Source organism: Jaculus jaculus, chromosome 3 (genome assembly GCF_020740685.1).
Source record: "Jaculus jaculus isolate mJacJac1 chromosome 3, mJacJac1.mat.Y.cur, whole genome shotgun sequence".
NCBI classification, from domain to species: domain Eukaryota; kingdom Metazoa; phylum Chordata; class Mammalia; order Rodentia; family Dipodidae; genus Jaculus; species Jaculus jaculus.
In genome coordinates this window covers 60141453-60213541 of record NC_059104.1, presented here as the reverse complement: position 1 = coordinate 60213541, position 72089 = coordinate 60141453, and the positions used below count along the sequence as shown (strand labels likewise).

The window sequence follows — 72089 nt, the reverse complement described above, 5'->3', positions numbered from 1 at the left end:
ATGAAGTGACGTAGGAGTTGGTCAAAACTTTTCTACACCCAGTGAGATTATCATAGGTCTGTCCTTGAGTCTATTTGTATGATGACATTTATTGATTTGTATGTACTGAATCATGCTTGTGTGAAAATACCTACTATGCTTTTGGAGTGAATTTCTTCTCCTACTTGCCCTGAAGGTTTTTTTTTTTAGGTTTATCTTTGTTTTATTTATTTATTAGATACAGAGAGAGGGAGGGAGAGAAAGAAAGGGCACACCAAGGCCTCTACCCACTGCAAACAAACTCCAGATGCATGTGCCACCTTGTGCTTCTGGCTTACATGGGATCTGGAGAATCAAACCTGGATCCTTAGGCTTCATAGGCAAGTGCCTTAACCACTAAGCCATCTCTCCAGCCCTCATGAATTCTTATGTTTGATCTCTTCTTAGTATCCTGAATGTCTTGAAATTCCCATTCCTGCCTTCGCATTAGCTTGTCTTTCTCTTTGTTGGCCTATATTAGATTTGCCACTTGGTTTTCTAGTTTAGATATTCTGTTCTCTCCTTGATCTATTCTACTGGTGAGACTTTTTAAAGAGTTTTCTATTTGACTTACTCTGTTTTTTATTTCTAGTATTTCTGATTGGCATTTTTTTTTCATTATTTCTATTTCCTTACTCATGTTTTGTATTGACCTACTTATTTCATTAAGTTGGTTTCCTGTGTTTTCTTGGGATTCCTTCAGGAGTTGGCATTGTTTTTTGATTCCTTTGATTTCTTTGAACATAAATATAATCATTTTTTTAGAAATCTTTGTCAGGCATTTCATCTAAAATAGTCTCACTGGAGGACATTTCTGATGGATTTACAATTGTTGGTAGGATTGTATTGTCTTGATTTTTGCATTTCTTGTATTATAATGTAGCGATATTTGCACATTGAGTTAATATGATGCTTGGGTTTTCTAATTATCTGCAGTGATTTTAGCCATGTAAGTATGACTTTATATATCTTCAGTGTAGGATTTTAAGGTGCCAGGTGCAGCAGTTTTACTCCAAAACAAAGAGCAGAAGTTATTCTAGGTGTTGTGCTTTCCTGATATTCAAGTCTTGTAGTAGACTGGGTGAAGAAAATTACTGGCAAAGTCTAAAGTTCAACTGAGCAATATAGACATTCAATCAAAACCAGCAGAGTAGTTATACAACTAAATAGGTAATCTTATAAAATCAAAGTTCCTAAGGGTGTGTGTAGCAGACAGCTTCAGGTTCACTGAGATGAACTTTCAGACCAGGCACAGTTATGGAGGAAGGGATATTTATTGAAGCTTACAGATCCAGGGGAAGTTCCATAATGGCAGAAGAAGCTGGCCTGCCTTCACAGGCCCAAGCAGACAGAGAGAAGCAGCACAAGCCTAAAGGTCAAAAGCCACAGCACACTTCAGGAACTCCAGCTAGGCAGACTTTGCATATCTTTATATTGAAATCTGAAACCCACCACCACACCTTAAGATCATCCAGTGACATTGCCTGCAGCAGGTGGCTACAGATGCAAACTACAAACAAATAACTGAATATATTGGGGCCCATTTATTCTATTCAAACCACCACAGTGTGTGTTACCCTACACCCTTAATCCTGTCAACTAGGAGGTTGAGATTTCTAGTCTGAAATGGGTTCTAAATCATCCTAGGGCAGTCAATCCCTACCCCCAATAATGACAGAAAAAAAAGACAAAAGCCCTAAAAACCAGGAGACATCAAATACAACAATAGTTAACACCAAAATACAGCTTATTTGAGAAGGGTAAAGCCAACCAATTGTATATTGATATGGAAAGAGAGATTAGCACTTCCAGTGCAGGCTTATGTATCTGGCTTTGTATAAGTAGGCCCTGTTACCTTTTAGGGTGGATTCCAATCTCGCCAATGCTGGGTGCCCACCTTGATCCCTCTTGGTGCCAGGTGGCCAGGGATGAATGAGTTTCCTGAACGTTCATGTCCCTGACAGTTGGGCGATGGGAGACTTTGCAGGATGGCTGGAGTCATACTAAAGTTGCTCATCTGGTCTCATTTGTATTCTCCTTCAGCAGCTGCTCAGCTGGTCTCTGTTGCCTTCCCTTTCAGGTTTCTTGCCTTTGTGAGGAGGCTGATGTGAGTGGAAAAGCTCCTCACCTTGTTTCTGTTCCTGCAGCTTTGCACTGCTGGCCAGGTGGGCTCGTGGATCGTGGGTGCTGGCACCTAGGTGGGATTCTTGCCAGTTTTTTCCTTTCTGGAAGATCTTGGTTTCTCCTGCTGTGGTTGATAATAACTTATACACCTTCATTTTTCAGAAGAAGAGTGTATTTTCCTGTGTTCTATTTACTTCCCTCTACAGGCTGCTTTGGTGTGGCTAGTATGCTCCATCTTACCCCCAGATTTTTTATTTATTTATTTATTTATTTGGTTTTTCAAGGTAGGGTCTTGCTCTGGCCAAGACTGACCTGGAATTCACTATGTAGTCTTAGGGTAGCCTTGAACTCATGGCAATCCTCCTACCTCTGCCTTCTAAGTGCTGGGGTTAAAGATATGCACCACCATGCCTGGCAACAGAGGTTGTTTAGAGAGGGTGGTACAGTTAGGGTGACTGGGCCCTGAAGGTAAAAAAATGCAGGAAAGTTTTTACTTGCCAGAAATCAAAGATGATCTGGCAGCTTCTCTCTTGCCTAATTCCTTAGACCTGTTTTTCCACAAACAATGATGACCCCTCCTGGGAGGGATGTCTTTCACAGGATTTCAACACTGTGGATGGTGAAGTTCAGACCCCAGAACTTGGTGTTAGCATTAACCTATACCTGAGTCAGCCCCTAGCCTTAATCAACTAGCTGTACCTCTGGTTCACCTGAGTCAGAAGACAGCCCAGCATTAAAAGTTTACAAATACCTTTGCAAGGGGAGGGCAGGGTCTCTGATTACTTGGGAACTTCCAGCTGTAGGTGAGTTTTTCCCTCAGCTGGGCCTGGGCTGACTTGGCCCAGGCCCTGGTCCAGGCCCAAGCATAGCTTGGAGGGTCCTCCTAGCCCTTACACTCCACATGGGCTTGTTTATCTCCTCCAGCTCCCCACATGGCAGGAGCTCCTTGAACATGCTTTTCTCTTTTCTTTCATTGCTTTTGTCCAGGCCATCCATGGGATCGCTAGCCACATGGGTGCCTTTCCTTGGCCCTGTACTTCCCTCAATAAATATAATAATTTAATAATTATCTTTCTAGTCTTCTTTGCTATTCAATTCTTTGATTAAAATCAGAAGCAAACCTAGGATTTGGATGCAAGGACTTTCCTGAACCCATTACAGTTGACAAGCCAGCCAGGAACATCTTGAGAAGGAAAATTATAATTATTACATATGGCAGAAAATGGGAAGCATATTTTTCCTGCTATGAGCATGACTTGGGATATTTTTATTGCTTCTCTCCACTTTCAGAAAACTGGCTTGCTTTATCTTCTTGCTGGAGGCTAAGATCACTATCTCTGGTTAAATTGAGAGGAATAAATGACATTGGCATTGGCCAGGCAGGCAGACAAGGCTCCTTTCAGACTGGTCACCTTCGCCCCTTGGCTTTGCCTGACGCTGCTGGGATTGGAGCCCTGTAGAAATGCGCTATTTCCTGAGGTCAAACTGGGATGGTACCAGGCCGGGATCTTTTGTAAAGGTGACAACTTTTGAAGGGAGATGCATATGGTTGAGCTTCTCTGACCCCCAGGCACAAGGCTGAACTTGTTGTGAGTCTCAAAATGACCAAAGACCACCCAAATGAAGGTTGACAAAAGATAGTCTTTATTAACAGGCTGGCAACTGACCCTCAGTGCAAAATGCTAGTGGACAGAACAGCCTTGACCTATAACAGCGGTGGGTTAATAAAGGTAAAAACCACACCCAGACTGATGCAGTTTCTGGGGTCTAACTCCTATGACAGCTTCTTCACCGTTGTCAGAGAAGTCTCAGTCTGTAGGAAATGCTTCTGTCCACCTTGAGAAAGCATCTACCGTTACCAGTTGTTGCAGTCCGGTTCACATTGCTGGTAGAAATCACCCAACCAAGAGCTGCTTCTGGGAAAAAGAGATTTATTTTGGCTTACAGACTCGAGGGGAAGCTCCACGATGGCAGCGGAAAACGATGGCATGAGCAGAGGGTGGACATAATCCCCTGGCCAACATAAGGTAGACAATAGCAACAGGAGAGTGTGCCCAACACTGGCATGGGGAAACTGGCTACAACACCCATAAGCCCGCCCCCAACAATACACTCCCTCTAGGAGGTGTTAATTCCCAAATATCCATATGCTGGGAACCTAGCATTCAGAACACCTAAGTTTATGGGGGACACCTGAATCAAACCACCACATTCCACCCCTGGCCCCCATAAGCTGATATTCATACATGATGTAAAATACAATGGATTTAGTCTGACTTTAAAAGTCCCCATAGTTTTTATCAATCCCAATGATGTTCAAGAATCCCCATAATCAAAGTTCTTTTAACTGAGCCATTATGCCAAAAAATATCCTCAAAAAAAAACCCATAATGGCACAGAATAAATATTCACACTACAAAAGATGGCATTGGGCATAGCAAAGACACATTCAACCAATACAAGATTTTAAACAACCAGGGCAAACATCAAACTCTGTAGCTTCAAGTCCAACAACTCTAGCCAGGGACAAACCTGCAAGTCTGATAATTCTAACCAGCAACAAGTCTCTGGCATTCCAATTCCGCCCCTCCAGCTAGGCTACTCACAGTCTTGGAAAACTTCATTGGGGCTGGCAGGTTTCCTGAGCAGCCATCTCTGTGGTCCCGGCATCTCCATTTGGTCTCCACTGCAAGCCATGGTTCATCCTCATGGCCCCATGGGGTCTCCATGCAGGCAACCAACAAAACCTGCTTCACACTGCCCATGGCCATTTCCAAAACACAAGACCGTGTTGCAAACTCAATGACCCTCTCTTTCCTGCATTTCTTATACTCCAAAACACCAGGTAGGGTGCTAATTTGTTAATCCAGGGGGCAAAAAAAGCAGACTTTGAAGAACAGGACACTCCTTGAGCACTCAGGCCCCTTCACAAGAATCGACATTCTTCCTGTTGCCCCAGCGCAGGTCAGCTAGCCCAGTCTCAAAGGTTGTAATCTCTCAGTTGCAGCTGAACAGACAACTTCACCCAAAGATTTTTCTTTCTGTGCCATATGCCTCTGCTCACACCAGTTCATTTCTATGCAAAGCAACCCTGCACAACTTCTCAGGACCCGGGCATAACAGCAAGCTCCTCACACAAACTGCTAGCCCAGTCCAAGCAAAGCTCTTTTTCACCCTCATAAGCCAAACCTCACCGTCCATAGTTCTTACTGCATTCAGGTCTTGCAGCTCAGACCAGAATAGTTCATCAAGCTGTACTTACAGCACTGCAAGGCATCTCCTAGGCCAAGGTTTCAAATCCTTCTACATTCCTCTTGAAAATCAGCTCCAAAAAGCCAAAACCACACAGTCAGGTGTCTAGCAGCAACCCCACTCCTCGGTACCACTTTACTGTTGCAGTCCGGTTCGCATTGCTGGTAGAAATCACCCAACCAAGAGCAGCCTCTGGAAAAAGAGATTTATTTTGGCTTACAGGGGAAGCTCCACAATGGCAGGGGAAAACGATGGCATGAGCAGAGGGTGGACATCACCCCCTGGCCCACATAAGGTAGACAATAACAACAGGAGAGTGTGCCAAACACCGGCATGGGGAAACTGGCTACAACACCCATAAGCCCGCCCCCAACAATACACTCCCTCCAGGAATCATTAATTCCCAAATATCCATCAGCTGGGAACCTAACATTCAGAACACCTAAGTTTATGGGAGACACCTGAATCAAACCATCACACCAGTAGATAATTATATGCACAAAGTCCAGGCTTAACTTCAGTAAAATCAATTTCCCAATGCTCACCTGGGAAGGCTTGTCTGAATCTGGGGGTCCACATTGGGTCACTTGTCAATAGGTGATCCATCTGACAACTAGATCTTTGGATATTGGGCCAAGGTCAGGGATGTGGAAGCATTTTTTAAACAATTCAATCAATTTTGTGGGGTCCAAATGAATACCCTTGTAAAGATTCTTGAGCAATGGATGTCCTAATGCCTGTAGGAGGAGGGTCCTTCCATCTGGCAACTTCTTCCACCCAGAGGGCATTGTCTGCACTGAAGTGTATTCCCCAATTTTGTCTCTTTCCATGTAATCAGGTTGGTTGGGCAGCTCAAGAGGAGGGGATACCACTAGAACCTCAAGGGGCCCTACTGGTGTTAGGGGGTTTCTCTGGCCACTTGGTCAACTGCCTGATTTCCCAGTGCTTCTGAGTTACTCCCTTTTTGTTGGCCATGACAATTGATAATAGCCACTCATTTAGGGACCCAAATGGCCTCAAGCAGGGTCAATATCTCTTGAGTATTTTTAATTTCTCTCAGATGTAAGCATTCCCCATTCTTAGTAGAGGGCTCCATGTAGGTGCACTGTAGCAAAGGTCTAACAGCTGTCTGTGTACATATTTATCATCCTTGTCTTTTCCATATCCCAAAGCCTGAGTTAATGCTATCAGTTCAATATTTTTTTGTTTTGTTTTGTTTTTCAAGGTAGGGTCTCACTTTGGCCCAGGCTGACCTGGAAATCATTATCTAGATTCTGGTGATCTTAGCCTGCTTATCTGAGGATGGCCTGAACTCATAGCGATTCTCCTACCTCTGCCTCCCAAGTGCTAGGATTAAAGGCATGTGCCACCACACCCAGAAGTTCAACCTTTTTTTTCTTTTTTTAACAGATCTTGCTTCAAGTTTATTTGTAGAAATGGCACAGGACACCTGCCTTCGGCAAACAGCCAAGGGGGACATGGCAGTCCATCTGTCTTTACACTGGTGGATGGAGAGCTTTACTCTTGGGCCTTCACACTTTGGAAGCCTCAGTGGAAAGTGCAGCCTGTATCTGGGCCTTAGCTGGAGCTGGACCTGCAGCCTGGGCCTTGGCTTTTGTTTGGCAGAGCCTGTGACTCTTGGAGGTACGAACATGCTTCACAAGCTTGGGGTGGGCAATGAAAGCAAGTCACCTGAGCTTGTGGCTGGGACCCTTGGGGAGCTTGGGCTTAGACTGCTCAGGCTTTATGAGGGCCTTGACAGCCTTGGTGTGAGCACTCATTGCCTTCACATTGTTGGCCTGCATCTTCTTTAGACCTTTCTTGTTGTGCTTCTTGACGAAACCCATGTTCCTCAGGAACTTGGGGTAGACCCCCTTAAGAGATTCATACCTTTGTGATCCGGACTTCTTGATGATATTTCTGTGCCATTTCTGAGACTGATTTGCATGGTGTGGTTCCTGGACTTGGCCATGTCTACACAGTAACCTGTAGCTTCCGAAGTGCCAGGGACAAGACAGTTCAGTCTTGTGAGCAGGGGTCCCATGCCCAAGGGCTTGAGCCCATCTTGTCTTTTCCAGTGTTACAACTGCTGCCCCGTGTACCTGAGTCCATCAGAAACAAAGCTAGAACCACCAGAGAACAATACCTAATTGGTTTGTCCCACAGGATATCTGTGAAATCAGGCTGGAGACCCTGGATGGATTTGAGGCTTTCAAGGCAGTCATAAATTGGTTACTCAGGATTATCATCCTTTGGAGGGTGGCTTGGTTGAGAGCAGTAGTCTTTGAGAATCTGATCCTTGGTTGGACTAAAAGCAGGGCCTGATATTGGGGTATTCATGCATTTGTCATCCACCCACCAGGAGTGCTTTTCAAGAGGACTTCAGAGTGTGGTGTCACCAGGTGGAGAGCTTGCCCTAATGTCAGCTTGTCAGGCTCCTTCGCTAGCATCGAAGTTGCTGCAATAGCTGGGAGGCAAGGAGGCCAGTGGGCAGCAATGGGGCCTAGTTGCTTGGAAAGGTATGACACCGGCCTCTTGTAAGGCCCTAGCGCTTGAGTAAGCACCCCTTTTGCTCTTGTTCTGGCAACACACAGCTGGAAAGGCTGTGGATGCCAGGCAGTGAGCACTAGCGCTGATAGCAGGGCTTGTTCCAGTTCCTCAAAGGCCTGTTGTTCAGCCTCAGTCCAACTTAAAGGGGAACGTCCCCCATGTGTGCTGGAATAGAGGGGTTTTGCAATTTCTGCAAAGCCCAGGGTCTTGAGCCAGCAATACCCAGCTGCCCCCCCCCCAAAATTCCCTCACTTGTCTTTTGGTGGCTGGGGGAGGGATTCTGAGAATGGCTTCAGTGTGCCCCTGTGAGTGTGTCCTTGTTCCTTGGTTTAGGTAATAACCCAGGTATACAGCTGATAAAGTACAAAGTTGGGCCTTTTTGGCAGAGACCCAGGAGCCCCTTTTCCCCACATCCTCCAATAGCTCCTCAGTGGTCTTCTTAGAGTCCTCCTCATCTTGTGCAGCTAGCAAGAGACCATTCACATACTGCAATAGGATTATTTTTTGGGTGGGAAGCCCTAAATCCTAAGAGGTCTTGGCTAATAGGCCTTCATTAAACAGGGTGGGGGATTTTTTTTTTTTTTTTTTTTGAGGTAGGGTCTCACTCTAGCCCAGGCTGACCTGGAATTCAGTATGGAGTCTCAGGGTGGCCTCGAACTCATGGTGATCCTCCTACCTCTGCCTCCTGAGTGCTAGGATTAAAGGCATGCACCACCATGCTTGGCTCAAGGTGGGGGAAATTCTTAAACCCCTGTGGTAGCCTAGTCCAGGTCAAGCTGCCAGGAGTAGTCTCCTTCAGGGTCATTCCACTCAAAGGCGAATATGGGCTGACTCACCTCGGCCAGAGGGATGCTGAAGAAGGTGTCCTTCAAGTCCGACACGGTGTACCCTTGACGGCTAGGAGGCAAAAGGCTGAGGTGGGTGTAAGGGTTGGGAACTATTGGATGTGTAATTTCAATCCTTTTGCTCACTTCTTTCAGATCTTGGACCAGTGAAATCATTTGTCCCTGGTTTGTGAACTGGTGTGAGGGGCGTATTCCATGGTGAGTGACATGGGACCAGGACCCCTGCTTCCCTCAGCCATCTGAGGTGGACTGCGCTACCCCTCTTGCCTCCATGCTGACAGGCCACTGTTCGACCTGTACTGGTGAGGCTTGACTCGTCAACTGGACCACTACTGGTGCATGGTGATCCACCAGCCCAGGTGGGTTGTATTCTGCCCACACCTCAGGGATGTGGCTCTGGAGGTCTGTTAAATAAGAACTACTCTGGGCTACCATGCTAGATGTAGTTAGGAGATATTCCTCACAGAGGGGGCAAGTGAGCATCAGCCTAATAGGGGGTTGCCCTTTAATGCTCAGCTGGGCTTTCTCTTCCTGCAAGCAGATAGTTGCCTGTAATTTGTGTAGTAGGTCTCTGCCCAGTAGGGGCTATGGGCAGTCTGGAATCACTAGAAAGGAGTGGGTGATGGTTCCTCCTCCTGGGTCCATGACTTGGTCCTTTAACCAGTGGTAGGCTTGCTGGGAGCCTGTGGCCCCCTGTATAAACATTCTATCATTTGACAGGGGTCCTTCTTTCTTTTTCATAACTGTGTAGGCAGCACCATTATTTCACAGGAAGTTAACTGGTTTATCTGGCTCTGGAGTTAAGGAGCCCGACCCCATCAGTCTTGTTTACTCAACTGGAAAACTTTAGGGGCTTTCACCTGCCACTTTGGGCCCTTGTTCTTCCAATGTCCTCTTTACAGTAAGCACATTGATCTTTTTCTAATTGTAGTCTTTTGTCTGGCATGGCCTGTCTCTGAATTGGTGCATTTGGTCCTCTTGGTGGTCTGTAGGATGGTTCCTGAAGAGCTGCCACCATGATCCTGGTGATCTTAGCCTGCTTATCCTCAGGTGGGTCTCTGTTATTAAAGACCCGTCTGGCTACCTCCATAAATTCTGACAAGAGCTTTCCCTCAAATATGTTCTGCTTTTGAAATTTCTTCCTAATATCTGCAGCCAACTGAAAAACAAAAGCAATATTCAACTTTCAGGAGCCTCAGAATCTATAGGAGTGTATGTCCTATAGGCCTCCAAGAGGCATTCTAGGAATGCCACAGGGGATTCATCAGCTCCCTGCATAACCCCAGTCACCATGGACAAATTTGTAGGTTTCCATGCTGCAGCTTCGACTTCAATCACCAGAAGTTGCTGGTAATTGTCAAGAGCCTCCTTATCTTTAAAAAAATTTTTTTTTGTTTATTTTTATTTATTTACTTGAGAATGACAGAGAAAGAAGAAGCTTCCAGCCACTGCAAACGAACTCCAGACCTCTTGTGCATCTTGGCTAACATGGGTCCTGGGGAATTGAGCCTCAAACCGGGGTTCTTAGGCTTCACAGGCAAGCACTTACCCGCTAAGCCATCTTTCCAGGCTGAGAGCCTCCTTATCTTGATCTGAATTGTGGTCCCAGTTTGGGCGGGTGAGAGGGAAGGCTCTTTCCAGAGCCTTTCTGGCCCCAGCTCCAGAAGCCTGATGCAAGGGTAGATGTGGGGCTGATGGTATCATTTCAGGAGGCTGATAAGGAGACCCACTCCTGGTGTGCAGCAGGCTCAGAAGTGAATCAGGGCCAGAAGGGATATGACTCGAGTAAGAAGAAGGGAGAGAGAAGGTTTCATTGTCAGGGGAATCCTCCTATAGGACCAGCTTAGGGGATCCTGCAAAGAGGGGAGGGATTTCTGGTTCTCAGTTTTAACAGAGAAGAATTTTTGTTTTGTTTTGTTTTGTTTTTCAAGGTAGGGTCTCACTCTAGCCCAGGTTGACCTGGAATTCACTCTGAATTCTTAGGGTGGCCTCGAACTCACAGCAATCCTCCTACCTCTGCCTCCCTAGTGCTGGGAATAAAGGCATGTGCCACCATGCCCAGCTCAGAGAAGGACCTTAAAACTTGGTTTAGGACATTTTTTTGGCACATTCCTGAAGCCAAGTGGGCTTTTCAATAACAATTTCAATTCAGGTCAAAATGCAAGAAACCTGATTAGGGTGTCCAGGTCGTCCAAGGACTACCTGTTCAACTCGATATGCAGTGGGGAGGTCAAATATTCTTTCTTGTGGCCATCTATGTCAAAGATGGACAGTCTAATTCACAAAATTTCCTTAAGGAAAAGGCATCACACGTGGTGCCCAAATCAGAGGCCTGCTATTGGAAGAATGAAAAGTTAGCTAGGAAACATTGTAAAGGGTTAGATGTGGAGTTTGTCCCATGGTGGAGTTTTCAGGTTCTCCTAGGATAGTCCAAAAATATTAAACATAGCGGACAAAACATATGGGCGTGGTGGCACACGTCTTTAATCCCAGCATTTGGGAGGTAGAGGCAAGTAGATTGTCATGAGTTCGAGGCCACCTTGAGACTACATAATGAATTCCAGGTCAGCCTGGGCTAGAGTGAAACCCACCTGTAAAAAAAAAAAAAAGGACAAAACAGACACAGAATAAGAAGACAAAGACATGTGGCCACACTGAACTGAAACAAACATACCAGGGATCAGAGCAGCATCTCGCCATTATGCGGGATTTGGTAAGTAGGGCTGCACCCAGCCTTTCACCCGAATCCCCCTTACCTCAGGAGTTTCCCAGACCAAGACCAGTGTGGATGTCTCCTGACTGCCACTCCTTCCTGCTAGTACCTGGAGAATGTCCCATGCTGCCCCCTAGTGTCTCCACCCTGCAGTCAGAGTAGAGTCCTAAGGGATCAAGACTCTGTGAGGCCAGACTTGGCGGTCAGTTTAGCAAGGAGAACTTAATAGCTCACTGGGGACTCCAAAATGTTGCTAGACCCAAAATGACCAGAGACCACCGGAATGAAGGTTAACAAAAAAGAGTCTTTATTAGCCAGCCAGTAACTGCCCCTCACAGCAAAACACTATTGGGGAGAACAGCCCCAGCCTGTAACAGCAGTGGGTTTATAAAGATAAAAACCACATCCAGATTGACGCAATTTCCCTGCCAAGCATAGGAGCATTAGTACAGAAGCAAGAAATTTACAGTTAGCCAGGGGCAAGATAAACATAGCTAGGGGCCAGAAAAACATCAGATCTCCCAACTCTAAAACCACATCCTTTTTCCTCCTTCTTGTTTGTGATCTTCTGTCCTCTGTAACTTTCCAAGAGTTCCTTAAGATGGTGGAGTGGTACAAGATGGCTGCCCTGATGCTAAGGCAGGGGATTGTCTGAAACTCCTCAAGTTGGGAGCTGGGTTTGCTGAGCTGATAGGGAGGGGTCTCATGGCCACATGGAGGCTCTTAAACCAAAGACACTTGGCCTGAATGTCTTCTAGGTTTTTTTTTCCATTAAAGCCACTGTGCCACAAGACACATGGCTGCCTGGGGTGGGGGAGGGCATAGAAAGATGGAGATCCAACTCCTGTTCTGGGTTCTGCCCAGTTCAATTGGAGGCTTGAGGCTGCACCTCCTGGGAGCCTCCAGCCAGAAACTGTGGGTCTCTGGCTGCCTAAATGAGGAGAAGACAAAAATGCCCCAGCCAAGCCCTGAGCCTAGGCACTCGGCTGGAAAGGTTTTTCTCAACAGGCCTGGGTCACAACCACATGCTTCTTCTCACCCATGGAGCTGAGGTATGTGGTTGTGTCAATTGGGTGTGGGCGGGGTAACCACTCTGTCTCTCAGGAAATACAAAAACACAATGGGAAAGACATGCCTGATGGTGCTTGCTAACTGCCGTAATTTTCTGCCAAGGTGCTCTATGACAAATATATCTTTATCATTTATTCATACAGGTATTTTAAAACGTAATATGAACTAGGCCTGGTGGCACAGGACTATTATTTTAGCTACTTGGGAAGCTGAGACAGAAGGATCACCAATTCAAGGCTCCAATGTAATAGCCTGACCCCACATTTAAAAGCCACATGAATTTTAAATTGCTTGGTAAAAGTAAGTATTTAATTTTCATTTGAACTGTGCCTGATATTTTCTCTTTTATTTAGGCTTTAAACAAATAAGGTGTTATTTAATACATTTGATTTATTTCAAGGGTTTTTGGGGTGTTGTCTTTAAAAGTCAGATTTAATTAAAGCCTATAGTGAGCTGAAATTTTATGTAAGCAAAGCCATACTTTGTTACATGATATCATAAATATAATTACTGAGTTTATGTTCTAGGTCAACTTAAACCTACATAGAGGATTATTGAAAACAACAAAATTCTCTCTGAGATGGTGGCTCATAATTTGCCAGGTATTTTAAAGATTGTAATAACCTGTTACTTAAGAGGAGGAAGCAATTAGCCTGAGTTCCAAGCCAGCATGCCTCAAGATAAAAAACAAAAATTTGCCTTTGTTACTCTTAATAAAATCATTTCCAAGTGTGTTAGAGGTATTGAGAAAGATTATCCCGCCGGGCGTGGTGGCACATGCCTTTAATCCCAGCACTTGGGAGGCAGAGGTAGGAGGATCACCATGAGTTTGAGGCCACCCTGAGACTACTTAGGGAATTCCAGGTCAGCCTGAGCTAGAGTGTGACCTTCCCTTGAAAAACCAAAAGAAAAAAAAAAAAAAAAGATTATCCCCAAAACAATTGCCATGTTTTGCCTGTATTCTTAGACTAATAACTTAAAAGTATATTTTATGGAGTTTATTTTAATAGGAGATATTTCAAATTAATGGGTTATATAACATTATAGGCATAAGGATATAAATAAATCATATAGAAACCTACTTTTTTGAACAATGGAGCACTCAGGAGCTGTAGATTGTTACTAGAAAATTTTCAGTGCCAGGGATGGGATATCTTCCAGTGAGTTGTTGGCCAGGGAGGTCCCTGATGCCCCAAAACATTACAGGCTATTGCTGAGGCCCTTGTTTTCCCATCAGGAATAGATGGTAAGACCCTATTGCTGAAGACTCCACATACTTGGCCTGCAAGTCCACTGAAAACCCTGCTTGAACTGAGCTGATAACCTCCTCCATGTAGACCAGCTGACAGAAAGGTGGAAGAAGCCATTCTGCATGCAGTTCAATGGGAGAGAGAGAAATCACCAGTGAAAATACTCAACAGTAGACACCACAAGCCTTATATTTGGCCAGCCAGGCTAAATGAACCAACAGGTGCAATAGTAGCATGCCTGTTATAGTGGAAACCAACTGCCCTCTAATTGGACTGGAGGCCCGCTCCATGAGAGGGAATACATCCCTGATACTAAAAACCTGCAACAGGGGTAGTCATGAGCCCTAGTGGTGTAACGTCTGCTGCTGTCTGGCTAAATTGATATGCTATGCTCATTGAACTGCCCAGTAAGCACTTCTCTTAATGTTCATACCCTTATATTAATGCTACTCTCACTTTTGGTAGAGAATCTTATCTTTTCATATGGCAGTGACCTTGAGATGACTCAGAAGGCATCATGGTGCTGGGAAGAAGTGACAGGAGCACTCAGAGTTGCAATATCTCTATCACACCTTCCAAGGCTCAAGGTCCATTGCGGAAGAGATGGCAGAAAGAATGTAAGAGCCAAAGGAAGGGAAGGACTCCTTACAATGGGCTCCTCCAGACACAAAATGGCCTGCATATCCATGACCTCCCAGTGCCTGACATTAACTACACAAGACCATCATAATAGGAGGAAAAGATAATGACATTAAAATAAAAGAGAGACTGATTGAGAGGAGGAGGGGATATGATGAAGAATGGTTTCAAAGGAGAAAGTGGAGGGAAGGAGGGAATTACCATGTGATATTGGTTATAATCATGGAAGTTGTTAATAAAAATAATAACAATAAAAAAAAGTTCAAAAGAAGAATTGGTCTGGGCATACCCAGAAATCCTTATTAAAAATATATAGATATATATATATATATACTGGTATTATAAGACAAGTCTGATTGTCAGGTAGACATAAATACTAAGGAGACTGCAAATTTTTATGCTACGCTTGTTTCTCTACAAATTTACAAGATAATTAATTAACTCTTTGAAGCTAGACTACTTGCTTCTTTGTCAGTGGGTAATAAGATTAATCAATTTGGTGTAGTTTCTCTTAGTAGCCTTATAAGAAAGATGATTAATTATGGATTGTGATGAGATAATTGAAGGAACTGGGAAGGAAGTTTTCAATGTTGGGCATGGAATGCTTGTTAAAAATGCTTTTTGAGACAGGCATGGTGGTGCACACCTTTAACAGCAGCACTCAGGAGGCAGTGGTAGGAGGGATCACCATGAATTTGAGGCCAGCTAAGACTACCCAGTGAATTTCAGGTCAGCCTGGGCTAGAGTAAGATGCTACCTTGAAAAACAAAACAAAACAAAAAGCCCCCCCCTTCTGCCAAATAAATAATAAATAAATAAATAACAATTTTTAAAAGGGGGATGGAGGGTTGACTTAGTGGTAAGACACTTGCCTGCAAAGCCAAAGGACCCAGGTTCAATTCTCCAGGACCCACTTAAGCCAGATGCACAAGGTGGTGGCACATGTGTCTGGAACTCACTTGCAGCAGCTGGAAGCCCTGTTGCACCCATTCTCTCTCTCTCTCTCTCTCTGCCTCTTTCTCTCTGTCAAATAAATAATAATTTTTTAAAAATGTGTTTTTGAGTGTAACTTACATCATAATGTTAAAATATGTGGATGAAGGTGTGTATATGCAGAAAGGATATAGGAGATCTCAAAATTTTATCTAAAATTATTTTCCTTTTATAAGGAACAGAACACATATTTTCAGGCTAAGTAAGCATCAAACCTAAAAGGATCTTTCAACTGTTTACAGATTTTCAAGGAGACTCTAAAAGTTTCATATAGGAACACAGACTTAATCTAAATTCGGCTTATATTAGACACAGGAGATGTCCTAGCTAGGTGGGTCACCAAGTCATAAACACAGATGTAATTCATATTCTTTGGTTGTTTAACCAGGTTAGACATAGATAAGACCTTGAAACCTTGTGTGTTACAAATGAGTAAAATAAATTTCCTAGGTTAAGAACAAATAAGCAAATTCAAAATAAATAAATAAATAAAATGAGAAATGTCAGGATGCTTAGCTCTCTGCTCTGTCATCTCCTTTTGCTCTTGCTTACTGTTATATGCTATTTAATGTCATGGCAAGCTGGAAATCTGGGGGGAAAAAAAAGGATGACGAAAATTTTATCTCAGACCTCATGCCAGTTTAAGCCATGTGACCCCCAGACCTTGTCCAGAGACAAAATGTCCAATTGTCTCTGACAAGGAAAAGGGAATGACAAACCGCATATAACTTTGGTTCTTTTTATAGTTCCTCTCTTTTGAACACTTAAAGTCACTTCTGTCAAATGAAATTTCTCACAAGACAAAAAGGCCAAATAGGTAAACTGAGTCAAGGTATTTGTTTAGGTTACAAACTCCTTACATAAGATAAGCATCAGGGTAAAAATATATGATAGACAAGCACAAGTAAATGATCTCTCTCATCTGTTTCTCTCTAGCATCAACAAAAGGTAGGATCCCAATATTTAAGATAATAAAACCAAAGATTACCTTTAAAATAATACCCTTTAGTTCCTAGGCCAGTCTGAAACATTCACAAATGAGGGAAACCCATATCCCAGGCTCCCACAGCATGGAGAAGAGAAAGCGGTCCCAGGAAACTCCTTCCCCTAGAAGGATATACAGGCTGTCAAGACAAGAGTAAAGGCAGAAATCTTCATGCTTGGTCCTGCCTTGCCAGTGGCACTGCTTATGTACCATGATGTAAGACATGTGCAGGGCTGGAGGAATGCTGGAGGTACTCCGGCCTGGGAGCTGGCCAGGTAAGATGAGCATGGATATCCTCTCCTGGACCTTCCTTGCTCCCAGAGGCACATCAACCACACTATGTGGCTCTGCATGACTGGGGAGTAAACAAGGAAATTTGGGTGAGGACTCCTGTAGGAAGGAGACTTAAGAAGCCCTAGTTTCTTCTAAATCTGGTCTGAGGGATGCTCCCCTTCTATGAGAAGATGAGAGCCAAGATTGGGCACAACCTGACTCTAGACTCTTCTTTTCACTTTCGTCCTCTTTTTTCAGAAGGGACAGTTGGCTTCCAAGACACCCCAAAAGTCTCTGATAGCCTGTCAATTTAGAAACTGGGCTCATTTAAATAATACAGGGAGAGCAGAAATTACTCATTACCAAAAAGGGAGGTTAAAAAAAAAAAAGGATAGACATCAGATAGAACAAAATGGTAATGAAGGTTGCTCAGGCAAGGACATCTTCATTGAAACATTTAATTGAATAAAATCTAAAATATGTTTACTTGAAGCTGGGCGTGGCGGCACAAGCCTTTAACCCCAGTACTCGGGAGGTAGAGGTAGGAGGATTGCCATGAGTCCGAGGCCACCCTCCCTGAGACTACATAGTGGATTCCAGGTCAGCCTGGGCCAGAGTGAGACCCTACCTCAAAAAACAAAAAAAAAGAAAAGAGTTTACTTGATGTGTCAAGGTTTTAACCAGTAGAGAAAGTGAGTCTTATGGTTAAGGCTCCACTCATTAGCAGCTCACTGATGCTAATATGTTATGACTTAAGGGTTATAAAAACTGGCTTTAAGGCTCTTGGTAAACAAATTAGGTTCCCTTGTCAAGGTTTTAAATATTGGAGAAACTGAATCTTCAGATAAAAGTTCATGTATATGTTTAATTTCCAAAGATTAGGTATCCATACCTAAAAACATTGTAACTTTAAAGATAACCCCTGTTTTATTTATGCTAATTCTTTCCAAGTAGTCATCACCAGACTTAATAACTTATGTTTAAGTGATTTAATTTCAGTCACTTTAACCTTTGTCCTACTGTTATGTAAAATATGTTGGGATAACCTGATCAAGCAGACAGGAGCCACTGCATGCCATGCAGGGCCACAGAGGAAGCACCCGATTTTGGTCAGATGGCAGAGAAGCATGAACAGTTTAGGATTTGCTGACTTGAATAATTCTGGCAAGTTTTAGGAATGAGATGGCCTTTACTCACCTGGTACCTGGCTTTGGGATGATTTAGGGTATCTATGTATCTATGGATTCTGCATCACAGATTGAGCCAGCTGAGGGTCACAACTATTCAGGAAAAAATATGGGTAGATTATTCCCTACAAAATGCAGCACAGCAACTCTTTACATCTTTTTATCAAGTCTTTAAAAAAATTTATTATTTACTTGATTTAATGAGAGAGAGAATTGGTGTGCCAGGGCCTCTAGCCACTGCAATGGAACACACACCTCTGAGCTTCCACATGCACACGGGTGACCTTGTGTGCGTGCTTCACCTTATGCACCTGGCTTACGTGGGTTCTGGGGAGTTGAACCTGGGCCCTTAGCTTCACAGGCAAGTGCCTTAACTGCTAATCCATCTCTCCAGCCCTTTAAAAGAATATTATTTATTTATTTGCAAGGAGAGAGGGGGTGGGGAGAATGGGCGCACCAGGGCCTCCAGCCACTGCGAACACACTCCAAACACATGCACCACTTTTGCATCCAGCTTGTTGTGGGCACTAGGGAATCAAACCTATGCTGTTAAGCTTTGCAGGAAAGCCTAACCTTAACTGCTGAGCCCTCTGTACATTTCTTAAACGAAGTATGCTAAATGGGCTTGGGAATGACGCTCAGGTGGTGGAGTGCTGACCTACCATGCACGAAGCCTTGGATTCAATCCCCAGCACCACAGTAATGGCATGGTAGCGCATGCACACAATTCCAGCGCTGGAACGTAGAGGCTCAAGGATCAGAAGTTCAAGGTCATACTGAGCTACACAGTTTGAGATTGGCCTATACTATATGAGACCCTGTTTCAAAAAAAAAATGCATACTGGAGACATTGTAGGTTACTTGCAAATACTGTACCTACCATGTTACATAAGGGATTTGTACCTCCTAGGAACTTAGTATTTCTTTCTTAGTATAACCACCCCCCCCATACATACACACCTGAAAGAAGAGTTGTTTTGGCTTTTGCATATGCGTGTGTCCTTGTCCTCTACTTGTTTGAGGCAGTGTGGTGGTTTGAATTAGATGTTTCTCATAAAGTCATGTGTTTTGAGTGCTTGGCTCCCAGCCGATGGCAATTTGGGAACCGGAGCTTTGCTGGAGGTGGACTTTGAGGCTTATTAGCCCTAGATTGCCAGTGTTAAGTCAGCTCACTCCTGCTGCTACCCAATGTTGGCAAGGAGGTGAGGTTCAGCTTCTGTTCTCCCATCTTTCCCCTGCCACCATGAGGTTTCCCACTGAGTCTATTAGCCAAAATAAACCCCTTCCTCCCACAAGCTGCTTTTGGCCAGATGTTTTCCCCAGCAACGAGAAGGTAACTGCAGCAGGCAGGGTCTCACAAGTTCTCCTTCACCACTGCCTCACCTGGCTAATTGGCTCATGAGCTTTGGGGACATCCATGAGTTTCCAGGACATTCTTCCATCTCTGCTTCTCTCCCCCTCAGTGTGCTGGGATTAGAGAAGCCCACCATGACTTCTGGCTTTTATGAGGGGTCTAGGGATCGAAGCTTAGGCACTCAGGCTTGAGTGGCAATAGTTTTAGCTACTGAGTCATCTCCCCAGCCCTGTATTGGCTTTGGTGTGTACATGAATATGTGTGAATATTGTGAGGGGGGACTGGTTGGTTTGCATTCAAACAATGCTCTAAGGAGCTCTTTGCTATTTAAGAAAAGGGTATTAGGCTGGGGAGATAGCTCAGTGAGTGGGTAAAGGGCTTACCTTGCAAGCAGAACAGGAGTTCAGTCCACCGTCCCAATGTAAGCACCACCACAGCTGATGACATGTGCTACTGTCAGTGCTGGGGTGACAGGGACAAGTAGACCAGTCTATCCTGCATGGTGAGCTCCAGGCCAACGAGACACTGGTGAATGGTGCCTGGGGAACAACATCTATGTTTGTCTTCTGGCCTCCACATACATGGGCACACACATGTATACACACACACACAAAAAAAAAAAAAAAAAAAAAAGGAAAAGAAAAAGGCTAGCCTAGCCCTAGGAGGGCAATCAAAATGTAAAAATATGAAATGCAGATTAATGCATACATTTTCATTAACAGCATATTAAACTATTTTTTCCCACATCTTCATGAATATCATCACGAATATCAACTTATTTGACCCTTTAGATTTGATAAGGGTGAAATACTTTCTGTATACAAATATTCAGTGCTTATAATATGTCACAAAAGAGATGTTGATAAAACTGAGTAAACAAGCGCTTGTCCTCAAGGAGCTTACATTTCTAGAAAGCTGTCCATGTGCCTGAAACAATTTGTTTGTGTGTGGACTGAACACTGGGCCTCACGTGTGCTACACAGGTGCCCTGGCACTGAGTGACACATCTAACCTCACATTACACAATTTTAGAAAGACATAAAACAACAACCAAAAAAAAAGTGACATTAAAAAAATTATTCGAGAGGAGTGTGTGTGTGTTAGGGCTCGTCGCGGGCTCCCCGCTTGGCGGTACTTGCTGGGGTTGTCCTGCTCCCGGGTGCGCGTGCATGTGCGTGTGTGCGCGTGAGTACGATCCCGCTCGGGCCGCGGCGCTTCCGTCCCGGCAGGCAGGCAAGCGCCGGGCTTCCCGGCTTCGCCTCTCCCCTTCCGGGAGCTCACGGCGGCGGCGCTCCGGGAAGATGCCGGAGTGCCTGGAAGCCTCCCCGGTGCTGACGGAAGACCGGCTGAAGAGTGAGCTGGTCGCCAACAACGTGACGCGCGGCGGGAGCAGCGCAGGGACGTGCGCGCAGCTCCACCCGCAGCACCGGGGCGCAACGCCGACTTGGGGCAGGAAGCCGAAGCCCGGGAGAAAACGGATCAGCCCAGATGATCTAGGTGTAACAGAACTCTCAAATGAAGTAGGGAGTGAATCCTGGACCTAGCGTGGGAGCAACCAGGAAGCTCTATGAGAAAAAGCTGTTTGTTGAAGCCGAGGAAACAGGGAACAGAATCACGGTCTTCTATCCTCTAGCAACAATTTCTTCTTCAGCAGAAAACACAAGGCACAATGGAAGTAATGACTGACAGATGCAGTGACAATAAAGAAGGAAAGAAGAACACAAGAAAGTGAAGTCCACTAGGGGTTTTGTTCCTTTTTCTGGACTTCCAACCACTCCCTCTGGTGGATTATTTTCAGGGTATTTCTTTTCCTGAAATCCGCACCCGTTCTCCTCTGGGCAGGACTGAGCTACAGGCAGCTAAGAAAGCTCATTCTTCTCAGGGAGACCCACCTAGGGAGCTTCTTGTTGGCACAACCTTGCCTGGCAAGGGACAGATAAGGACGTTAGCCTCTTCCAAGTGTAGCCATGATAGATGCTTAGAGAAAAGTTCTTCGTCATCTCAGCATGAACTCACACGGCTGTGTTGGCCTCTGCTGCAGCTTCTCCTTCACTGATGAAGGAAACCACTACTACTTAGTGTAAAGACTTAGTAGAAAATATTTACCATGGGGGGAAAGGTAGAATTCAACCATCATGTGCTGAGGGGTTCAATATTTCAGATCACTCAGTTCTCTCAACTGAAAGAGAAGTACTAGAAGAGTCCAAGAGACCACATGTTAACTTCTCCACCACTTGCTCAGGCAATCAGAGATTATGTCAATTCTCTGTTAGTCCAGGGTGGGATAGGAAGTTTGCTGGGGACTTCTAATTCTATGCCCACACTGGATATAGAAAACATATGCAAGAGAATTGACCACTCCTATTTTCAAGAATCCAAAAAAAAAAAAAAAAGAATCCAAATCCTTGTCTCCTACCCAAAAAATCCCTAAACTCTGTGAGAAGTCAGCAAGGAAAGGGATCTAGGTTCCTCTGTGGCATTCTGGAATAAATATACCTGGATCTGCACATATGTCTTCTCTTGCCGAAGCTGTTCTCTCTCAAGTCACTAAGTACCTTAGGAATAGAAATGTCTCAGCAGTGACCGCATGGTAAAACAGATGCTCCAGAATCTTTTCCCTTCCATGACTTTTTAAAGAGGAGTGGCAGCAGACTGACAGGCAGCTGCCTTCATTGGCATGCAAGTATTCAGGTTCTGCCAGGGAGGCAACACGGATATTACCAGTTCCCAAAGTAGATGATGAAATCCTAGGGCTGACTTTGTAAGCCACTACTGCTGGTGCCTCCACTGAGCCTTGTGATCAGCACTTGGACTTAGGTCTCTGTAGATCTTACGAAGCTACAGCATCACCATTGCAGATTGCAGTCCACACTGTCTTTGTAGCTAAGGCCGTGCAGGCCAACATTAGTCAGGCTGCACAAGCTCTTAGCTCAGTGTGTTGTGTAATCCATGGGAGATTAAAACTTAAGAGTCTGGGAGGAGGATACTTAATAGGTTGATATTGTATATATGTAAGTACAATGATTGTAATGGGAAGGTAATATGATGGAGAATGGAATTTCAAAGGGGAAAGTGTGGGGGTGGGGAGGGAGGGAATTACCATGGGATACTTTTTTATAATCATGGAAAATGTTAATAAAAATTTAAAAATTAAAAAAAAAACAAAAAACTTAAGAGTCTGGATGCTGAAAGTAAATTTAAATTATTTTTTTAAAGCCTTAAGAAACCCTATTACATCCCAATGTCTATATAAAGTAATGCATAATCCTGTTTTCATTTGTATGATTGTAAGGTAAGATAGCTTTACTATAGAAGCATAGTGGAAAACAGTTGTCTTAAGAATAACAAGATAAGGTCACCTACTCACAATGGTGCACCTAGAAGCCACACATTGTTACTAGAATAATTTCAGTGCCAGTGGTAGGATACCTTCCAGTGAGCTGTTGGCCATGGAGGTCCCCGATGCCCCCCAAACATTACCAGCCATTGCCGAGGCTCTTGGCTTCCCACCAGAAATAAATGGTAAGACTCTATTGCTGAAGACTCCACATTCTTGGTTTGTAAGGTCACTGAGAAATCAAGCTGAAGCTGAGCTGAAAACCTCCCTGTAGAGCTGGAAAAAGCTATGTTGCATGCAACCCTATGGGAGAGAGAAGGCATCAGTGGAAATAAACAACAGTGGCCATTGCAATCCTTAACTTTGGCCAGCCAGGTCAAATGAGCCAATGGGGGCTGGAGAGATGGCTTAGCGGTTAAGTGCTTGCCTGTGAAGTCTAAGGACCCCAGTTCGAGGACCCACGTTAGCCAGATGCACAAGGGAGTGCACATGTCTGGAGTTCGTTTGCAGTGGCTGGAAGCCCTGGAGCGCCCATTCTCTCTCTCTCTCTCTCTGCCTCTTTCTCTCTCTGTCACTCTCAAGTAAATAAATAAAAATGAACAAAAAAATTTTTAAAAATGATCCAATGGGTACAAACATGTCTGTCATGGGGGAAAACAACCACTCTCTAATTTGTGCAGAAGGCCTGCTCCAAGGGAGGAAATACATGTGTGGTACTGAAAGCCTAATCAAAAGCCTATGACGGGGGAGGTCATGAACTCTAGGAAGTGGAGTACCTACTGCTGTCTGGTTAAATGCATATGTTATGTTCACCTAACTGCCTAGTAAGCACATCTCTTAATGTTCATACTCATATATTAAAGCTACTCTCACTTTTTGGTTAGAGAAGCTTCTCTTTTCAGATGGTGGTGACCTCTGGGATGTCTCAAAATGCACCATAGTGCTAAGAAGTGAGAGAGGAGTGCTCAGCACTGAAACATCTTTATCAGACCTTCCAAGGCTCAGGGTTCATTGCAGAAGAGGTGGCAGAAGGAATGTTAAGAGCCAAAGGAAGGGTAGGACTGCTTACAATGCCGTTTTCCAGACACACAACTGTCTGGATATCCATGACCTCACAATACCTGATACTACCTACACAGGACCCTCATAATAGGAGGAAAAGATGATGACTTCAAAATGAGACTATTGGAGAGGGGGAGAGAATATGATGGAGAGTGGATTTGTAAAGGGAAAATTGGGGGGAGGGAATTATCATGGTCTACTGTCTGTAATTATGGTAGTTCTAAAGAAAAACTAAAAAAATATTCATGTGTGTGTGTGTGTTTGGCCATGCTAGAGTCTCCTACAACTTGCCATTTTGCATTGGGCTTTATGTGGTGTTAAGGAATTGACCCACGTTTGCAAGCAAGTGCCTTTAACCACTGAACCATCTCTCCAGTCCCTTTTTTATTTAGGTTTTTGTTTGTTTGTTTGTTTGGTTTTCTCAAGGTAGGGTCTCACTCTAGCCCAGGCTGACTTGGAATTCACTATGTGGTCTCAGGATGACCTCAAACTCATGGCAATCCTCCTACCTCTGCCTCCTGAGTGCTAGGATTAAAGGTATGTGCCACCACGACCACCTCATTTAGTTTTTTTTTTTAATTTTTTTTTGTTCATTTTTATTTATTTATATGAGAGTGACAGAGAGAAAGAGGCAGATAGAGAGAGTGAGATTGAGAATGGGCGCGCCAGGGCTTCCAGCCACTGCAAACGAACTCCAGACGCGTGCGCCCTCTTGTGCATCTGGCTAACGTGGGTCCTGGGGAATCAAGCCTTGAACCTGGGTCCTTAGGCTTCACAGGCAAGCGCTTAACCGCTAAGCCATCTCTCCAGCCCTCATTTAGTTGTTTTAACAGCAGGGTCTCATTCTAGCCCCAAGGTGATCTGGAATTCACTCTGTGGCCCAGGTTGGCCTGGAACTCACAACAATCCTCCTATCTCAGCCTCCCAAGTGCTGGGATTAAAGGCATGCACCACCATGAAGGGCTTAAAAATAAAGTATTGATGAAAATGAGTGTCAGATGGTTGTTATAGCCGGTCCCACTTTGCTGGAATGAACATCCACACCAGGCACAGTTTAGGGGAGGAAGGGATTTATTTTAGGCTTACAGAGCCTGGGGGAAGTTCCATCAGTGGCTGAAGAAGCTACTTCCATACATCCAAGCAGAGAGAGATAATTAAACAAACCATGAAAAAACAAAAGCTACAAGCATGAATGAGCAGGAAACACACCAGAACTCTCTTTCCATAACTCCGGGCTGGCAATCAGATCTGCCCCCAAACATACCTTAGGGCTGGACCCCAGGAACCACCCCCCAGTGACACCTCTTCCAGCCAGGCAGCTGGAGAACAAGCTTTAATAAAACACCAGAGTCTATAGGGGACACCCATTCAAACTATCACAATGGAAATTATTACTAACTCAATCACATTTGGGAGGAGGAAGAACAAGAAAATGCTATCTGAAAGTGACATATAAATTATGAACAGTTTATGCCTGATGTGAACATAATTTACTATATGAATATCTAGTAGGGCTATTTCTCAATAAGAAACAAAAAGCTGGGCATGGTGGTACATACCTGCATTTCCAACACTGAGAGGCTGAAGGATTCAGGCTATCTTAGGCTACACAGTGGGTCTATATCTTTTTTTTTTTTTAATGTAAGACAGTGAAAGTGTGAGAGAGAATGAGAGAATTACCGCACCAGGGACTCCAGCCACTGCACTTGAACCTCAGATGTGTGTGTCCCTTGTGCGCTTGTGTCACTGTGCATCTGGCTTATGTGGGACCTGGAGAGTCAAACATTAGTTCTTGAGCTTCCCAGGCAAGCATCTTAACTCCTAAGCCATCTCTTCAGCCCAGGGTCTTTGTCTTAAAACAGACACTAGGGCTGGGGAGATGGCTCATCAGCTAATGGTGTTTGCTTACAAAGCCTGATGACCCAGGCTTGGTTTCCAGTACCCATGTAAAGCCAAAAGCACAAAGTGATACATATGTCTGGAGTTTGTTTGCAGTGTCAGGAAGCCTTGGAGTGCCCTTCTCTAACAAGCAAATAAATAGATGTTTAGAAAGCAGAAACTACATTTGGTTCTTTAAAAAAAAAAATTTATGTTTACTTATTTATTTAACAGAGGAAGAGGGAGAGAGGGTGAATGGGCATGCCAGGGCCTCCATCCACTGCAAACGAACTCCAGATGCATGTGCACCTTTGTACATCTGCCTAATGTGGGTCCTGAGGAATTGAACAAGGGTCCTTTGGCTTTGCAGGCAAACACCTTAACTGTTAAGCCATGCCTCCAGCCCCACATTTGGTTCTTTGGACCCTTCTTTGAGTGTGATTCCACCATATGGATCCAGTTGCTTGTGCCACTTAGTGGGCACGTGTGACCTTGCACTTGCCTCATCTTGTGTGTCTGGCTAATGTAGGATCTGGAGAGTTGAACATGGGTCCTTAGGCTTTGCAGGCAAGCACCTTAATCACTAAGCCATCTCTTCACCCTATTTTTCTTTAGGCAAACCCAACAGACTGGCCTTTTATTCCTTATGCAAGACAGAGAGAGGATTGGCCCACCAGGTCCTTTAGCTACTGTAGTTGAGCTCCAGAAACATATGCCACCTTGTGCTCATGTGTGACCTTGCACATTTGCATCACCTTGTGTGTCTGGCTAGTATGGGATCTGGAGAGTTGAATATGGGTCCTTAGGCTTCACAGGCAAGCGCCTTAAATGCAAAGTCATCTCTCCAGCCCATATTTGGATTTTTATAAACACACACACACACACACAATCCTGGACTGAGATGTCTAGAGTAGCTTGCCAGGTATGCACATAGCCTTGGGATCCCAACTATAAATACAACTAAAGGTAGATAATAGTAGAAATGATATCAAATATTCCTGAAAAAAATTCCACATAAAGTTAAAAGTTGAAGCTGGATGTGGAAGTGTCTACCTTTAATCCTAGCACTCAAGAGGCAGAGGTTGGAGAATTGCTGTGAATTTGGGGCTAGCCTTGGCCTACTGAGTGAGATCCAGATAAGCTTGGGCTAGAGTAAGACAAAAAAAGAAGCAACAAGAAATGTTAAAAGTTGAAAGGTTCTCTATGTCTTTAAAACAGAAAGAAGGGGCTTTTATATTTTCTGGAACCTCATCTTGCCATCTCTTGGGGGAGAGCTCTACATCCCTTCCTTCTATTACATTCTATTTATAACTTAATAATATCTCTCTGAACTTAAAAATAAAGTAGATAGAAAAGTACTACTTGTCATGTCCTTTGTTAACATTTTTTCCTTTTTTTTTGTGTGTGTGTGTCTTTTTCAAGGTAGGGTCTTGCTCTAGTCTGGGCTAACCTGCAATTCACTACGTAGTCTCAGGGTAGCCTTGAATGCCTCCCAAGTGCTAGGAAGAAAGGCATGTGCCACTACATCTGGCTGTCTTTTACTAACATTTTGGTGACAGATACTTTCTTTTTTTTTTTTTTTTTTCTTGAGGAACCCTTCAAATCAGAATCAGTTTAGGATTTACTGAGCAATTTGTGAGAATACCATCTAACTTCAAAGGCAAAGGAGCTAGTTTTAAAAATGAAAAGAATAAAGCATAGTTCTTTTACCATCTAATCTTTGACAAGTGGACCAAAAGTATTCAGTGGAATGAAGAGAGTTTTTTTTTTTTTTTTTAAACAAATAGTGCTGGCAAAACTGGCTATCTACCTACAGAAGAATGAAATTAGATCTATACTTCTCTCCCTGTTACAAATGCCAAGTCAAATGTATCAAGGACCTCAGTCTAAAACCAGACACAGTAAGTGCTAGATGAAAAAAAAATAGGGAATACATTTCAGGACATAGACATAGGCAAGAACTTTCTAACAGTGCTCTAATAGCAGAAGAGTTAACCCCAAGAATCAACAATTGGGACTACATAAAATTAAAAGTTCTACATAGCCAATGAAACCATCAGCAAAGCCAAAAGATAGCCTACAGAGTGGGAGAAAAATCTTTGGCACCTGTATTTCAGATAGGGGTTAATCACCAGAGTTCACAAAGAACTACAAAAATTAAACAGCCCCAAAACTAAATTGCTAGCTGGGTGTAGTGGCATATGCCTTTAACCCCAGGATGTGGGAGACAAGAGGTAGGTTGAGCGCTGTGAGTTTGAGGCCACTTTCAGATTACACAGTGAATTCTAGGTCAGCTTGGGCTAGAGGAAGACCCTACTTGCACATTCATGTTTGCTGCAGCTCTATTTAAAATAGCTAAGAATTATAAACAGTCTAGATGCCCGGCAACAGATGAATGGATAATGAAAATATGGTACATTTACATAATGACATGCTACTCAGCAGTAAGGAAAAACTAAAGCATGAAATTTTCCAGAGAACGAATGGATCTGGAATCATAGTAAGCGAAGTGCCTCACACTCAGAAGGACCAAAGTCACATGCTCTCTCTGATGTATGGGTTTTAGAAAGTAGTATCTATAAGTATGCATGTATAGGGGGCATATGGGGATAAAATCTGTAAGTATAGAACCATAGCCAAAAGTGAACATATAAAGATGAGCTGGAATAGGGGAGGGGCAGGCAAAAGGATACTTATGATACTTTACATAAAGATAAGGAAGAAAAATATAGGTGAGATAAAGAGGGAAGAGGGCATGGAATAGGAGAGGTGAGAATCAACAAAAACAATTGTATTTGAAAATGCCATAATTAAAAAAATGCTGACAAAAATTTTTAAAAAAGCAGCTGCACATGACAATGTACACCTGTTTCAAGGTTAACCTGAGGCTACATACATGAATCAGTACCTGTTCTCAAAAACAAAAAAACAAAACAAAACAAAACAAAACAAAACAAAAAACCCAAAAAACAAATAGCTGGAGAGATGGCTTCGTGGTTAAAGTGCTTACATGCAAAGCTTAAGGACTCAGGTTCAATAGCCCAATACCCACGTAAAGCCAGGTGCACAAAATGGTGCATGTATCTGGTGTTTGACTGCAGAGGCAGGAGGCCCTAATGTGCCCATTCTCACTCTCCCTTTCCTTGCAAATAAATAAAATTAAAAATGAACAACAGCTAAGTGTGGTGGCGCACGCCTTTAATCCCAGCACTTGGGAGGCACAGGTAGGAGAATCACCATGAGTTCCAGGCCACTGTGAGACTACATAGTGAATTCCAAGTTGCCTGAGCTAGAGTGAGACTCTACCTCAAAAAAAAAAAAAAAAAAAAAAAAAAATCAAACACACAAACAAACAATAAAATGATGACTGAAGATATAATTAATATTAGCTATTAGGCTTCTGCCTAACATGCACAAGGCCCTAGGTTCAAACTTGAACACTACAACAAAACAAACAAAATACAAAATCCTGGGCTGGGGAAATGGTTTAGTGGTTAGGGTTTTTGCCTATGAAGCCTAAGGACCCTAGTTTGATTCCCCAGGACCCACATAAGCAAGATGCACAAGGGAGCGCATGTATCTGGAGCTCATTTGCAGTGGCTACAGGCCCTAGTGCACCGATTTTCTCTCTCTCTCTCTCTCTCTCTCTCTCTCTCTCTCTCTCAAAAAAAGAAAGAAAGAAAGAAAAAACCCAAGCCAAACTATAACAAAAGCATTGGAAAGTTAGATGCTAGGTGCAGTGGTGAGGTCTAAACTACTTAAGGAGAGAGGAGTCAGGAGTTCAAGGCTGGCCAGAATAAATAGTGAGACACCATTTCCTAAAACAAACAAACAAACTAAACTAAACACCCCAAGAGATTTAATGTCCTTAACATTAGATTTCATAGGCACTAAATATGGGGAAAGTATAAATACATTCCACTTTTATAGTCTTTCTCCAACTGAGAAGTGTCAAGGATCAAATTACATGCTCCAGGTACACAACAAATGAGCTGTAAAAAAAAATGATCCAACAAGGGGCTGGAATCATGGCTCAGCAATTAAAGGCACTTGTTTACAAAGCCTGAGGGCCTGAATTCAATTCCCCAGTACCCACAGGTGGCTGGTTTGAATGGATGTCCCCTAACAGATTCAGTTTATTAAAACTTGTAAGTTACTAGATTTCAAGCTGCCTGGCTATAGAAGGTGTCACTGCGGGCAGATCCTAGGGTCCAGCGCTAAAGTGTGTTTTGGGGGCAAATCTGAATTCCAGTGTAAAGGTATGCAGAGTGCTTGAACTCTGCCTGGGTTCCTGGAGTGTGCTTGCTTCTGGTGCTGGTGGTATTTCTCTCTGCATGGACCTGTGAAAGGGGTCAGCGTCTTCTGCCTGGATCTGCAAGCTTCAAATAAATTCCCTTCCTCCTGTAACTGTCTGGTCTGGAGGTTCATCCCAGTGTGACTAGGACACCACTTAAAGCCAGATGAACAAAGTGGCACATGTGTCTGGAGTTCATTTGCACTGTGCCCATTCTTTCTGTCACCCACCCTTTTCGCCTCTCTCACAAACAATAAAAATATTTAAAAAATATCAAACAGCCAAGTGTGGCCTCACACATATACTCTCAACACTTGAGGCTTAGGCAAGAGGACCACGGCAAGTTGGAAGCCAGCCTATGGCAAGGCCCTGACTTAAAACACCTTTTCTTAAAAAAAAAAAAAAAAAAAGACAAAAAACAGGGCTGTCGACAGGGCTTTGAGGTTAAGGTGATTGTCTGCTAATCCTAAAACCAAGTATAGCTAGATGCCAACCACTGTTGCAAACATGCAATGCTACACATGCCCACAAGAGGGCGCACGTTTCTGGCGTTCTTTCACAGATGCTGAAAGGCCCTGGCGCGCCCATTCTCTCTGCCCCCACCCCTTGTTTAAACAAACAAACAAAACTATAAAATTGTCAGTGTGATGATATATACCTGTTAATTCTAGCACTGTTGGGCCTGAGAGGGGAGGATGTTTAGTTTGAGGTTAGCCTTATCAGGTCTCAAACTACGAAATGCTTCATAATAAAGTTAAGGCTTTTTCATCAAGTACACAAATAAATACTAGTTTTCTAGGAATAAGGTGACTCGTAATCAAAGAACCACCCAATATGTACTTTAATGATTTAAAACTTTTTAAAAAAACTTTTTATTTATTTGAGAGCAACAGAGAAAGAGGCGGGGGTGGGGGGTGCGGGGAGAGAAAATGGCCATGGCAGGGCCTCCAGCCACTGAAGACATACTCCAGATGCATGTGCCCCCTTGTGCATCTGGCTAATGTGGGTCCTGGAGAATCCAGCCTTGAACCTGGGTCCTTAGGCTTCACAGGCAAGCGCTTGACCACTAAGCCATCTCTCCAGCCCTCATTGTGTTTTTTAATAAACTATTGTTGTCTTCCACATAAACTAGTAATTATAATAAAAGACAACTAATCACTACCAAGCAAATACTGTACAATCTATGAAAAATATACCTCAAAAACTTGTAAAATAAAGGGAGGTATACTTCAAATAGAATAAGAAAATTTTACTTTTTAAGAAATTTAACTAGCAAGTGGGAAACTTCTAATATGTCTATGAGAACACAAACTTTTACTGAAGTCAGAGATTTTATACTGCTTTAGTTTAAGCCTTTATCTACGAAGCTTTAAATAAACCTTAGAAAAAACTCTTCTAGGACATACAATGCTGCTAAAAAGAATGCATGACTGAGGATAAAGAACGACGTCAGGATGTAAACCAAAGAACAGGGATGTTTCTTTCACATTCAAATCCTGATATAAGCCTTGGCTCTAAGTTAAAATGCTTCTTTCATATCCAAATCCTGATATAAGGCTTGGCTCTAAGTTACAATGCTTACATGAACATTTTGCTGCTATGAGCTGAACTGGGGCAAATGCCCATTTTACCTTTGGTCCCTTTCCCTCCATTTGAGCTCTGAATTTAGCATCTGAGCTGCACCTGCTTCGGGGCTCTCACCTTGCATTGAGTAAGGCAAGCCAATATGCAGACATTTTCCACATCAGCCTTCTGAAAAGAACATCAAAACCAAATGTTTCTAGGCTATGAGCTTCTATTATGTGGCCTGGTTCATATTTCTCAGATAATAAGTTAATTTCAGTGTGCAAAAATAATGCATTTGTTAATGCAGGATAAATATGTTCATATGAATAAAAATGAATAAAGGTCTTAATTTTACCATGTTTTAAATAACAGATACATAGCATCTTAAATTATTACATAATTAACAGTTTTTAGACACTGAATATAATACACTGTATTATAATGTAACATGGTAGCCTTCCATTTTAGGAACAAAAATAAATTTAACAAGAAAAAGATTTATTTCAATTCACATAAGTTCCATTTAGAATAAATCTAAATTTAAAATGAATTATTTTTTTTTTTGAGGCAGTCTTTCTCTAGCCCAGGCTGAGAATTCACTATGTGTCCCAGGCTGGCCTTGCACTCACAGCCATCCTCCTACCTCTGCTTCCCGAGTGCTGGGACTAAAGGTGTGTGCCTCTACACCTGGAAGAATACATCCTAATTTTTAGCACTGAAGTATGTAGAAACAAACACAGTTGTATGCTTTGTCCTAAATGTGCCTATGTAAAAGCTTTTACAGTTACTGGTCATCGCCTCGCTGCCTTAAATTTCTTGATTTTCCATTTTCAAGTCTTCTCTTTTTGAAGACTGAAGCAACTCCATCTGCTACAACTCCAAGAGAAGAGACTGTTTTTTCTTTAAATACCACTTTGGCTTCCCCAACATCAGCTTCTGAAGTTGATACACAGTCATTTTCAGTGCCTGGAAGTTGCAAATCTACCTCTTCTCTGCAATAGAAAGAAAAATAAAACCTTTATTTGATAGATTAACAGAAGTATTTACATATAAACCATGAACTACCCAAAGCCCCAAGATTGCCTTTCTAATAATAATGGTATAAAGTCCAAAAATGGGGCATTCTGGAATAGTACCTTTGTACCACTATGCCTGACTCTTAAGTTATTTTGAAATGTTGATTTTATAGTCCTAAGACAAACTCTTATTCAGGTACACAATGCTCTGGTGCACCCATTCTCTTTTTCTCTTTCTCTCCCTCTCAAATAGGTAAATAAAAATTAAAAATCAAAAGCATCACCAAATGGTTATGATATTCATGACCTCACAGTGGTTAACTTAAGACTTACATAATAGGAGGGAAAAAATGATGACATCAAAATAGAGACTAATTAGAAAGAAGATTCAATGGAGGGGGCAATTTAGGTGGGGGAAAAGAGGAATGGGGAGAGGTGATTATGAGCAATAAAAAGTAAAAAAAAAAAAAACCCAAAAAACACGTTGAACTGTATTAGGACATTTTCTTGAAAATATCAAAATCCAAAGCATCTTCCTTGCTTTTGCATCTACTCATGTCTTACAGAGTGCTTATTGAATATGCAGGTTTTTGCTTCTCTGATACAGAATGATGGCAAGTGTAAGAATGATATGATGGTGAACATACTCAATAGAAATGTCATGCTTTGTAATGTACTGCCCACTAAATATTTGTTTATGCCTATAGATTTATTCTATTCACAGCTTTGACCAGAGAAACTTCTTTTTGCAGTGGGTGAAAATTTCCCTAAAAGATTAAATGCTGAGAATAAGTGACTTAAATGCTCATCTGTAAATGGGATCTTATCAGCCCTTCCAACCAAGGTTCAGGGAAAACTGTGGAAGATGGGCAAGAGGACAGGGTGAAATGTAGTGGAATGCTACCTTCCATGCATGGCATGGCCACTGCACTATTCAACCTCACAAGTCTGGCACAAGATTGGGCCCTTGCACATTCCATCATGGAGTGGCTCATGAGGCCTGGTTGTTCCTTGAGGACTCATAGGTAAGTAATGGTTGCTGGGGGAAACAGACATTTTCTTCAGTGTATAGCCACTGTTAAGTCAGTTGCTCAAGATCAAGTAAATAATCCCTACCCATGCTTCCTTTAAGGAACCCAAATTAAATGGACACACACACACACACCATAAAAACATAAAGGGGATTCTTTGAGAAGGGGGAGGATCAGTAGAACAGGGACAAGAGAAAGTACATGGTGGTGAATATGGCCAAAGTATATTTTATACATGTATGAAAATGTCATAATGAAATCCATTATTATGTGTAATTAATATATGCTAATGAAAGAATTAAAAAAGAAGGAAAAAATAAATGTTATGCTTTGGTAAGAAGTAAACTAGCTTACTTTTAAAACAACCATGGTCTTAGCTTTCAAAATACTTAAAAACAAAAAGTGCTGTAGAATGGGAAAGTGTGGGGGTGGGGAGGGAGGGAATTACCATGGGATATATTTTATAATCATGGAAAATGTTAATAAAAATTAAAAAAAAAAAAGCGCTGTAGAAATGAGCATAGCATCCTTGACACAACTGGCTGCAATTTATTCAAGTATCGGGATACACAATACACAGTGAGTACTTACTGAGAATCAACCTCTTGTTTAATTTCTTGCCATTCTCCATATGGGTTTGGTTTTTTATGAGTTTTGGATTTTTCTTCACTTGTATTTGGTGAATTCTGTTTTTGGATACTTTTTTCTTTTTGTAATTCTAGGTTAATTCTTTTTTCATTACTTTTGTTTTTCTCCTGAAATGTGAAGTGAATAAATAACATACTTTAAGGAAAACTGCAAAGTCAAACTCCAAAATTACTTTAACTTCTTTAAAAAGCCTTATTACACACTTGCTTTGTTAGGGATTTTAAAAAAAAATAAACTTTTAAATTTATTTACTTACTTGAGAGAGAGAAAGACAGACAGAGACAGAGAAAGAGGCAGATAGAGAATGGGTGTGCCAGAACCTCTAGCTACTGCAAATGAACTCCATATGTAGGTCCTGGGAAATCGAGCCTAGGTCCTTTGGCTTTGCAGGCAAGAGCCTTAACTACTAAGCCATTTCTCCAGCTCTGAAATAAAGTTTTGTGTAGCCCCACCTCCCCCCAAAATAAATAAATAAAGTGTAAGTAGAAGAATAGATAAATGGGGGTGAAAAGGCCTAAAGTGAGGTTGGAGAAGAGATTGAGTAAAGGAAAGGTGGAGGGAGGGCTAATCAAAATCTAAGAGGATATAAATAAATCATATGGAATCCTACTTTTTTGGACAATGGAAAACTCAGGAGCCATAGATTGTTGCTAGAAAATTTTCAGTGTCAGGGATGGGATACCTTCCAGTGAGTTGATGGCCAGGGAGGTCCTGATGCCCCCCAAAACATAGGCCATGCTGAGGCCCTTGGTTTCACACCAGAAATAGATGATCAGACCCCATTGCTGAAGACTCCACATACTTGGCCTGCAAGGCCACTAAGAAATCCTACTGGAACTGAGCTGATAACCTTCTCCATGTAGACCAGCTGACAGAAAACGGGAAAAAGCTATGCTGCATGCTATTTGATGGTAGAGAGAGAGTGAAGATACTCAACAGTGGATATTCCAAGCCTTATATTTGGCCAGCCAGGCCAAATGAGCCAACAGGTGCAATAGTGGCATGCCTGTCATGGTGGAAACCAACTGCCCTCTCTCTAATTGGACTGGAGGCCCGCTCCATGGGAGGGAATACATCCCTGATACTGAAAACCTACAACAGGGGTAGTCATGAGCACTAGGGGTATAACGTCTGCTGCTGTCTGGCTAAATGTATATACTATGCTTATCATACTGCCCAGTAAGCACTTTTCTTAATGTTCATAGCCTTATTACTCTCACTTTTGGTAGAGAATCTTCTCTTTTCAGATGGCAATGACCTTGGGATGACTCAGAAGGCATCATGGTGCTAGAAAGAAGTGACCGGAGTGCTCAGTATTGTAATATCTCTATCATACCTTCCAAGGCTCAGGGTCTAATGCGGAAGAGGTGACAGAAAGAATGTAAGAGCCAAAGGAAGGAAAGGAGTCCTTACAACATGCTCCCTCCAGACACAAAATGGCCTAGATATCCATGACCTCACAGTGCCCAACACTACCTACACAAGACCATCATAAGAGGAGGAAAAGATCATGACATCAAAATAAAAGAGAGACTGATTGAGATGGGAAGGAGATATGATGGAGAATGGAGTTTCAAAGGGGAAAGTGGGGGGAGGGAGGGTATTACCATGGGATACTTTTTATAATTATGGAAGTTGTTAATAAAAATTTGAAGAAAAAAAAGGAAAAAAAAAAAAAGAAAAAGGACTTATTATAAACTCCCTAGTGGCATCCCCCAACCAAGGCACTAAGGTGCTATGGGGATCAGACCCACTCGGTGCTGACCTCAGTCCCAGGTCTGCCTACCTGCACTGCCCTTAGGGACACCTGAGCTGATGACACTAACCACTAACCAGCCCTGGGCAATGAGTAGGCCTCCCACAGTGCAGGTGAGTGCTATCCATGCGCCCAGTCACTCTGAGGGTACAACCCTGGCCTGTACACACTTAAGATTGAGGATCAGGCCCATCTGGCACTGCCCTCACTCTCAGGCTTGCACAGCTTTGAGAAGGGATGCCCTGGCTGGTCACACTGTATAGCAGCACTCCTCAGCCTGGGCACACAGTGGGCCACCCAGGATCTAGGTGAGTGCTACTCCCTCACACATTTAGTCCCCAGGCCACATTTGGATTGGGGGTCAGGCCCCGCTCACAGTGACCTCATTCCTTAGCCTGCCCAACTGCATGGCCCTGAATAGTGATGCCAGAACTGGCCACAGTCCCCAGCCCAGACTTGTGTAAAGACTGCACACACAAGGAAGAGCCTGCTAACCTTCCAATGTGCCCAGCCCTGACCTGCGAACAAACCACCATCCCACATCCACATGGTTCAAGGTTAACTAGGCCACTTAAGACAGGCTCCACAAGACCCAATGTTGCAGCATTCTCAGCAAGATGAAAGGACTATCCCCTTAAGGGGCTAACCCCAATGCAAAACAAGTAACATAAGAAACCAAGGCAAGACATACCCACCAAGAATGCTTAGTCTCATAGTGGAAACCTCCAATGAAACCAACCTAGAGGACAGCAAAAAACTTTCTTTATTCTCTTTTCTTTCTGTTTTCTTCCGGGCCATCCACATGGGATTTCTAGTCATGTGGGTGCCTTTCCTTGGCTCTGTACTTCTCTCAATAACTTAATTTAATAATTATCCTCAGTATTTTTTTCAATTCTTTGATTAAAATTAGAAGCAAACCTAGGGTTTGGGTTCCAAGGACTTTCCTGTACCCCAAGTACCCTGTTACAGGACTGGATACCAGGGAGATGAGACAAGATTGTTCACAACTGAGAACTGGTAAAGCTAGGTAATGGGTTTATGAACACTCATGCACTATTTCTACTTTTACATCTGATTGAAACCACTTGTAATAAAAGGCGAATTACAAAAAGAGGCAGGCAGTTGTGTTTGAACATGAGGTTTACTCTCCCATTTCTCTTTGGCTCAGTCTATATTCATGACCTGTCATCTGGTTCCCATTTCTTTAGATATCAAATATTATTATAAAAAGAAAAGAGATAAAGAAGGCCACTTTATACTCATCAAGGGAATAATTCAATAAGAGGGTATTACAATCATAAACATATATGCACTTAATACAGGTATACCAGGTTTTTATTTTATTTTATTTATTTATTTTTTGTTTATGAGGTTGTGTCTTACTCTAGCTCAGGCTGACCTGGAATTCACTATGTAGTCTCAGGGTAGCTTTGAACTCATGGTGATCCTACCTCTGCCTCCCAAGTGCTGGGATTAAAGGCATGTGCCACCCCACCTGGATGTACCAGGTTAAAAAAAGTATTTTATTTATTTATTTATTTATCTATTTACTTAGAAAGCAGGAGAGACAGAGGGAAAGAAAGGGTACATCAGAGTTTCTAGTGATTGCAAATGAACTCCAAATGCATGTACCACCTTGTGCATCTGGCTTATGCAGATGCCAGGGAATCAAACCTGGGTCCTTTGACTGCAGACCAAATGCCTTAACTGCTGAGCAATCTCTCCAGCTTTTATAAAGCAAAATCTACTAGAGATTAATCAGAAATAAATCCCAATATAGGAATAGTCAATAGATAGGTCATCAAAACAGAAACAGAGCAACAATGGAGCTAAACAATATCACAAATCAAATAGACTCAACAGACATATTCAGAACATTACATCCTTACTCTACAGAATACACATTCTTCTCAACAGCTCATAGAACCTTCTCTAAAACAGATATTAGGACACATAGTAAATACCCACAAATAGAGGAAAACTAACATAACTGCTTATATCACATCTGACCACAATTCAATAAAGCTAGAAATAAACAACAGAAAATACACAAACTTCTCAAGATTGAACAACACACTACTGAACAATAAGTGGTCTATGAAGAAATCAAGGAGGTCAAAAAAATTCCTAGAACTGAATAAGAATAAAAACACAACAAATCCCATGGGGTCATAATGAAAGCACGCCTATACGGATGCTTATAGCTTTAACTGCCTAGATAAACAAACTAGAGAGATCTCAAATAAAGAACTAAATGATCCATCTGAAAGCTTTGGAAAAACAAGAACAATCCAAACCCAGAAATACCAGATGAAAATAATCAAGATCAGGGCAGAAATCAATGACTAAGCAATGAAGAAAACAATTTTTTCTCTTTTTTGGGTTCATTTTTGTTTATTTATTTAAGAGTGACAAAGAGAGAGAGGAAGGGAGGGAGGGAGATAGAGATGGAGAGAGAGAGAGAGAATGGGCACGCCAGAGCTTCCAGCCACTGCAAATGAACTCCAGACGCATGTGCCCCCTTGTGCATCTGGCTAACGTGGGCCCTGGGGAATCGACCCTTGAACTGGGGTTCTTAGGCTTCATAGGCAAGTGCTTAACTGCTAAGCCATCTCTCCAGCCCAAGAAAACAATTTTTAAAATTGATGAAACAAGAGTTGGTTCTTCGGAAAAAAGAAAAGAAAAGAAAGAAAGGCGGGCATGGTGGCACATGCCTTTAATCCCAGCTCTAGGGAGGCAGAGGTAGGAGGATCGCCATGAGTTCGAGGCCACCCTGAGACTCCACAGTGAATTCCAGGTCAGCCTGGGCTAGAGTGAGACCCTACCTTGAAAAACCAAAAAACAAGATTGATAAAACCCCTGGTCAAACTGATCTAAAAGAAAAAAAAAAAACTAATCAAGAAGATTAGAGGGGCTGAAGGGGTGGCTTAGTGGTTAAGGCACTTGCCTGCAAAGCCAAAGGATCCAAGTTCAATTCCCCAGGACCCACATAAGCCAGATACACAAGGTGGTACATGCGTCTGGAGTTTGTCTGCAATGGCTGGAGGCCCTGACACCGCCATTCTCTCTCTCTCTCTGCCTCTTTCTCTTTCTCAAACAAATAAATTAAAAAAAAAAGAGATTACCGAGGGCTGGAGAAATGGCTTGGCAGTTAAGGCACTTGGCTTACAAAGCCTAAAGACCCAGATTTGATTCCCCAGTAACTATGTAAGCCAAATACACAAGGTGGTACATGCACCTGTAGTTTGTTTGCAGTGACAAAAGGCCCTGGTGTACCCATTCTTTCTCTCTATCTGCCTCTCTTTCTCTCTCTGTCAAATAAGATTAGAGGGCTGAAGAGATATATGGCTTATTGGTTAAGGCACTTGCCAGCAATGCCAAAGGACTCAGATTTGATCCCCCAGGTAGGGTCTCTAGTCCAGGCTGACCTGGACTTCACTATGGAGTCTCAGGCTAGCCTTGAACTCACAGTGATCCTCCTACATCTGCCTTCCAAGTGCTGGGATTAAAGGTGTGCACCACCGCGCCCAGCTTCATTGAACCATTTTTCAATCCCCTATTATATGGGTTCTATCACTCAAAACTTTGGTGTACTTTCAGAAGTGCAAAGAGGACTTACTAAGTGCTAAAATGGGTATTTTCCTTTTGTTACTATTGTCCAGACTTAATTCTTTTTCTTTTTTCTTTATGGTATTTTTTAATTTATTTTATTTATTTGAGAGCAACAGAGAGAGTGAGAGCAAGAGGGGGAGTGGAGGGGGAATGGGAGCACCAGGGCCTCCAGCCACTGCAAACGAATTCCAGAGGTGTGCGACCTCTTGTGCATCTGGCTAACGTGGGTCCTGGGGAATGGAGCCTCGAACCAGGGTCCTTAGGCTTCACAGGCAAGCGCTTAACCGCTAAGCCATCTCTTCAGCCCTCTTTATGGTATTTTTAAGACACTCAACTCTGTAGTCTCAAGCTGGCTCTGATCTCAGTGATCCTCCCACCACTGTCTTCTGAGTGCTTGGGATTAAAGGCGTGCCTGACTTGCTTTTTTTTTTTTTTTTTTTTTGAGGTAGGGTCTCACTCTGGTCCAGGCTGACTTGGAATTAACTCTGTCATCTCAGGGTGGCCTTGAACTCATGGCAATCCTCCTACCTCTGCCTCCCGAGTGCTGGGATTAAAGGCGTGCACCACCACGCCCAGCTCTGACTTGCTTAATTCTTGATGCAATCTATTGGTGTCATTTCTGGGACATTAAACTCTCTTTATTTCCCTAAAGCCTTCTTTAAAAAATTTTTCAAAAAAATTATTTGCAAGGAGGGAGAGAGAATGGTAGGTATACTTTGGCCTCCTGCCACTGCAAATGAACTCCAGATGCATCCACCACTTTGCACATCTGGCTTTACGTGGGTACTGAGGAAACCCCGCCCATCAGGCTTTGTAAGCAGAATTTTCAACTTTTGAGTTATTTCTCCAGCCTAGCCTCAAACCTTCTTAGTCACAATTCATTCTATCTGTGGTCTTCTCTTTCCCTGCTTGCTATTTAAATGGCTAATGTTTTCCACAGCTGTTCTAGGCTATCTTACCTATTGTGAGATTTCAAGTACCACTAGTATGCTGATGATTCTTAAATTGGTATTTCTAGTTGTTGCAGTTATCTTCCCACTGCTGGAGCAAAACTGACCAAAAGCAGCTTATAAGGAAAGGGTTATTTCAGCTTAGCTCATTTTTGTTTGCTTGGTTTTGTTTATGGAGGCAAGGTCTCACTCAAGCCCAGGCTGACATGGAACTCATTCTGTAGTCCAGGCTGGTCTCAAACTCACAGTGATCCTTATACCTCAGCCTCCCCAGTGCTGGGAGTAAAGGTGTGTATCACCATACCTGATAAACCTGTATAAAAAGTAAACCAAAAACCTACCTTAAATTTTATTATTAGTTTTTTTGTTTCTGTAGAGACCTCTCCCTCTGTTTTCTGTTCCCCTTCAGAATCACTTTGTGACTCTGATGATTTCGATTCTTCTAGGTTGTCGGCTGACTTTTCATCAACTTTACTGGACAGCACATCACCAATGTGTGGAATGAAGTCATCAGGTTTTTCCCATTTGGATTCTGCTCAACACATTTTAATAGTCACATTACTTAGTTAACAATTCTACTCAGAAGCAATTCTAATATAACACTTTCCATCATTTATAATTACTGAATGATAATACTGCATTTATTTTACACCAGTGCTTATGAGCTCACAACCTCTCATTTTTCTTATTTTTCACACACTGATTCACTAGATGTATAAACTTCAACTCTAAATGCGAAGACTTGAAAATTGGGTGATACTTGTAAAGGCTTTCACAATTTATCTGACATCAGTATCAGTAGATGTGTTGGTGTTTATACATATTACCTGGAACTTACTAATAAAGATTTTCTAAATTTTCACAAAATAAAATATTGTGACAATCAGAATATAATTTGTCATTTTTAAAAATTTATTATTTACCAGTAGAGAGAGAAGGGAGGAGAGGAGAGAGAGAATAGGCATGCCAGGACCTCTAGCTATGGCAAACAAACGCTAGATACATGTGCCACTTTGTGCATCTGGCTTTGCACGGGTTCTAGGGAATCGAACCCAGGTCATTAGGCTTTGTAGGCAAGCGTCTTAACTTTGGAGCCATCTTTCCAGGCCAAATTTGTCATTTTTATGGGGTGGGGTTGGGGTCTCAGGTGGCTGAACTCTACTGCCATCTAGTGGCTCACAGTAAAATCAAAGCATTTCTAACTTTTTTAGTTTAATAGGGAGAGAAACCATACAATTTGTTGCCCAACTGAGACAGAGTTAAAGGTACTACTAATTACACTGAACAAGGAGTAAATAAAAATTATTCACATAAATCAGCACGTACAGCCCCTTAATAAATAAATATGTAGCCACTAGTTGAAATACTAGTCTTTGTGATCTGTAGTTCTCATAAGTAACAAAAAGGCCTTTCAAAAATACAAATAATTGGGCTGGAGAGATGGCTTAGCAGTTAAGGCCTGCAAAGCCAAAGGACCCAGTGACATCATGTGTCTCCAGTTTGCAGTAGATGAAGGTCCTGGCAGACCCATTCTCTATCTGCTTCTCTCTCTCAAATAAATAAAAATAAAAAAGTTAAAAAACACAAATAACTTATCAAGGATCTATTACACGACAGGTACTGTTTGAGGGGTCTTTACAGATATGTGACCTTCACAACCATAGGTATCTCTTTCCTTCACTGGTAAGGGAAGAAGCTGCACATTAAGCTTGGATTTCTAGAATTCTAAAGTCCTATTATATCACTGTATTATCTATCTATGTAAAGATCTAATGCTTTCATCTTACTGGTATAGAAATACTATAATCAATGGGCAGGGCAGGTATCTGCTTAGACTTAAAGGGCCATTTCTTCCTTAAAAGATTTAATGCCACATAAAGGGTTAGGGCTAGTTAGAACTTGGGGTAAGAGGAAAACAAAAAATTAATCAAAACAAAACAAAACAAAACACCACAGGCTGATAGCTGAAAGGAAAATGTGAAAAGACTGATAAAGATAAATGCCTGGTGGTCCTGAATGAGAAACTTGCTGCATCTCACCAGATGACTACCTGGAAGGCAGCCACACAGTGTACAGTCCTAAGTACCAACACGAAGATGGCAGCTTCCTATTATTTGTGCTTTCCTATCTTCAGTCCTCTTGGACACTGCTCTGAGCAGATGACGTATACTGGGAGTAAGCAGCAGCTAGTTCAAACAGTTGTGCTAACCGAGAAGACCAGATGGGCGTGGTGGTGTACACTTCTATCCTAGACATGGGAAGGTAGACGCAGGAGGGGGTCAGGAGTTGTAGGTCTTTAGCTACACATGTAGGGAGGCCAGCATGGGGTACATGCAATCAATCCTATCTCAATAAACCACATGGACCATTCTTCCCTTCAAAAGTCCAAACACAAAGAATGGTTACATGAAAAACTTGAACTTTTCCACTAATGTGGCTGGGAAGATGACTCTGTTAGTAATGTGCTTGCTATATAAGCATAAGGACCTGAGTTTGGATTCTCAGACTGGAGTGGTGGCATGTGCTTATAATCCCAGAGCTGAGGAGACAGAGATAGGAGAATATTTGGAGTTCCATACTAGCTGGTTTCACAGAATCAGTGAGCTGTAGATTCAGTGAAAAATCCTGTCTCAAAAAATAAGGTAGTAGCTGGGTGTGGTGGATGGCACATGCCTTTAATTCCAGTGCTCAGTAGGCAGAGGTAGGAGGCTTGCTGTGAGTTTGAGGCCACCCTAAGACTACATAGTGAATTCCAGGTCAGCCTGGTCCAGAGTGAGACCCTACTTAAAAAAAAAAAAAAAAAAGAAAAAAGGGAAGCAATTGAGCAATTGAGAAAAAGACACCCACTATTAACTTCTGGTCTCCACACTAACATGTACATAGCACATCTGGACACCTCTACACATCAACAAAACATGCATATACATTATCATGTACACTTTGCACACATGCAATAAAACAAAATAAATAAAAGTATTTCTATATTAGTTTTATTTTTTTGTCACAGGGTCTTATGTAACTCAGTATGGCACTGAGTCATTATGAAGTGAGGATCATTTTGAACTTCTCACCTTTCCACCTTCACCTCTTGAGTGCTGAGATTATAGGTATCTGCTGCACTTAGTTTTATTCAGGCTGGGGATGATACACAGTACTTTATGCATGCAAAGCAAGCACTTTACTAACTGAACTGCAGCCTCAGCCCAGTATTTATTTTTTTATTTTTCAAGGTAGGGTCTCATTGTAGCCAAGGGTGACTTGGAATTTCCTATGTAGTCTCAGGATGGCCTTGAACTCACATCAATCCTCCTACTTCCACCTCCTGAGTACTGGGATTAAAGGCATGTGCCACCACAGCTGGACCCCAACCTAGTATTTCTATATCAACCTAAAGATACTGGAATACTTCATTTATGCTTAAAAACTTACTATTAGACTACACTTCTTACATAATAGAATCATTTATGCAAAGTTTGAACAAAGAGGAAATCACTAACAAAACCTTGTAGCATTTCCCTACATATGAAATTGTGGTGAACCTTTTTTTGTTTTGTTTACTTATGTATTCGAAAGTGACAGAGAAAGAGGCAGAGAGAGAGAATGAGAGAACGGGCATGCCAGGGCTTCCAGCCACTGCAAACAACTCCAGATGCATGTGCCCCCTTGTGCATCTGGCTAACGTGGGTCCTGGGGAATCAAGCCTCGAACCGGGGTCCTTAGGCTTCACAGGCAAGTGCTTAACCACTAAGCCATCTCTCCAGCCCGTGAACCTTTTTTTTTTTTTTTTTTTTTGAGGTAGGGACTCAGTCTAGCCCAGGTTGACCTGGAATTCAGTATCCAATTTCAGGGTAGCCTTAAATTCCCAGCGATCCTCCTACCTCTGCTTCCCGAGTGCTGGGATTAAAGGTGTGTGCCACCAGGCCTGGCTATGAGGTGGACTTTTCAAAGTTTGTATATGCAGGTGCACATGCATGGAGACCAGGAATGCCACTCACCTTTCTTGAAACAAGGTCTCTCAATGTCTTGGAGTTCACCAATTAGGCTATACTGGCTGGTCAATGAGACCTAAGCAGCCTCAGTGCTGAGTTTAGGCACACTCATTTTATGTGGTGCTGGGGATTGAACCCAGGGCTTCATGGATGCTAAGCAGTCCAGATTCAATCTCCAGTACTCACATCAGGCTCGTTTACATTTGCAGGTATAATTTAGGCAATTAAGATAATCACTTACCTCCTGTTTCTGTATTATAGTAATAGGTATAACCATCTTCGCTTAAACCTTCTACCCAAATGGCCTTTTCTGCTGTCTGATAGGAGAGAAAAATCAAAACAAAACAGAATGAACTGAAAATAACAATGATGGCTGCATACTTTCTTCTCCACCTGACACCTAGGAGCTAGGGGTAGTGATGCAGATCATAGACAGACAGCTGGTTTCTAATCATCATGTCTCTCCCCCGAAAGCAAGGAATTCCTTCAGATGGACCAGGACATGTGAGTAACAAAGGACTGCGGACCAACTAATACACCCCCATAGCTTTTCGGGGAGACATCACTGTTTCATTTCCACCCAGCCTTCTAAAAGAATTACAGGAAGAACAAAAAGGTGGTGGGGAGAAAAGTTTATTTGTAAGTAAATCTGCCTAGCAACATGCTAGGAACATGCTCAAAGGTGTAGTGCTTGTCAAGCATGCAAAAGTTCCTAGGTTCAACCTCCTCCCCCAACCCAGTACTATTGCCCCCCCCCAAGTACTGCAAAGCCAAGCAACCAAGCAAGTAACCAACCTACCTACTTACCCACCTACCACCCACCTCCGGAGTCAGTAATTTTATTTTATTTTATTTTTTAATTTTTATTAACATTTTCCATGATTATAAAATATATCCCATGGTAATTCCCTCCCTCCCCACCCCCACACAATAATTTTAAATAAAGTAAAAAATGAATATGCTTAGTTACCTTTTTTAAGTTTCCTTGAAATCCTTCTGGTTTCTCCCACTGAGATGCTTAAAAGTAAAATACACTGTATTTATAACACTTTTTTGTTTAAAAAATACTGCAAGCTCAAACTTGCTTTCTTTTCTGTCTGCCTCTTTCTCTCTGTCTCAAAGAAATAAAGTTTTAAAAATCACTCTGTTGAACTGGGCATGGTGGCACATGCCTTTAATCCTAGGACCCAGGAGGCTGAAGTAGGAAGATGGCTGTATGAGACCAGCCTGAGGCTATACTGGGACCTTGCTCAGAGTTTTTTGAAAAGAAGGTTTATTATTTATTTATTCATTCATTCATTTGAGAGTGACGGAGAGACAAAGAATGGGACCAGTAGGGCCTCATGCTATTGGAAATGAACTCCAGACAGATGCACGACTTTGTGTATCTGGCTTTACATGTGTAATAAAGAATCAAACCCAGGTTGGCAGGCTTTGCAAACAGTGCCTTTAACCACTGAACTATCTCCCCATCCCAGAAAGGTTTGTAGCTTATGAACTGGCCAGTGTTTTGAAGTGAGAGGAGGAGCCCAAAGATAGTCTATCAACAAAAGAGATTTCAGCTGGAAGAGAGTTCAGATCCCTGGCCATTTCAAGACCTTATAGTCTTTTAAGTTTTGTTTTTTATTTATTTGACACAGAGAGAAGAAGGGAAGGGGGAGAGAGAGGGAGGAGGGAGGAAGGGAGGGAGAGAGGAGGAAGGGAAGGAGGGAAGGAGGGAGGGAGGGAGAGAGAGAATATGAATGGCTGCACCAGAGCCTCTAGCCCCTGCAAACGAACTCCAGATGCATGTGCCACATTTGCATCTGGCTTACAAGGGAACTGGAGAACTGCACCCAGGTCCTTAGGCTTCGAAGGCAAGTGCCTTAACTGCTAAGCCATCTCTCCAGCCAAGACCTTGTATCTTATCTCTTCTTCCCAAGCATTGGGACTGTAGACATGTGCTACTGCACCTGGCTAATTGCTTGTTATTTTGGGTTACCACATAATCTTTAGGTTACATTTCTACATCAGTCTACTACAGTACTTTACTATCTCTTCTTATGGGAGTGGTGATTTATCTCAGTGGTGGATTACTTGCTCGGCAGATGCAGACCTGGATTTGATTTGATTTTCCTCCTTGTAGCAAGCTTAATTATTTCTGCCACTAAATTTTATGTTTCCTTAAGAGTAAATCAACTTATTTACCACAGAATGTATATGAAACATACATACATACATACATACACACACATATATATATACATACACACATACATTCATACATACATATACATATATATGTATGTATTTGTGTGTGTGTATGTATGTATATGTGTGTGTGTGTGTGTATATATATATATATATGTGTGTATATATATATATATATATATATATATATATATATATGTATGTATGTATTTTTTTTTCTCCTGAGGTAGGGCCTCACTCTAGCCCAGGCTGATCAGGAATTCACTATGTAATCTCAGAATGGCCTTGAACTCATGGCAATCCTCCTACCTCTGCCTCCCGAGTGCTGGGATTAAAGGCGTATACCACCATGCCTGGCATGAAATAAAATTTTTTTAAGGAAAACAAAAAGATATTTTTGGTATTCCTACTAAAAAACACCATTGTGTATTCTTTTCTGTTTTTGAGGTAAGGTCTTGCTCCAGTCCAGGCTGACCTGGAATTTATTATGTAGCCTCAGGGTGGCCTCAAACTCATGGCAACCCTCCTATCTGCCTCGTGAGTGCTGGGATTAAAGGCATGTGCCACCACATCCAGTTTACACTACTGTGTTTTTTATTGAAACTGGTATTTGATATTAATATGAGTGAGGAAACTTCAGCAATCAATCAAGTTATACAAAACCTATTTCTAGGCCAGGCATGGTGACACACACCTTTACTCCCAGATCTTGGGAGGCAGAAGTAGGATAATGAGTGTGACTTTGGGGTCAGCTTTGGGGTCAGCTTTGGGGAGTGAATCCAGACCAGCCTGATCTACAGTGAGACCCTATCTCAAACAAACGAATCAAGGGGTGGAGAGATGGCTTAGCGGTTAAGCGCTTGCCTGTGAAGCCTAAGGACTCCGGTTAGAGGCTCGATTCCCCAGGACCCACATTAGCCAGATGCACAAGGGGGTGCATGCGTCTGGAGTTCATTTGCAGTGGCCGGAGGCCCTGGTGTGCCCATCCTCTCTCTCTCTCTCTCTCTCTGCCTCTTCTCTGTCTGTTGCTCTCAAATAAATAAAAATGAACAAAAAACCAAAACAAAACAATAAAAATCAGAAAAGCCAAAAATCAAAAACCAACTATTTCTAATGGAATTTTTTTTAAAGACTTACAGAGAGTTTATTAGATTAAGAGAAGAAAATTACAGAGATCTCTTGCCATGTAGAAAGCAGGAGGGGATAGAAAGCCCATGTGGGAGTTGCCACTCTCCCCAATCTCAGCCTAGGAGGATCAAGGTGAGGGGGCTTACCAGAGCAGGGACCTGGAAATTCAGGAAAGGTAAAAGCAAAAAAAAGGAGAAAATCCTTTCATAGAATATTTTATCTGAAGGATCTTACAATTTATGAAGCAGATTTGAAAAACCTTACTTCTACGTAAACTGGTTTATTTCTATATAATTCATACTTTTAAGAGCTTTTTACTAAATAAATAAAGCTTATTTGTAAGGAAACCATTAAAACTAAGCATGACACTGACTCTGCCTCCTAATAAGTAGGGCTTTTTTAGTTTTGAAAATTTCGGTTTTGAGAGAGAGAGGGAGTGAATGGGTCCTCCAGAGCCTTTTGCCATTGCTAATGAACTCCAGGTACAAGTACCACTCTGTCTGTCTGGCTTTATGTGGGTACTGGGGAATTGTACACAGGCTGGCAGACTTTGCTGTGCCTTTAACTGCTGAGCCATCACTCCAGCCCAGGGCATTTTTATGTTTTGCTTTTTTGGGGGACAGTGTTTCACTGTGTAGCTTGGGCTAGCCTCACATCTATGGCTATTTTTCTGCCCCCTGAGTGCTGGAATTAAAGGCATGACTACCATATCCAGCAAGAAAGGTGCTTTTGTAAAGGGCACAAACTTTTCTAAGCTTTTCATTGCCTACCACATTTCAGTATTAAATAAAATCTCAACACCAATTACAATGCTCTGTTTTTATGCTCCAATTATTTTCTACTAGTTCTATGCCTAAATGATTTACCTCCTGTGATAAGATCATAATAGTAATGATAACCCTCTGAGGTTAGGCCTTCTACCCATCTACCCTTTGAAGGGTCATTTTTCTTTTTCTTCTTCTTCTTTTCTTTCTGTTGTTGATTTGATGCAGAGGTGTGCTGGAGAGTACTGGTTACTGGTGATATGCTTGGTTCTGGAATTTCTAAAAAAAAAAAAAAAAAAAAAAAACTAATGAAAGGGTGAAATAATCCAAGTAACTTTTACTTTTTTATAACATGTCACAAAAGTTTAATAATTTTATTTCAATCGAAAGCCTGGCAAAGCTGGGCACAGTGGTGCGTGCCTGCAATGCCAGCTGCTCTGGAGGTTGATGTACATAATAATGAGTTTGAGATCAGCCTGGGCAATATAGTAAGACTAGTTTTAAAAATCATCTGAGGGGTTTAAGGTGCTTGCTTGCCAAGTCTGCCAATCGAGTTTCAACCCCCCAGTATCCATTTAAAATTAGATGTAGAGTAGCTCATTCATCTGTTGTTTGTTTGCAGGGCTAAGAGGCCCTAGTGCATGCATTCTATTTCTCTATCTCAAATAAATAAGTAAGGTTAAATTAAAAAGTTATAAATCCTTCTTTAAAAAAATGAAAAGCCAGCTGGGCATGGTAGCACACACCTTTAATCCCAACACTAGGGAGATGGAGGTAGGAGAATCAATGTAAGTTCAAGGCCACCCTGAGACTACAGAGTGAATTTCAGGTCAGTGTGAGCTAGAGTGAGACCCTATCTCGGGGGGTGGGGGGTGGGGGGGAGGAATTAAAAGCCTGAGCAAATTCTTTTGGAAAATTTATGCTTTATATATTACTATAAAGTTCATTGGGAAAATAACTTGCAATAATATGCAGGAAAATTTAGGGAGTGGGGGAGGAAGCTCTAAGGAGCATTTATTTATAAATTAAAACTCATTTGAGGGCTGGAGAGATGGCTTAACAGTTAAGGCATTTGCTTGCAAAGCCTAATGAGCTGGGTTCAAGTCCCCAGGACCCATGTAAAGCTAGATGTACAAAGTGAAGCATGCTTCTGGAGTTCATTTGCAGTGGCTGGAGGCCCTGGCATGCTCATTCTCTCTGTCTCACTCTCTGCTTGCAAATAAATAAAGTATTTACAAAAACGAACCCCAAATCCTCATCTTGAGCAAGGTGTGGTGGGGTATGCCTTTAATCCCAGCACTCGGGAGGCAGATGTAAGAGGGTCATTATGAGCTTAAGGCCAGCCTGAAACTGCATGATGAATTCCAGGTCAACCTAGACAAGAGAACCTACTTTGAGAAACAAAAACAAAGACAAAAAACACCTCATCTTAGGGCCTAGGGGATGTGGCACAATGAAGACATACCAAAACCCAAGAGTCTGGTTCAATACCAGCACACTAACAAGAAAGCATAAAACCAAAACTTATTCTAAAACAAATCCAGGTCTGGGACTGTAACTCAGCAGTAGAGTTGCTTGTCTAGCATGTAAAAGGCCCTGGATTAGATCTCCAATGTTATGAGGAGAATGAATCCAGCAGTTTGGAACTGATGCAGAAATAGTCAAACATAATGAAACAGAATGGTTCAGATACAGAACCAAATGCATATTCCTGTTGTTTTCACTAAAAGAGGATCACTTAGGATACTGGAATATGGGCTTGGGGAGATGGCTCAGTAGGTAATGTGTTTGCTATGCAAGCTAAGGACATGAGTTCAAGTGCTCAGAATTCAAATATAAAAGGCAGGCAATCTGTAATTCCAGCACTAAGAAGGGGGACAGGAGGAAACCTGGGACTTACTGGCTATTTAGTTTGGCCAAACTGGTGAGCTCCAGGGTTAGTGTAAGATCCTGTCTCAAAATGTAAGGTAAAATGTAAGGTAAAATGTAAAATGTGTGTGTTGGGAGGGGAGGGGTGGAAAGTGATGGAGGAAGGCACTGAATATTAATCTGCTATCTCCATGTACATACACACACACACAAACATGCAGACATGTGTGTACACACCTCTCTCTCTTACACACACACACACACACACACACACACACACACAATATTTACATATGGGGGCTGCGGAGATGGCTTAGCAGATGAAGAGCATGCTATGCAAACTTGAGGGCTTGAGTTTGGAACCCCAGCACCCATGTACAATGCCAGGCACAGCAACACATGCATGTAATCCTAGTGCTGGGGAAACAAGAGACAAGGCTTGCTGGCTAGCTAGTCTAGTCAAAACTAGTGAACTTTAGGTGTGGTAAAAGACTCAATCTCAAAAAATGAGGTAAAGGGCTGGAGAGATGGCTTAGCAGTTAAGGTGCTTGCCTGCAAAGCCAAAGGACTCAGGTTCAATTCCCCAAGACCCACATAACCCTGAAGCATAAGATGGTGGATGCATCTGGATTTCATTTGCAGGGGCTAGAGGCCCCAGTATGCCCATTCTTTCTCTTGTTCTCAAATAAATAAGTGGAAAACATTATCAGAATAAGTCAGGCAATGAATAGGTATAAAAAGGTAAAGCCATTTCATACATGCTCCTTAATTCATTTTACATATATGTGTGTGTATATATACATACACACATACACACACACACACACACACACACACACATATATATTTATAGTTATATTTGGTAGGGTCTCACTCTAGCCCAGGCTGACCTGGAATTTACTTGGTAGTCTCAAGGTGGCCTTGAACTCATGGCGATCCTTGTACCTCTGCCTCCCAAATGCTGGGATCAAAGGTGTGCGCCACCATGCCCGGCTTTTTCATGCTCCTTAATTTCTCAGATCAATTTAAATACCATTTCAAAGATGTGCACACAAGGTGATGCAAGTGCCCAAGGTCACACATGCGCACAAGGTAGCACAAGCATCTGGAGTTCAATTGCAGTGGCTGGAGGCCCTGGAGTGTCTATTTTCTCTCGATGTTTCTCATAAAAAAAAAAAGTGTGCACAAAAAAAACATTAAAATATAATGTGAAACTTGACTACATAGTTAAGATCTTCTATAAACCAAAAATAGAAAAAATATATATACAAGTGAAAAATTATTTACAATGGATAAGTTAAAGACCTAAGAAAGATTCCTTACAAATCAAACATACTAACAGAAAAATGGACAAAAAATATGTGAAGGCAACTCAGAGAATTAACACCTCACTAAAATTTAAAGAATGTAAGTAAATACATTTTCTTTTTGTAGATCAATACTAGAAAGAATGATAAAACTCAGTGTTAGCCAGGTGTGGTGGGGCATATCATTAATGCCAGTACTTGGGAGGTAGAGGTAGGTGGATTGCTGTCAATTTAAAGCCAGCCTGAGACTACATAGTGAATTCCAGATCATCCAGCTAGAGTGAGACCCTACCTCAACAAAACAAACACACACAAATAAAAACAATGTTAGTCTGATCTATCAAGTATGTAAATGTTTTTATGCCCCCCAAAGGCTAGTACTTTCAACACCAGTTAACATATTTGTTTATAGCAAAAAAAAAAAAAAAAATTGATCAGATCAACATTTCTAGAAACAGTTTAGTCTCAATCATCACACTTTGATACTGCATTTCACATCCATAAATTGAACCTCTAGGGAAGAAACACATGGAAAGATATATACATGATATGCTGCAGCAATTCTTTGTAACTGAAAAGCCCCCTCAGATGATTTTTAAAACTAGTCTTACTATATTGCCCAGGCTGATCTCAAACTCATTATTATGTACCTCAACCTCCAGAGCAGCTGGCATTGCAGGCACGCACCACTGTGCCCAGCTTTGCCAGGCTTTCGACTGAAATAAAATTATTAAACTTTTGTGACATGTTATAAAAAAGTAAAAGTTACTTGGATTATTTCACCCTTTCATTAGTTTTTTTATGTATGCCCAGCCCACAGCCTGCATGCATGCATCCTAGGAGAGTTATGATGCAGCCGGACAACATAGTTGTAGATGTTATGGTGCAATGTCAAAAGGCTGGAACTGCTGCAAGCAATCTATTGTTATTTTATTTTTTTGGTTTTTTCAAGGTAGGGTCTAGCAGTATCCCAGGCTGACCTAGAATTCACTATGGAGTCTCAGGGTGGCCTCGAACTCACGGCAATCCTCCTACTCTGCCTACCTAGTGCTGGGATTAAAGGCGTGCACCACCACGCCTGGCTACTGGTGAAAACAATCTAAATGAAGACCATAAAGAAATTAAACAACAGTAACTATCTATTACTTATGGGCCATCACTATAATCTGTAAAATAATGGGTCTTAATTTTAATAAACATATGTGGTTATAGACCCAGCAAAATGTAATTGTTGACTGTGAAGTCTGTTCTTATCCACTGTAACCACTAACAATGATGTATACCCTTAACCATGTAAAAAGAAAGATATACTATACATATCACTGGGGTAGAGGAGGGGCAACACCCATTAAACAGACCATAAAAAAAGTTGTAGGGCTAAGGAGATGGTTCAGGGGTTAAAGACATTTGCTCAAAGATATGCACACAGGGCTGGAGAGATGGCTTAGCGGTTAAGCGCTTGCCTGTGAAGCCTAAGGACCCCGGTTCGAGGCTCAGTTCCCCAAGTCCCACGTTAGCCAGATGCACAAGGGGGTGCACGCGTCTGGAGTTCGTTTGCAGAGGCTGGAAGCCCTGGCGCGCCCATTCTCTCTCTCTCCCTCTATCTGTCTTTCTCTCTGTGTCTGTCGCTCTCAAATAAATAAATAAAAAATGAACAACAACAACAAAAAAGATATGCACACACACACACAAAAAACAAAACAAAACAACACAGTAAAATAGTGTTAAATTTGGCTGCAGCGTTAGTCAACTATGTAGACATAGTTATAAACATAAAGACAATTGCAAAGTGATACATCCATTTGGAGTTCAATTACATGAGCAAAAGGCCATGTGTATTCTCTCTTGCAAATAAATAAATATTTTTAGCTGGGCATGATGGCGCATGCCTTTAATCTCAGCACTCAGGAGGCAGAGGTAGGTGGATCACTGTAAGTCTGAGGCCACCCTGAGACTACATGGTGAATTCCAGGTCAGCCTGGGCTAGAGCAAGACCCTACCTTAAAAAACAAAACAAAACAAAAATTTAAAAAAAAAAACAACTGCAGGCCAGACATGGTGGCACACCCCCATTAATCCTAGCACTTGGGATGCAGAAGTAGAAGGAATGCTATGAGTTCAAGGCCAGCCTGGGACTACAGGGTAAGTTCTAGGTCAGCCTGAGCCAGGGTGAAATCCTACCCCTAGAACCAAAAAAAGGGCTTGAATGATGGCTCAGCAGTTAAAAGGCACTTGCTTGAAAAGTCTGGCAGCCTGAGTTCAATTCTCCAATGTCCATGTAAAGACAGATGCACCAAGTGGCATATGCATTTGGAGTTCGTTTGCAGTGGCATGTAGCCCTGGAGCACCCATTGTCTGTTTCTCTCTACTTGCAAATAAATAAATAAATAAATAATTTTTAAAAAGAATGGACTGGAGGGATTGCTTAGTGGTTAAAGGCATTCACTTGCAAGGCCTGACAGCCAGGGTTTCATTCCCTAGTACCCATATAAGTCCAGATGCACAATGTGGCACATGCACCTAGAATGCATTTGCAGTTTGGGTTTATACTAAGAACACTCAAACTGAAGGCATTCTGGAAATGAATCATTTACCTCACTTAGAGATAGGACTATATGATGATAAAAGTAGGTTTATGTATAGTTGACATGAATAAAAGATAAAGTATGAAGGGGCTGGAGAGATGACTAAGTGGTTAAAGGTGCTTGCTAGCAAAGCCTGTTGGTCTGGGTTCAATTCCCCAGTGCTCACATAAAGCTAGATACACAAAATAGCATATGCATCTGGAGTTCATTTTTAGTGGCAAGAGAGCTACCATGTCTATTCTTCCTCAAATAGAAAAAAATTTTTTTTAAAGATGAAACATGAAATGCAAAACAAGAAATGGGGAGAAGGCTCTGTGGACAGAGTGCTTGCTGCACAAGCTTGAATACCCAAGTTCATCCCTCCAGACCCCATGTCAAAACTAGAAGCTATGATAGGAAACAGAAAACACAAGACTTTTCCAGAAGCTCATGAACCAGCACAGTGGTGAACAAGAACAAGAACGAAGAGACCCTGCCTCAAATGAGGTGGAAGGTGAGGACCAAGCAGAATAAGTTGTCCTCTGACCTTCAAAATGTGGCCGAACACATACATACATTAAAAAAAAAAAAAGCTGGGTGTGGTGGCCTTTAATTCTAGCACATGGGAGGCAGAGGTAGGAGGATCAGGGTGAGTTCAAGGTCACCTTGAAACTACATAGTGAATTCCAGGTCAGCCTGAGCTAGAGTGAGACCCTACCTCGAAAAACCAAACCAAAACAAACAAAAAAATCGCTGAGCGGAATGGCTCAGTGGTTAAGGCACCTTCCTGCAAAGCTTAACAACCTGGGTCTGATTTTCCAGTACCCATATAAAAGCCAGATACACAAAGTGGCACATTTATCTGGAGTCTGTTTACAGTGGCTATAGGCTCTGGCATGCTAATTCTGTCAGTCTCTCTCCTCTATCTCTCTCTGCTTGCAAATACTTTTTTTTTTTTAAAAAAGGAAAAAACTTTAAAAGAAAAAACTAAGCAAGACAGGCATGTCTGTAATTTCAACACTCAGGAGACTTAGGTAAGAAAGTGCAAATCTGAGAGTTCAAGGCTAGCCTTGGCTACACAGGGTGATGCTGTCTCACAACCAAAAGCATAAAAAAGGTCCAGGGAAATGGATAACTGGGTAAAAGCACTTGCTATGCAATCATGCACCTTGAGTTTAGATGCCTGGAATCAATCATGGCTGGATATAGCAGCAAGACCATCTCTAATCCCAGTGCTGCTATGGTGAAAATCCCTGGTTGTATACAGCAGCAACCAGCAAAGAAAGCCTGCCTCCAACACCCAAGGATGTCCTCTGACCTCCATCTATGTGCTATGGTGCATGCCTGCTCACACTCACAAAAATATACACACAAATACATATTGAAAAAAAGAAAAGGGATGCCAGGCATGGTAGTGCACGCCTTTAATTACAGTACTTGAGAGGCAGAGGTAGGAAGACTGCCATGAGTTGGCGGCCACCCTAAGACTATATAGTGAATTCCAGGTCAGCCTGAGCTATACCAATACCCTACCTCGAAAAACCAAACTCTTCCCCCCTAAAAAAAAGAAAGAAAAGGGCTGGAGAGATAGCTCAGCAGTTAAGGTGCTTGCCTGCAAAGCCTAATGACCTGGGTTTGACTCCCCAGTATTGCATGTAAAGCTAGATGCACAAAGTGGTGGATGCATCTGGAGTTCATTTGCAGCAACTAGAGGACCTATCTTTCTGTTTCTCTCTCTCTTTTCTGTTTTTTCTTTCTTTTTTACTATTTATTTGGGGGAGGCACACACAGACAGAGAGAAGGGGCATGCAAGGGCATCTAGCTACTACAAATGAACTCCAGACGCATGTGCCCCCTTGTGCATCTGGCTTACATGGGTCCTGGGGAATCAAGCCTCGAACTGGAGTCATTAGGCTTCACAGGCAAGCACTTAACTGCTAAGCCATTTCCCCAGCCCTCTCTCTCTTCTTTCTATCTCTCTCTGTTTGCAAATAAATATACATATTATGTATATACAAAGAAATAAGAAGGAAGAGAGCTATGATATATTAAAAAAAAAACAAAAAACACCTTGGACTGGAGGGATGGCTTAGCGGTAAAAGTACTTGCTCACAAAGCCAAAGCCTAAGGACCCAGGTTTGATTCCCCAGATGCACAAGGTGGCATATGCATCTGGAGTTTGTCTGCAGTGGCTGGAGGCCCTGGAGCACCCATTCTCTCTCTCAAATGAATAAATAAAAATAAAAATAATTTATAACAACCAACCAACAACACAAAAGACCTGACACTCAGCCTAGCGTGGTTATACATGTCTTTAATCCCAGCACTTGGGAGAGGCTGAGTAGAAGGTTGGCCATGAGTTTGAGGCCAACCTGGGACTACATAGTGAATTCCAAGTCAGCCTGAGCTAGAGGAAGACCCTACTTCAAAAAGAAAAAGAAGAAAAAGCAAAGCGCAAGACTATTCCATACGTAAAAATAAAAGCATGGCATATGGTGTCACTGCAAGCAGGTCTGCTGTTTTACCTGACTCTAGGCCAAGCCTCTTCAAATCCTCTTGGTACGCTTTCAGGGCAGCTGCCTCCATTGCAGCAAACTCCTTGGATGCCTTTTCCTCTTCCTTTGCCTTATCCAAGCTTTTTTGTTTAATCTATATAAGACAAGTTTAAAAGTTTTAGTGAGAGAAAGGATTGGTATTTATATAAAAATTAACTAAGAAACACTTTAAATTACCTCACTGATCCTCTTTGCCACATTTTCCTTGTGATTCTTTCCTCTTTCATGAAATTCAACACTCTTAAAAATGAAAACAGGAAAATCATAAGCATTATTGACAGCAAACAAATATTGTAAATATAAGAATAGAGCACAACTAAAAATAAAATTGAAGACAAAAAGTGATCAATGCAAAATGGCCTTTTTATCAAATGAATCTAGTGTACTCAACCACATTATTATGCCCACTCACTAGATTTCCTTTGGTTCTTAAATTAAGCCTATATAAACTACATTAATGGTAGAAAAATAGAAATATCCTTTATAATTAATCTAGTGAATGATAAAGTAAATAACAATGATAACTCAAGACATGAAGTCAAAAGTGCAGGAGAAATTTTTTCAAGCAAACATCTTAGAGCTGGAGAGATGGCTCAGTGCTTAAAGGTGCTTGCTTGCAAACCCTGCCAGCATGCTTTCAACTTCCCAAACCATACATCTAAACTAAACACAAAAAGTGGTGCAAAACATCTGGTGTTCGTTTACAGTGTGGTAAGAGGCCCTGGCACACCCATATACACAAACACATGCAAATAAATGAATAAGAAGAAACCTTTCAGGTGGATGACGCGGCTTACACCTGTAATCCCAGCACTGGGGAGGCTGAGATAGGAGGAACCTGAGATGCATTCCAGGCCAGCCTAAACTACCTACATAGACTGTGTATCAAAAATATCCAAAAATGCAAACCACCTCTGTGTCAAATGTCAAACCAATAAAATTTTACTGTTGTTTTCGCTACCTGGTGACATCAGGAACACTATCTTTAAAGAATTAGTCTTCAAAAGATTAAGAAAAATAGATACTTGGGGCCAGGGAGATGGCTCAACAGTTAAAAATGCTTGCTTTCAAAGTGTGGTAGCATAGGTTCAATTCCCCAGTACCCATATAAAGCCTGGCACATGCACATGGAGTTTGTTTGCAGTGGCTAGAGGTCCTAGCTAGTCCATTCTCTCTCTCTCTCAATAAATAAATAAATAAATAATTCACTTTTCTTTAAAAAGCGTGTTTAAAAATTCCCAAAATATAAAAAAAAAAATCTCATGGGCTGGAGAGATGGCTTAGTGGTTAAGGCGTTTGCCTGTAAAGACAAAGGATTCTAGTTTGACTCTCTAGGATCCATGTTAGCCAGATGCACAAGGGGAGCATACATCTGGAGCTTGTTTGCAGTGGCTGGAGGACCTGGCATGCCCATTCTTCCTCTCTCCCTCTCTAATAAATAAATAAATACATAAAAGATATTTTTTAAAAATCTTGTACAATGTGGCAATGGTAAAAAAATGTAAACTCACAAGTAATTGTATAAAGATTTGATCTAGAAATCTCATTTTTAGAGATTCATACCATATATGTGCTGGCAATAAATTAAATTTATTTGAAAATGAAATTTATATGAAAAGAAAATGATGTAATACCTAGCAATACTGTTTGTACAAATGATCACGATTTCATCTATTAATTTAGTACCTGCACATTATTATGTCATGCGAGAAGGCAAATTCAACAGTGGGTTTTACATCTTAAAAGGTTGAATCTAGACTTAACAATAATAATGTATGTTGCAGAGTTGCTATTTTTATATTTTATGAGAAGGAATGATGATATTCTCTCAAGCTCAAAACTCTAGATCAAACATTTATGTCGGGAGCTGGAAATATAAAAGAAAAGCTATAATAACGTTCCTTTATATATAATGAGTTTCATAAACATAGATGAGATTACACCACTTATTTTCTCCTCAAAGGTCATAGAAATCGTTTGGCTTTATAACCAAATTTAAATTGATGAAAAGGAAGCAGGCGCAGAGCCTCATAAGGGAAATAAGACAGCAGAAATCTTTTGATGTTTTGAAGAATCAAGAGTAGCGCATATTGAGAAATTGCAGAAGACACTAGAAAGTGGAGAAACATCCCTTGTTCCTGGCTTGGGAGAATCAATATCGTGAAAATGGCAATCTTACCTAAAGCAATCTACACATTTAATGCAATCCCTATCAAAATTCCAAAGGCTTTCTTCATGGAAATAGAAAAAACAATCCAAAAATTCATTTGGAATCATAAAAAACCTCGAATATCTAAAATAATACTGAGCAACAAAAAAGAGGCTGGTGGTATCACCATACCTGATTTTAACCTATACTACAGAGCCATAGTAACAAAAACAGCATGGTACTGGCACAAAAACAGACATGTAGATCAGTGGAACAGAATAGAGGACCCAGATGTAAGCCCAAGTAGCTATAGCCACCTGATATTCGATAAAAATGCCAAAAATACTCATTGGAGAAGAGACAGCCTCTTCAACAAATGGTGTTTTGAAAACTGGATAAATATCTGCAGAAGGATGAAAATAGATTCTTCTCTCTCGCCATGCACAAGAATTAAGTCCAAATGGATTAAAGACCTTAACATCAGACCGGAAACTTTGAAACTGCTAGAGGAAAAAGTAGGGGAAACCCTCCAACATATTGGTCTTGGCAAAGACTTTCTAAATACAACCCCAATTGCTCAGGCAATAAAACCACAGATTAACCACTGGGACCTAATGAAATTACAAAGATTTTGCACCGCAAAGGACACAGTGAAAAAAGCAAAGAGGCAACCTACAGAATGGGAAAAAATCTTCGCCAGCTATATATCTGATAAAGGATTAATATCTAGGATATACAAAGAACTCAAAAAGTTAACTAATAAGGAATCAAACAGGCCAATCAAAAAATGGGCTAAGGAGCTAAATAGAGAGTTCTCAAAGGAAGAAATACGAATGGCATATAAGCACCTAAAATGTTCTACGTCACTAGTCATCAGGGAAATGCAGATTAAAACTACATTGAGATTCCATCTTACTCCTGTCAGATTGGCCACCATCATGAAAACAAATGATCATAAATGTTGGCGGGGATGTGGAAAAAAAGGAACCCTTCTGCACTGCTGGTGGGAATGCAATCTGGTCCAGCCATTGTGGAAAACAGTGTGGAGGTTCCTAAAGCAGCTAGAGATTGATCTACCATATGACCCAGCTATAGCACTCCTAGGCATATATCCAAAGGACTCATCTCATTTCCTTAGAAGTACATGCTCAACCATGTTTATTGCTGCTCAATTTATAATAGCTGGGAAATGGAACCAGCCTAGATGTCCCTCAACAGATGAGTGGATAATGAAGATGTGGTACATTTATACAATGGAGTTCTACTCAGCGGTAAAGAAAAATGAAGTTATGAAATTTGCAGAAAAATGGATGGACCTGGAAAGTATTATACTAAGTCAGGTAACCCAGGCCCAGAAAGCCAAGCGCCACATGTTCTCCCTCATATGGGGATCCTAGCTACAGATGACTGGGCTTCTGTGTGAGAATGAAAATACTTAGTAGCAGAGGCCAGTAAGTTGAAAAGGAGACATAAAGGGTGGAGAAAGGAAGGGAGGAGGATACTTAATAGGTTGATATTGTATATATGTAATTACAATGATTGTAATGGGGAGGTAATATGATTGAGAATGGAATTTCAAACGGGAAAGTGTGGGGGTGGGGAGGGAGGGAATTACCATGGGATATATTTTATAATCATGGAAAATGTTAATAAAAATTAAAAAAAAAAAAAAAAAAAAAAAAAGAGTAGCGCATATTAAAGCGGTTTGTAAACCATGAACTTAGATCAAAAGGCAGCAAGTCACATGAACACATTAGTATGTCTTGACAGTGGAGTCTTCATACAGGCCTATTGTCTGCTATCCAGCATTTGCAGTAATCACAGAATTTCTTTGGTTGTGACTTCCAGTAGTCGGCCCTGAAAAAGGGAAAACAAATGTAAGTCAGTTTAAAACTTAGCTACAATTTTGTACTTTATTACTCTCTAACTTCAAAATTTATGTGCGAGCTACTGCACTTAGTCTTAACAAAGCACCTGCTGCACTAGTTAGGAGGCTGAATCAATCGAGCGCAATTCTGTTGCCTGTAGAAACCGCCACCACGGATTTACTGTAAAATGCTTTAACTAGGGTCCTTCCAGTTTTCCTTGTTACTGTCATCAGTATGAAGGAACATGAACGCATCGTCTCAGAGAACACTTGTCCTTCCGTTTTGTGAGCGTGCTGTAGTGCAGGCCCGAGGAAGCTCGACATTTGCTTGGCATCAAGTGATCTTCCGCAAGCGTACCAAGCACAAGAGTACTCCGGGAGAAGACCGGGCGACTCCTAGGCTGGACCAATCTGTTTTCCCGGGTGCAAAGCGAGCTGGCAACGCCCGGGAGCGCGCCCAGAGTCAGGACGACACGCGCGGGCCGGGTGGCGGCGGAAGCGCAGCCCCGCGCCCGACCTCGCCATGCCGGGATCCCGCTCGACGGCGGCGGAGCCCGCGATCGCTGCCCGGGGCAGCGGCGGGGCGGAGCAGCGGCCGGGCGTCGGCCCCGCGCGAGCCCGTCACGCCCCCCGGCCGAAGGCGGCAGCCGCCGGGGCCGGGGCCAAGGCTAGGCCCGAGGCAGAAACTACGCGTCCTTGTTCGCGGCCCGACACCCAACTCACATGACGGCGCCCGCCGCTCCGCGCGTCGCCGGGGGTCCCGACGCCCACTCGCGCTCTCCAAGCTGGGACAGGCAGTCCTGGGTCTCCTTCCCCGTGCGCGACGGTCCGCCGTTCCCAACTACGGGTGCCCGGAGGACCCAATCTGCGTTCGAGTTCGCGTCCTCTTCCCCTCCCCCTACGGGGCGGTACTCCAGGCTCCCGGGAGGTGGGGTCGGTATAAAGAGGTTGAGGTCACCCAGAAGGGACGGAGGCGCGACGGGACGGGAGCAGCGCAGCCTTCCCAAGCCCTGGGCACCGTCCCACCCGTCCTCGCTCCTCCCCTGGGATCTGGCACCTCCAGCTCGCCTCCGGGGCTCGCTGGCTAGAGGCCGAGGAGCTCGCGCGCAAACAGCTGTCGCCCGGACGCCGCCGCCCTCAACTTTGCCAACTTGTCCGCACGCACTGTGGCCGGCGGCGGCGTTGAGAGAGAGCCGGGAGAAGCCGCTGCTGCTGGCCCGCGGCGCCGGAGGCGTGCAGCTTCGCCTCAGAACTTTCCAGCGGCGCCGCTCGGCCCCTCCCCTGTGCGCGACGTCCGCGCGCTCCGTCGGGCTCGTCCCCGCGTAGGCAGCTGTGGCGGCGGCGGCGGCTCGGGCGGCGCAGAGGCGGCGGCGGCGGCGGCGGAGTGGCCGCGCTGGAGAACAGCGTTAGCGGCGGCGGCGGCAACGGCCTTACGCTCGTCAGGTGGGTTTTGGCGGTGCGCTCACCAGCGCTTCCCATATGGTCTAGCGGTTAGGATTCCTGGTTTTCACCCAGGCGGCCCGGGTTCGACTCCCGGTATGGGAATTAGGCGACACTTTTGGAAACCGAGTGTTGGAGACTGATGATTTTGTTCTCAGCCGCTCTAGGTAACTTTGTCCTGTCTGGGCCGGGTGAGTGTTTGGAAAAGCACCGTGGTTGTTGGTCTGCAGTTCTCCCCCCAGCCCCCTCACCCCCCGGCCCAGTGCGCTGTCGTCTCTGCCGGTGGGGAAGGAGTTTCACTTTCTCATCGTTGGCGGCTCCGGGCCCTCTGCCCCGTACTTTTCCAGACGCTCCGGAGGTGATGATTAACCCGGGCCTCGCGTTATCTCCTCCCCGAGCCCCCCTCGGGCACACCCTGCCCGGCCGCCCCCTTCCGCCGGCCCCGGGAGTCGCGGAGGGCGTGCCCTGCCTGCGCGGCCCCTCCGCGCCCGGCCGCCCGGGGCGTGCCCCGGCCCCTCGGAACACCCGGCCCGCGCTCAGCCGGCTCGCCGACCCGGGCGCCGCAGCCGTCCTGCGGGGAAGGAAAACGCCCCTGTGCTGAGACGTCTTTAAAGAGCCTGATGTTCTTGAGCGCCTCTCATTAAAAAAGAAAAAAAAATCCTGTGTTGGAGGTGGAGCTTCAGGGAGAAAATTCGCCAGAGACTGGGGAGGGGATGTTACAACAAAGTTTCACTGTGTTTTTAAATATAGAAGCTCTGTGTTTATTACAAAGAAGGGGCAGCTGTGTCAGCATGTGAGCTGTAAACGAAACAAAAGCGTTATCTTCAGTGCTAGTTGGAATTAGAAAATAGCGTTAGCTATAATGTTTAGTCTATTGGGCCTCTGGGAACTTACTTGCTAAGAAGGAAAAAATGACTCTTGTGGGTGAGTTTCTGGCCAGGGGCATTACTAATAGCAGAACTTTCGGTTGGTTGTGTGTTCCCAAACAATTTTTGTAGCTTTAACTACACATTTGAGTTTGAAAATGACCTGTTAAAGTGAACTGCATGATTAAAGATTAATTAGCTCTACGTTGTTAAAAAAAAAAGTGTGGGGAGAATCTCATATCAAAACTACCGATATTTTAAATGATTTTCATGTTTACTCATGCCAGGCATCGCCAAGTCTTAGGGAGGCTCAGGTGCTTCGTGTTTGTGGGAAGAGGTGAAGACATCACGTTTTGGCTCTTGGGATTAGCTTTGGGACATTAGAGAGCTTTTACCTACTGGCAACTCTAGTTTTAGAGTTGTGAATTCCTTTTCTTCTTGTTGTTTTGATTTTATTTAGGGGGGGGGGAGGTTTGCAGGGTCTTTTTCTGTAGCCTAGACAAGACCTGAGTTTGTAATCCATAAGGCCTAACTTAGATTCTGTGAGGAGAGGTTGATGGGGTGGTTGAGATAGGGTTTCATGTAGCCAAGTAGACCTTCAACACAATATGTAGGTGAAGGTACCTTTGAACTGATCCTCCTGCCTTTGCCTCTGAAGGCCGTGTCACCATGCCTGGCTAGATGATGATGATGATGATGATTTTGTTTTTTCGAGGTAGGGTCTGACTCTAGCCTAGGCTACCTGAAACTCACTCTGTAGCCTCAGACTCAATTTGAACCTCTTAAGTCATGCTTTCCAAGTCTCTTCTTGGCTGGGACTAAGGGTGTGCATCACCATGCCCTGTGAGATTTTTTTTTTTTTTACATAGGGTCTCACTCTAGCCCAGGCTGACCTGGAATTCACTTTGTAGACTCGGGATGGCCTCCATCCTCCTAAATCTGCCTCCTGACTGCTGGGATTAAGGGCATGTGCCACCACGCCCTGCCTTTGGAGATGCTTGATGATACATATTAGTTCAAATTTTATATACACTTGTGAGGTTTGTTTATTCTTTTTTTGTTTGTTTTTGGAGGTAGGGTCTCACTGTAGCCCAGGCTGTCCTGGAATTCATTCACTAAGGAGTCTCAGGGTGGCCTCGAACTCACGGCGATCCTCCTACCTCTGCCTCCCGAGTGCTGGGATTAAAGGCGTGCGCCACCACGCCCAGCTGTTTATTCTTAAATAGGTAATGGAAGTGGAAAATTTTCATTTACGTTTTGTGTGCTATGCCATTAAAAAACAGTTACTAGCTAGGTGTGGTGACTCACGCCTTTAATCCCAGCACTCGGGAGGCAGAGGTAGGAGGATCGCCGTGAGTTCGAGGCCACCCTGAGACTCCTTAGTGAATGAATTCCAGGACAGCCTGGGCTACAGTGAGACCCTACCTCCAAAAACAAACAAACAAACAACAACAACAACAAAAAACCAGTTACTAAAAAATTAGTTCTGGATTTGGAAGAAAAGACATCCACTGTTTTATCTCCAGAGAAGCTTGATACACTCTGTTAAATAATGCTACCTTAAAGTGAGCAGTAATGGCAGCTGGTCATACTCTATATTTGGGGTCAGTTGAGGGGAGTAGTTGGATGACATTCCTGTCCAAAGCAAGAGACCCTATGTGCAGAGGTAAGGAATCAGTTCTACTCAGGAAAAAGGACTAGAGAAGAGGCGAGGAGAGGAGAGTATTTGCTCTGGACCTTGAAGAACTGGTTGGATCTCTCCTAGTGGGTAATGTGAATCATAAAACCCTAGGTGGAAGGGAACTAGCACCCTAAGACAGCAGAGCAGTCTGGTGTGGTAACAGCACTAGGCGCCTGGAGGGAGGGCCCTGGGAGATCAAGCTGGGAAGGTCGGACTTTAAAACTTGACAATTTTGACTATGCAGCAGGCTCTCACTCGTGCTCTCTCTCTCTCTCTAATGAAAGTGACCTTTCTCTCACCGGTATTTTCATAACTTTTCCCTCTTTTTTTTTTTTTTTTTTTAGTTGTGAGACTGGATCTCACTATTTAGCCTAGGCCAACAGGTGTGCCATTACCACACCCAGCTTTGTCTTTTTGAAAAGCTTGAATGTAGCTGTGATATGAAAAAAAAAAAAAAAATCTTGTTTGAAAGGATTCAGAAGGGGCTGGGTTCAGTTCCTCAGAACTCATGTAAAGCCAGACACAAAAAGGTGGCACATGTATCTGGCATTAGTTTGCAGTGGCAGGAGATGCATATTAATAAAATTACTTTTAGGGCTGGTGAGATGGCTTTGCAGTTAAAGCATTTGTCTGCAAAACCAAAGGAACCCGGCTCAATTCCCCAGGACCCACACACATAAGCCAGATGCACAAGGTGGTGCATACATCTGGAGTTCGTTTGCAGTGGTTAGAAGCCCTGATGTACTATAAATAAATATGTTTTTTAAACTGGGCGTTGTGGCCCATGCCTTTAATCTCAGCACTCAGGAGGCAGAAAGAGGAAGATCATTGTGAGTTTGAGGCCAGCCTGAGACTACAGAGTGAACCCAGGTCAGCCTGGACTAGAGTGAGACCTGACCTAAAAAGAATTTTTTTTTTTTTAAAGATTCAAAAGTAAAGGAGCATGCAGAATATCTTTGTTGTTGTTGTTTTTGAGGTAGGGTCTCACTCTAGCCCAGGCTGACCTGGAGCTCAGTCTGTAGTCCAGGCTGGCCCTTGAACACACAAGTGATTTTCCTACCATTGTCTATGCTGGTATTACAGGTGTAAGCCACTTTAGCTGGGATTTGCTTATTTTAAAATTTTATTATTATTATTTTGGGTTTTCAAGGCAGGGTCTCATTCTAGCCCAGGCTCACCTAGAATTCACTATGTAGTCTCAAGGTGGCCTTGAACTCATAGTGATCATCTACCTCTGCCTCCCAAGTGCTGGGATTAAAGGCGTGCACAGCCACACCCAGTATGCTTATTTTTTTTTTTTAATATGAGCTTGATATTCCAAGACAGTTGCAAATTATTGTCAGCAAGGTATACTTGATAAGTTAGGATTCATTCATATGTTGTGTTGTTTTATGAAAACACCATTGGCAGCCATGTTTGAGGTGTTCTCAAAACCACTGGACAGTGCTGATTTATCCAAATAGTCTCCATAATATCTACTACTGTCAGGTGCAATCAGAAGACATATGAACACATGCGTTTATTATTTGCAAGGAGAAAGAGAGAGGAGAATGGGTGCTCCAGGGCCTCTTGCTACTGTTAAACAATAGGACCTGGGCTGTCAGGCTTTGCAGGCAAGTGTCTTTATCAGCTGAGCATGTCTCCAGCCCTGAATACATGTATTTATAGAAATGTAAGAGATGAGGAAACAAGGCATGTTGGGCCATATTCAAGGACCTTACTAGGGCCTCTGCTTACCTCCCCAACTTGTATCTACCTATTCTGTCTTTTCATTACACTTTGGCCACATTGACTTTCTGTTTGTTTCTTGGATATGTCAAAATTTTTTTTTTTTTAGTATTTTACTTTTATTATTTATTTATTTGAGAGAGAGAGAAAGAGAATGGGTGCACCAGGGCCTCCAGCCACTGTAAACAAACTCCATACACATTCCATCTTGTGCATGTGGCCTACATGGATCTTGGGGAGTCAAACCTGGTTCCTTTGGCTTTGCAGGCAAGCCTTAACCACTGAGCGAGCATCTCCCCAGCCCTCAAAATTATTTTTGACACACTTTTATTACTTAGTACACTGCCTGGAAATTTTTCAAGATTTGTCTCACAGGTTGGCCTTACCTTCTCAGAGTAATCATTTTTTCAGATCACCCTAAATAGAGACTGTTAGTTTTTTCAAGGTAGGGTCTTACTCTAGCCCAGGCTGGTTTCAAATTCAAACCAATCCTCCTACTTCTGCCTCCCCAGTGCCGGGATTCAAGGTGTGTGCCACCATACCCAGCAAGACTCTCTTCTTTAGCTAATTTTGTTTTTTGTTTGTTTTTTTCTTTTGGTTTTTCGAGGTAGGGTCTCACTCTAGCTCAGGCTGACCTGGAATTCACTATGAAGTCTCAGGGTAGCCTCGAACTCACAGTGATCCTCCCACCTCTGCCTCCCAAGTGCTGGGATTAAAGGCGTGTGCTATCACGCCCGGCTGTTATTTGTTTTTTTGAGGTAGGGTCTCACTCTAGCCCAGGCTAACCTGGAACTCATTGTGATCCTACTACCTCTGCCTTTCCAGTGCTGGAATTAAAGGCATGTGCCACCACGCCTGGGTTTAGTTACTGTTTATTTATTTATTTTTTTGGTTTGTTTGTTTGAGCATTTCTTACTATATGCAGATATCTTATTCCATCAGAATATTAGTATGATCAGGGTATAGTGAGATCATTCAGTTCAAACCATAGGGAAACTGGAACTCATACTGATGGTGGAAATAGAGAATGGTGTAGTGACATCAGAATAGTTTGCAAGTTCTTTAAATTATTAAACAGGGTTGGAGAGATGGTTTAGCTGTTAAGGTCTTTGCCTGCAAAGCCAAAGAACCCAGGTTTGATTCCCCATGACCCATGTAAGCAAGAAGCACAAGATGGTGCATGCGTCTGGCATTCATTTGCAGTGGTTGGAGGCCTTGGTGCACCCATATTCTCTCTCTCTCAAATAAATAATTTTTTAAAATTAAAAATAAAATTACTTTATGTTATACCATTCCCATTCCTAAGGGTAAACCCAGAAGAAATGAACACATATTTACAGAAGTAGTATTCATGAGGAAAAAGTAGAAATAGCGCAGCTGCCCATCAACTGAAGAATAAATGTATATCTGTACAATGGAATGCTATGTGGCAAAAAAAAAAAAAAAGATGCAGTGATTCATACCATGACATGGCTGGAGAGATAGCTCAGCAGTTAAGGAACTTGCCTACAAAGCCTAATGACCTGGGTTCAATTCTCCAGTACCCATGTAAAGCCAGATGCATAAAGTAGTTTATTAATCTGGGGTTCATTTCCCGTGCCAAGCCCATATTCATATTCTCTCTCTCTCCCTCCCTCCCTCCCCCCCCCCCTCTCTCTCTCTCTCTCTTTCCTTGTAAACAAATAATAGAATTTTTTTTTAATTGTATGTCCAGACGTGGTGGTGCACACCTTTAATCCCAGCACTTGGGAGGCAGAGGTAGGAGGATGACTGAGAGCCATATACACAAAGTGTCATATGTGTTTGGAGTTTGTTATGTCCAGAGGCCCTGACATACCTATTCATTTTCATTCTCTCCCCTCACAATTTTTTTAAATGTCCAGAATAGACAAATATATAGAGACTAATGGTTGTGTCTATGTAGAAAGGAAATGGGAGGGTATCTGAGGTACATTAAGGAAATTGAAATTATGTTTAAGGTAATTGAAATATCTTAAAATAAGATTTTAGAGAGGTAGGAGGATTGTTATGAGTTTGAGGCTACCCCGACACTACATTGTGAATTCCAGGTCAACCTGGGCTAGAGTGAAACCCTACCTCAAAAAACTTAAAATTTTTTTTTTAGTGTGTTTATACAATTGTAAATATACTGAAAAACATGGAATTATAAACTTCTAATTTATCAGTGAAACTCTAGCTCTGAGATTATTCTAGGAATGCAGCAATGGCTCTTTAAGTAACTGATGAAAGGTTAGATGACTAGAGAGATAATTGCTCAGAAGTTAAAGGTGCTTACTAGCAAAGCCTGTTGATGCAGGTTCAGTTCTCCAGTACCCACGTAAAGTCAGATGCACAAAGTGGCCCATGTGTCTGGAATACTTTTCCCATGCCAAGGGGCTCTGGTCTGCCCATTCCCTCCCCACCTCTCTGCAAACAAATATATATATATTTGTTTATATATATATATATTTGTTTATATATACACACATATATATACACATACACATACATACATATATATATATATATTTTTTTTTTTTTTTCAAGGTAGTATCTCGCTCTAGCCCAGGCTGACCTGGAATTCACTCAGTAGTCTTAGAGTGGCCTTTAACTCATGGCGATCCTCCTCCTTCTGCCTCCCAGGTTCTAGGATTCAAGGCAAAGAAAAGACTAAACCAAAGTCCCTGAGAGTGTGCAGTTCTCCAAATTTACAATTGGATTTGTATGAGGAGAATGTGAAAGGCCTCCTCCCGCAGGAGCCTTTGATAGGGCTGTGAAGATTAGTTAGGCTTTTCTTGGTACAGATGGGGGAGGGAGACGAGGCGTTTTAAGGAAGCAGAAAGGAGCACAAATACATTAACAGTTGCTAGCACATTTTGGCTGAGCTGAGGGTACAAGTAGGATAGGAATGGAAACGAAGGCTGCAAAAATAGATTAGGGTCAGTGGGGAACATTGTTCTCTGGCTGGGCTCTGCTGTCTGCTTACCCTCCTCCTCCACCTTCAGCCATCTTTAGAGTATACTCAGTGGCTCATACTTGTAAGTGCCTGGAGGCTTCTCCCCCTATCCTTTAACATACTGTCCTGTAATTGTGGAGGGAGGACTTGAGCAGGCATGGCCCTTTTCCAGTATTCAGAAAACATTTGGTTAGCGAGGCATGGTGGCATAAGGTTTTAATCCCAGCACTTGGGAGACAGGCAGAGGTAGGAGGGTCACTCTGAGTTCAAGGCCACTCTGAGCCTACATAGTGAATTTCAGGTCAGTCTGGGCTAGACTGAGACCCTTCCTCAAATTCTTCCCCCAAAAAAGAAGAAAAATTTGGTTGATTGAATGGATGTAAATCAAGGCTCAAGTTCTGTTGAAAGCAGTTCATGTTGGAAATCCCCTTGACTCGTTATTGATCAGGAGCTTTTCAAAGGCCATGGAATTTGTGGCCTAGAAAAATGAGTTTCTAATGAAATGAATGATAGCAACATGCAAGGTGAACTAGAGAGTGATGCCTGTGGGGTCCATCCACACCTTCCCATTCCTGTTTCTACTCCCACTGTCCCTGGGTTAGGGTCTTACTGGTTGGGGTCCCCTGTAGGCAGTAACAGTCTCCAAGCAGGTCTGCTTGCTTCTCATGTCTTCCTAAACAGGGTGGCAGCAGAATAAAAAGGAATTATTTGGGCTGGAGAGATGGTTTAGCAGTTAAGCACTTGCCTGTGAAGCCTAAGGACCCCAGTTCGAGGCTCCATTCCCCAGGACCCACATTAGCCCGATGCGCAAGGGGACGCATGCATCTGGAGTTCCTTTGCAGTGGCTGGAAGCCCTGGCATACCCATTCTCTCTTTATCTGCCTCTTTGTTGCTCTCAAGTAAATAAATAAAAAGTAAACAAAAAATGTTTAAGAATGGGCTGGAGAGATGGCTTAGCGGTTAAGCGCTTGCCTGTGAAGCCTAAGAACCCTGGTTCGAGGCTTCCCCAGGACCTATGTTAGCCAGATGCACAAGGGGGCGCAGGCATCTGGAGTTCGTTTGCAGTGGCTGGAAGCCCTGGCACGCCCATTCCCTCTCTCTCTGTCTCTTTCAAATAAATAAATAAATAAAAATGAACAAAAAATATTTAAAATGTTTAAGAAAAAGGAATTATTTGAAGGGAGTATCTAAGACATCAGAAAATAAAGAATGTTAAGCAATTAGGGATGTTACACACACATTTATTTTTGATAGGACAGGAAATTTTTGCCCCAGAGGTTGGTCAGATTATTTATGCACATACCTGTATGTATGTATGAGGGGGTGGAGGCTTTACATTGGCTCCAGGGACAAAATTAAGATTAGGAGACTGCCACCTTGTGGACAATTTAATTAAAATTAAAACCAGCCAGGTGTGGTGGCACATGTCTTTAGTCCCAGCACTTGGGAGGCAGAGGTAGGATGGAGGAGGTTCATTTTCTGGAGGACAACTTATCAGTGGCTAGACCACTAAAGAACTAGGCTGGGCAGATGGTTCAGTGGTTAAAGGTGCTTGTTTGCAGAGCCTGCTGACCCAGGGTCAATTCCAAAGCCACCCACAAAAGCTAGCACAAGTGTCCAATATTTGTTTAGAGTGGCAAGAGGCCATGGTGCAAACATACACATACATAAACATACACACACACACTAATCAATCAATAATTTTTTAAAAGAACATAGATCTCCCTTCCCAGGTAACCAAGATTTCCAACAGCTCCTCAGGGTGGGGCTAATCTTTTACAGGTAAGGACAGCTGCTTTGAGTTCACAAATACAACGGCCACTTCATGTCTAGAAGACAGTGTTTGACAGCACTCCTTCCCATCCCCCAGCTCTTACATTCTTTCTGTCCCTTCTTGGGTAATGTTCCCTGACCCTAGAAGGGGTATAAATGTCAACAGGACTTTTGACTAATCAAGATTTTTCTGAAATGTCTATAGGGCACAAGCTACGTCAATAAAAGTGGAAACAGACTGAAAGGAAATCATGTACCATGTCACAAGCAGAGACACATTCTCTGTCAATTCTAACTGTCCAACAAATTACTCCAGCATTGGTTCTAGCATAATACCCATATTATAAAGAATTACTGAGCCAGGTATAGTGGTGTATGCATTTAATCCCAGAACTCAGGAGGCAGAAGTAGGAGGATCACCATGAGTTCGAGGCCACCCTGAGGCTACATAGAGAATTTCAGGTCAGTCTGAGCTAGAGTGAGACTCTACCTCGGGGAAAAAAAAAAAATGAGAAAGTTTAGGCCTATGGTGTCACTACATGAAATTCCAGCTACTCTGGAGGCTGAGGTGTTTCTCATTTGCTCAGCAATCAATGTGGGCAGTGAACATAGAGTGTCATGAAAAGACAAGTGTGGATCCTGGGGAGATGGCACAGTGGATGAAGCATTCATCATGCAAGCATGAGTACGTGATTGGGGTCCCCAGACCCCATATAGAGCCAGCCACACACAAGCATCTGTAATCTACCCAGAAACTTGCAGGCCAACCAGCCTGGCCAATACACAGTGGTGAACAATAGAAGCAATGCCTCAAACAAAGTGGAAGGCAAGATATGACATCTGAAATTGTTCTTTGATC

At 42.7% G+C, this 72089-nt stretch overlaps 1 protein-coding gene, 1 non-coding gene and 1 pseudogene across 2 annotated transcripts; 2 read left to right on the top strand and 1 right to left on the bottom strand.

Annotated features, from left to right (window-relative positions):
* Window positions 1–20423: 20423 nt before the first annotated feature.
* On the top strand, window positions 20424–22280 carry LOC101604309 (annotated as a pseudogene).
* Window positions 22281–31872: 9592 nt separating this feature from the next.
* Wbp4 (WW domain binding protein 4) lies at window positions 31873–62060 on the bottom strand. Its single transcript, XM_012950419.2, has 10 exons — window positions 61510–62060; window positions 60704–60776; window positions 56948–57010; window positions 56741–56864; window positions 48578–48754; window positions 45364–45410; window positions 44635–44710; window positions 40746–40936; window positions 34030–34193; window positions 31873–32383 (listed from the first exon to the last, which is right to left on the bottom strand). Coding segments are annotated over exons 1-10 (1125 nt in total). The 5' UTR covers window positions 61512–62060; the 3' UTR covers window positions 31873–32175.
* Window positions 62061–62259: 199 nt separating this feature from the next.
* Trnae-uuc lies at window positions 62260–62331 on the top strand. The gene has a single exon. It is a non-coding gene; the product is annotated as a tRNA-Glu (tRNA).
* Window positions 62332–72089: the final 9758 nt, after the last annotated feature.

Excerpts from the sequence above, each read along its gene's own strand:
- Wbp4 (XM_012950419.2), bottom strand. Across the intron at positions 45,411-48,577 it reads TTATGATCTTATCACAGGAG|CATCTCAGTGGGAGAAACCA; the intron begins GTAAATCATTTA and ends TTTACTTTTAAG. Across the intron at positions 34,194-40,745 it reads AACTAATAATAAAATTTAAG|GAGAAAAACAAAAGTAATGA; the intron begins GTAGGTTTTTGG and ends TTCACATTTCAG.